We start from the raw sequence: 72,089 nt of genomic DNA on the forward strand, positions 1-72,089 counted from the left end.
TAAACCTTAAACCTTAAACCCTAAACCCTAAATCTAACAATAAACCTAAACCTAACCCTAAATCTATCCCTAACCCTAACCCTAACCCTAAACCTAAACCTGACCCTAACCCTAACCCTAATAATAACACTAATCATAACCCAAACACTAACCCTAACACTAACCCTAAACCTAACCCTTAACCTCACACTATTCCTAATCCTAACACTAAACCCTAAACTTTAAATCTAACCGTAACCCTAACCCTACCCTTAACCCTAACCCTAACCATATCGCTAAACCTAACCCTGACCCTAATCCTAACACTAACCCTATTTCTAATTCTAACCCTAACACTAATCCTAAACTAAAACGTAACCCCCTAATAATAACCCTAACACTAAACCTAACCCTAACCCTAACCCTAACCCTAACCCTAACACTAACCCCTAACCCCTAACACTAACCCTAACCCTAACCCCTAACCCTAACCCTAACCTAACCCTAACCTTAACCCTAACCCTAACCCTAACCCTAACCCTATACCTAACCCTAACCCTTACCCTAACACTAACACTAACCTTAACCCTAACCCTAACTTAACCCTCACCCTAACCCTCACCTTAACCCTAACCCTAACTCTAACACTAACCCTAACACCCTAAATCCTAAACCCTAAACCCCGAAAAACCCTAAACACTAATTCCAAAAGCACCCTAAACCCTTAACCCTAAACATTATACCCTAAACACTAAAACACTATACAACCTTAAACCCTAAACCTTAAAATATCCTAAATCATAAATCCTGAACAACCCTAAACACTAAATCATAAACAACCCTAAAAAACCCTAAACAACTCTAAACGCTAAAACCTAAACAACCCTAAACATTAAACAATCTTAAATGCTAAACCCTATACCCTAAACCTAAACAACCCTAAAACTTAAACAATCCTAAACCCTAAACCTTAAACCATAAACCCTAAATTTTAAACCATAAATCTAAGAATAACCATAACCCTAACCCTAACCCTAAACCTAAACCTAACCCTAACCCCAACCCTAACCTTAACCCCATAACCCTAACCCTAACCTTAAGCCTAACATAACCCCATAACCTTAACTCTAACCCTAACTCTAACCCTAATGCTAACCCTAACCCTAACCCTAACCCTAACCCTAACCTTAACCGCTTAACCTTAATCCTCCAAAAGCCCTAACAATGGCCCTACCAACGGCCCTAGCAACGGACCTAACAAGGGCCCTAGCAACGGCCCTAGCAACCGCCCTGGCAACGGCCCTAGCAACGGACCTAACAAGGGCCCTAGCAACGGCCCTAGCAATGGCCCTAGCAACGGCCCTAGCAACGGCCCTAACAAGGGCCCTAGCAACGGCCCTAGCAACGGCCCTAGCAACGGCCCTAGCAACGGCCCAAACAAGGGCCCTAGCAACGGCCCAAACAAGGGCCCTAGCAACGGCCCTAACAACGGCCCTAGCAACGGCCCTAACAAGGGCCCTAACAACGGCCCTAACAACGACCCTTGCAACGGCCCTAGCAACGGCCCTAGCAACAGCTTTAGCAACAGCCCTAACAAAGGACCTAGCAACGGCCCTAACAAGGGCCCTAGCAACGGCCCTAGAAACGGCCCTAGCAACGGCCCTAACAACGGCCCTAGCAACGGCCCTAACAAGGGCCCTAGCAACGGCCCTAGCAACGGCCCTAGCAACGGCCCTAGCAACGGCCCTAGCAACGGCCCTAACAAGGGCCCTAACCACGGCCCTAGCAACGGCTCTAGCAACGGCCCTAGAAACGGCCCTAGCAACGGACCTAACAAGGGCCCTAGCAACGGGCCTAACAAGGGCCCTAGCAACGGCCCTAGAAACGGACCTAGCAACGGCCCTAGCAACGGCCCTAACAAGGGCCAAAACTAAGGCCCTAACAACGGCCCTAAAAAGGGCCCTAGCAACGGCCCTAACAAGGGCCCTAGCAACGGCCCTAACAACGGCCCTAGGAACGGCCCTAGCAACGGCCCTAGCAACGGCCCTAACAAGGGCCCTAGCAACGGCCCTAACATCGACCCTTGCAACGGCCCTAGCAACGGCCCTAGCAACAGCTTTAGCAACGGCCCTAACAACGGACCTAGCAACGGCCCTAACAAGGGCCCTAGCAACGGCCCTAGAAACGGCCCTAGCAACGGCCCTAACAACGGCCCTAGCAATGGCCCTAACAAGGGCCCTAGCAACGGCCCTAACAACAGCCCTTGCAACGGCCCTAGCAACGGCCCTAACAAGGGCCCTAACCACGGCCCTAGCAACGGCTCTAGCAACGGCCCTAGAAACGGCCCTAGCAACGGCCCTAACAAGGGCCCTAGCAACGGGCCTAACAAGGGCCCTAGCAACGGCCCTAGAAACGGACCTAGCAACGGCCCTAGCAACGGCCCTCACAAGGGCCCAAACTAAGGCCCTAACAACGGCCCTAAAAAGGGCCCTAGCAACGGCCCTAACAAGGGCCCTAGCAACGGCCCTAACAACGGCCCTAGGAACGGCCCTAGCAACGGCCCTAACAAGGGCCCTAGCAACGGCCCTAACAACGGCCCTAACAACGGCCCTAACCACGGTCCTAGCAACGGCCCTAGCAACGGCCCTAACAACTGCCCTAGCAATGACCCTAACAACTGCCCTAGCAACGGCCCTAACAACGGCCCTAACAAGGGCCCTAACCACGGCCCTAGAAACGGCCCTAGCAACGGCCATAGCAACGGCTCTAACAAGGGCCCTAAAAACGTCCCTAACAACTGCCGTAGCAACGGCCCTAGCAACGGCCCTAACAAAAGCCCTAGCAACGGCCCTAACAAGGGCCCTAACAACGGCCCTAACAACGGCCCTAGCAACGGCCCTAACAAGGGCCCTAACAACGGCCCTAGCAACGGCCCTAACAACGGCCCTAGCAACGGCCCTGGCAACGGTTCTAGCAACGGCCCTAGCAACGGCCCTAGCAACGGCCCTAGCAACGGCCCTAGCAACGGCCCTAGCAACGGCCCTAGCAACGGCCCTAGCAAAGGCCCTAGCAACGGCCCTAGCAATGGCCCTAACAACGGACCTAGCAACAGCACTAACAATGTCCATAGCAACGGCCCTAACAACGGCCCTAGCAACGGCCCTAACAACGGCCCTAGCAACGGCCCTAACAACGGCCCTTGAAACGGCCATAGGAACAACCCTAGCAACGGCCCTAGCAACGGCCCTAGCAACGGCCCTAACAAGGGCCCTAGCAACGGACCTAACAACGGCCTTTGAAACGGCCCTAGCAACGGCCCTAGCAACGGCCCTAACAAGGGCCCTAGCAACGGCCCTAGCAACGGCCCTAACAAGGGTCCTAGCAACGGCCCTAACAACGGCCCAAACAATGGCCCTGACAACGGCCCTAGCAACAGCCCTAGCAATGGCCCTAGCAACGGCCCTAACAAGGGCCCTTGCAACGGCCCTAACAACGGCCCTAGCAACGGCCCTAGCAACGGCCCTAACAACGGCCCTTGCAACGGCCCTAACAACGGCCCTAGCAACGGCCCTAGCAACGGCCCTAACAAGGGCCCTGGCAATGGCCCTAACAACGGCCCTTGCAACGGCCCTAACAACGGCCCTAGCAACGGCCCTAACAACGGCCCTAGAAACGGCCCTAACAACGGCCCTAGCAACGTCCCTAGCAAAGGCCCTAAAAACAGCCCTAACCACGGACCTAGCAACGGCCCTAGCAACGACCCTAGCAACGGCCCTAGCAACGGCCCTAACAAAGGCCATAGCAACGGCCCTAACAACGGCCCTAACGACGGCCCTAGCAACGGCCCTAGCAACGGCCCTAACAACGGCCCTAGCAACGGCCCTAGCAACGGCCTAAACAACGGCCCTAGCAACGGCCCTAGCAACGGCCCTGGCAACGGCCCTAGCAACGGCCCTAACAAGGGCCCTAGCAACGGACCTAACAAGGGCCCTAGCAACGGCCCTAGCAACGGCCCTAGCAACGGCCCTAGCAATGGCCCTAACAAGGGCCCTAGCAACGGCCCTAGCAACGGCCCTAGCAACGTCCCTAGCAACGGCCCAAACAAGGGCCCTAGCAACGGCCCAAACAAGGGCCCTAGCAACGGCCCTAACAAGGGCCCTGGCAAGGGCCCTAACAAGGGCCCTAGCAACGGCACTCGAAACGGCCCTAGCAACGGCCCTAGCAACGGCCCTAACAACGGCCCTAGGAACGGCCCTAACAACGGCCCTAGCAACGGCCCTAGTAACGGCCCTAACAACGGCCCTAACAACGGCCTTAACCACGGCCCTAGCAACGGCCCTAGCAACGGCCCTAGCAACGGCCCTAGCAACGGCCCTAGCAACGGCTTTAACAACGGCCCTAGCAAGAGCCCTAACAACGGCCCTAGCAACGGCCCTAGCAACGGCCCTACCAACGTCCCTAACAAGGGCCGTAGCAACGGCCCTAACAAGGGCCCTAGCAACGGCCCTAACAAGGGCCCTAGCAACGGCCCTAGCAACGGCCCTAGCAACGGCCCTAGCTACGGCCCTAGCAACGGCCCTTACAAGGTCCCTAGCAACGGCCCTAGCAGCGGCCCTAGCAACGGCCCTAGCAACGGCCCTAACAAGGGCCCTAGCAACAACCCTAGCAACGGCCCTAGCAACGGCCCTAGCAACGGCCCTAATAAGGGCCCTAGCAACGGCCCTCGCAACGGCCCTAGCAACGGCCCTAGCAACGGCCCTAGCAACGGCCCTAACAACGGCCCTAACCACGGCCCTAGCAACGGCCCTAGCAACGGCCCTAGCAACGGCCCTAGCAACGGCCCTAGCAACGGCTTTAACAACGGCTTTAGCAACAGCCCTAACAACGGCCCTAGCAACGGCCCTAGCAACGGCCCTAGAAACGGCCCTAGCAACGGCCCAGGCAACGGCCCTAACAAGGGCCCTAACAACGGCCCTAACAACGGCCCTAGCAACGGCCCTAACAAGGGCCGTAGCAACGGCCCTAACAAGGGCCCTAGCAACGGCCCTAACAAGGGCCCTAGCAACGGCCCTAGCAACGGCCCTAGCAACGGCCCTTGCAACGGCCCTAAAACGTCCCTAGCAACGGCCCTAGCAACGGCCCTAACAACGGCCCTAGCAACGGCCCTAGCAACGGCCCTAGCAACGGCCCTAAAAAGGGCCCTAGCAACGGCCCTAACAACGGCCCTTGCAACGGCCCTAGCAACGGCCCTAGCAATGGCCCTAGCAACGGCCCTAGCAACGGCCCTAGCAAGGGCCCTAGCAACGGCCCTAGCAACGGCCCTAGCTACGGCCCTAGCAACGGCCCTAACAAGGGCCCTAGCAATGGCCCTAGCAACGGCCCTAGCAACGGCCCTAGCAACGGCCCTAACAAGGGCCCTAGCAACGGCCCTAGCAACGGCCCTAACAAGGGCCCTAGCAACGGCCCTAAGCACGGCCCTAGCAACGGCCCTAACAAGGGCCCTAGCAACGGCCCAGACAACGGCCCAAACAACGGCCCTGAGAACGGCCCTAGCAACGGCCCTAGCAACGGCCCTTGCAAGGGCCCGAAAACGGCCCTAGCAACGGCCCTAGCAACGGCCCTAACAACGGCCCTTTCAACGGCCCTAACAACGGCCATAGCAACGGCCCTAGCAACGGCATTAACAAGGGCCCTAGCAACGGCCCAAACAAGGGCCCTTGCAACGGCCCTAAAACCTCCCTAGCAACGGCCCTAGCAACGGCCCTAACAACGGCCCTTGCAACGGCCCTAAAACGTCCCTATCAACGGCCCTAGCAACAGCCCTACCAACGGCCCTAGCAACGGCCCTAACAAAGGCCCTTGCAGCGGCCCTAGCAACGGCCCTAGCAACGGCCCTAGCAACGGCCCTAGCAACGGCCCTAGCAACGGCCCTAACAACGGCCCTTGCAACGGCACTAGCAAAGGCCGTAGCAACGGCCCTAGCAACGGCCCTAGCAACGGCCCTAGCAACGGCCCTAACAACGGCCCTAGCAACGGCCCTAGCAATGGCACTAGCAATGGCCCTAGAAACGGCCCTAACAAGGGCCCTAGCAACGGCCCTAGCAACGGCCCTAGCAACGGCCCTTGCAACGGCCCTAGCAACGGCCCTAGCAACGGCACTAACAACGGCCCAAGGAACGGCTCTAGCAACGGCCCTAGCAAGGGATTTAACAACGGCCCTAGAAACAGCCCTAACAACGGCCCTAGCAACGGCCCTAGCAACGGCCCTAGAAACGGCCCTAGCAACGGCCCTAGCAACGGCCCTAACAAGGGCCCTAAAAACAGCCCTAACAACGGCCCTAGCAACGACCCTAGCAATGGCCCTAGCAACGGCCCTAGCAACAGCCCTAGCAACGGCCCTAGCTACAGCCCTAGCAACGGCCCTAACAAGGGCCCTAGCAACGGCCCTAGAAACGGCCCTAGCAACGGCCCTAGCAACGGCCCTAACAAGGGCTCTAGCAATGGCCTTAACAAGGGCCCTAGCAACGGCCCTAGCAACAGCCCTAGCAATGGCCCTAGCTACAGCCCGAGCAACGGCCCTCACAAGGGCCCTAGCAACGGCCCTAGAAACGGCCCTAGCAACGGCCCTAGCAACGGCCCTAACAAGGGCCCTAGTAACGGCCCTAGCAACGGCCCTAGCAACGGCCCTAGGAACGGCACTAGCAATGGCCCTAGCAACGGCCCTAACAACGGCCATAGCAACGGCCCTAGCAACGGCATTAACAAGGGCCCTAGCAACGGCCCAAACAAGGGCCCTTGCAACGGCCCTAAAACCTCCCTAGCAACGGCCCTAGCAACGGCCCTAACAACGGCCCTTGCAACGGCCCTAAAACGTCCCTAGCAACGGCCCTAGCAACGGCCCTACCAACGGCCCTAGCAACGGCCCTAACAACGGCCCTTGCAACGGCCCTAGCAACGGCCCTAGCAACGGCCCTAGCAACGGCCCTAACAACGGCCCTAGCAACGGCCCTAACAACGGCCCTTGCAACGGCCCTAGCAAAGGCCGTAGCAACGGCCCTAACAACGGCCCTAGCAACGGCCCTAGCAACGGCCCTAACAAAGGCCCTAGCAACGGCCCTAGCAACGGCACTAGCAATGGCCCTAGAAACGGCCCTAACAAGGGCCCTAGCAACGGCCCTAGCAACGGCCCTAGCAACGGCCCTTGCAACGGCCCTAGCAACGGCCCTAGCAACGGCACTAACAACGGCCCAAGGAACGGCCCTAGCAACGGCCCTAGCAACGGATTTAACAATGGCCCTAAAAACAGCCCTAACAACGGCCCTAGCAACGGCCCTAGCAATGGCCCTAGCAACGGCCCTAGCAACAGCCCTAGCAACGGCCCTAGCTACAACCCTAGCAACGGCCCTAACAAGGGCCCTAGCAACGGCCCTAGAAACGGCCCTAGCAACGGCCCTAGCAACGGCCCTAACAAGGGCTCTAGCAACGGCCCTAACAAGGGCCCTAGCAACGGACCTAGCAACAGCCCTAGCAATGGCCCTAGCTACAGCCTGAGCAACGGCCCTAACAAGGGCCCTAGCAACGGCCCTAGAAACGGCCCTAGCAACGGCCTTAGCAACGGCCCTAACAAGGGCCCTAGTAACGGCCCTAGCAACGGCCCTAGCAACGGCCCTAGCAACGGCACTAGCAATGGCCCTAGCAACGGCCCTAACAAGGGCCCTAGCAACGGCCCTCGCAACGGCCTTAGCAACGGCCCTAGCAACGGCCCTAACAAAGGCCCTAGCAACGGCCCTAGTAACGGCCCTAGCAACGGCCCTAGCAACGGCCCTAGCAACGGACATAACAACGGCCCTAGGAACGGCCCTAGCAACGGCCGTAGCAACGGCCCTAAAAAGGGCCCTAGCAACGGCCCTAGCAATGGCCCTAACAAGGGCCCTAGCAACGGAGTTAGCAACGGCCCTAGCAACGGCCCTAGCAACGGCCCTAACAATGGCCCTTGCAACGGCCCTAGCAATGGCCCTAGCAACGGCCCTACCAACGGCCCTAGCAACGGCCCTACCAACGGCCCTAACAACGGCCCTAGCAACGGCCCTAGCAACGGCCCTAGCAACGGCCCTAGCAACGGCCCTAACAAGGGCCCTAGCAACGGCCCTAACAAGGGCCCTAGCAACGGCCCTAACAAGGGCCCTAGCAACGCCCCTAGCAACGGCCCTAACAAGGGCCCTAGCAACGGCCCTAACAACAGCCATTGAAACGGCCCTAGAACGGCCCTAGCAACGGCCCTAACAAGGGCCCTAGCAATGGCCCTAACAAGGGCCCTAGCAACGGCCCTAACAAGGGCCCTAGCAACGGCCCTAACAAGGGCCCCTTGCAACGGCCCTAGCAACGGCCCTAGCAACGGCCCTAACAACGACCCTAGCAACGGACCTAGCAACGGCCCTAACAACGGCCCTAGCAACGGCCCTAACAAGGGCCCTAGCAATGGCCCTAGCAAAGGCCCTAGCAACGGACATAACAACGGCCCTAGGAACGGCCCTAGCAACGGCCCTAGCAACGGCCCTAACAAGGGCCCTAGCAACGGCCCTAACAACGGCCCTTGCAACGGCCCTAGCAACGGCCCTAGCAACGGCCCTACCAACGGCCCTAACAAGGACCCTAGCAACGGCCCTAACAAGGGCCCTAGCAACGGCCCTAACAAGGGTCCTAGCAACGGCCCTAACAAGGGCCCTAACAACGGCCCTAGCAATGGCCCTAGCTACGGCCCTAGCAACGGCCCTAACAAGGGCCCTAGCAACGGCCCTAGCATCGGCCGTAGCAACGGCCCTAGCAACGGCCCTAACAACGGCCCTAGCAACGGCCCTAGCAACGGCACTAACAACGGCCCTAGCAACAGCCCTAACAAGGGCCCTAGCAACGGCCCTAAAAACGGCCCTTGAAACGGCCCTAGGAACAACCCTAGCAACGGCCCTAGCAACGGCCCTAGCAACGGCCCTAACAACGGCCCTAGCAACGGCCCTAGCAACGGCCCTAACAAGGGCCCTAGCAACGGCCCTAACAAGGGCCCTAGCAACGGCCCTAACAAGGGCCCTAGCAACGGCCCTAACAAGGGCCCTAGCAACGGCCTTAGCAACGGCCCTAGCAACGGCCCTAGCTACGGCCCTAGCAACGGCCCTAACAAGGGCCCTAGCAACGGCCTTAGCAACGGCCCTAACAACGGCCCTAGAAACGGCCCTAACAGGGGCCCTAACAAGGGCCCTAGCAACGGCCCTAGCAACGGCCCTAGCAACGGCCATAGCAACGGCCCTAACAACGGCCCTAGCAACGGCCCTAACAAGGGCCCTAGCAACGGCCCTAGCAACGGCCCTAACAAGGGCTCTAGCAACGGCCCTAACAAGGGCCCTAGCAACGGCCCTAGCAACAGCCCTAACAACGGCCCTAGCTACAGCCCTAGCAACGGCCCTAACAAGGGCCCTAGCAACGGCCCTAGAAACGGCCCTAGCAACGGCCCTAGGAAAGGACCTAGCAACGGCCTTAGCAACGGCACTAGCAATGGCCTTAGCAACGGCCCTAACAAGGGCCCTAGCAACGGCCCTCGCAACGGCCTTAGAAACGGCCCTAGCAACGGCCCTAACAACGGCCCTAGCAACGGCCCTAGCAACGGCCCTAACAACGGCCCTAGGAACGGCCCTAACCACAGCCCTAGCAACGGCTCTAGCAACGGCCCTAGCAACGGCCCTATCAACGGCCCTAACCACGGCCCTATCAACGGCCCTAGCAACGGCCCTAGCAACGACCCTAGCAACGGCCCTAGCAAAGGCCCTAGCAACGGCCCTAGCAACGGCTTTAACAACAGCCCTACCAACGGCCCTAACAACGGCCCTAGCAACGGCTCTAGCAACGGCCCAAGAAACGGCCCTAGCAACGGCCCTAACAAGGGCCCTAACAACAGCCCTAACAACGGCCCTAGCAACGGCCCTAGCAACGGCCCTAACAAGGGCCGTAGCAACGGCCCTAACAAGGGCCCTAGCAACGGCTCTAACAAGGGCCCTTGCAACGGCCCTGGCAACGGCCCTAGCAACGGCCCTGGCTACAGCCCTAGCAACGGCCCTAACAAGGGCCCTAGCAACGGCCCTAGCAACGGCCCTAGCAACGGCTCTAGCAACGGACATAACAACGGCCCTAGGAACGGCCCTAGCAACGGCCCTAGCAACGGCCCTAAAAAGGGCCCTCGCAACGGCCCTAGCAACGGCCCTAACAAGGGCCCTAGCAACGGAGCTAGCAACGGCCCTAGCAACGGCCCTAGCAATGGCCCTAACAATGGCCCTTGCAACGGCCCTAGCAACGGCCCTAGCAACGGCCCTAGCAACGGCCCTAGCAACGGCCCTAACAAGGGCCCTAGCAACGGCCCTAACAAGGGCCCTAGCAACGGCCCTAACAAGGGCCCTAGCAAGGGCCCTAACAAAGGCCCTAGCAACGGCCCTAACAAGGGCCCTAGCAACGGCCCTAGCAACGGCCCTAGCAACGGCCCTAGCAACGGCCCTAGCAATGGCCCTAACAAGGGCCCTAGCAACGGCCCTAGCAACGGCCCTAACAACGGCCCTAGCAACGGCCCTAGCAACGGCCCTAACAACGGCCCTAGCAACGGCCCTAACAAAGGCCCTAGCAACGGCTCTAGCAACGGCCCTAACAACGGCCCTAGCAACGGCCCTAACAAGGGCCCTAGCAACGGCCCTAACAAGGGCCGTAGCAACGGCCCTAACAAGGGCCCTAGCAACGGCTCTAACAAGGGCCCTAGCAACGGCCCTGGCAACGGCCCTAGCAACGGCCCTAGCTACGGCCCTAGCAACGGCCCTAACAAGGGCCCTAGCAACGGCCCTAGCAACGGCCCTAGCAACGGCCCAAGAAACGGCCCTAGCAACGGCCCTAGCAACGGCCCTAACAAGGGCCCTAACAACAGCCCTAACAACGGCCCTAGCAACGGCCCTAGCAACGGCCCTTACAAGGGCCGTAGCAACGGCCCTAACAAGGGCCCTAGCAACGGCTCTAACAAGGGCCCTAGCAACGGCCCTGGCAACGGCCCTAGCAACGGCCCTAGCTACGGCCCTAGCAACGGCCCTAACAAGGGCCCTAGCAACGGCCCTAGCAACGGCCCTAGCAACGGCCCTAGCAACGGACATAACAACGGCCCTAGGAACGGCCCTAGCAACGGCCCTAGCAACGGCCCTAAAAAGGGCCCTCGCAACGGCCCTAGCAACGGCCCTAACAAGGGCCCTAGCAACGGAGCTAGCAACGGCCCTAGCAACGGCCCTAGCAACGGCCCTAACAATGGCCCTTGCAACGGCCCTAGCAACGGCCCTTGCAACGGCCCTAGCAACGGCCCTAGCAACGGCCCTAACAACGGCCCTAGCAACGGCCCTAACAAGGGCCCTAGCAACGGCCCTAGCAACGGCCCTAACAAGGGCTCTTGCAACGGCCCTAACAAGGGCCCTAGCAACGGCCCTAGCAACAGCCCTAACAACGGCCCTAGCTAAAGCCCTAGCAACGGCCCTAACAAGGGCCCTAGCAACGGCCCTAGAAACGGCCCTAGCAACGGCCCTAGCAATGGACCTAGCAACGGCCTTAGCAACGGCACTAGCAATGGCCCTAGCAACGGCCCTAACAAGGGCCTTAGCAACGGCCCTCGCAACGGCCTTAGCAACGGCCCTAGCAACGGCCCTAACAACGGCCCTAGCAACAACCCTAGCAACGGCCCTAACAACGGCCCTAGGAACGGCCCTAACCACGGCCCTAGCAACGGCCCTAGCAACGGCCCTAGCAACGACCCTAGCAACGGCCCTAGCAAAGGCCCTAGCAACGGCCCTAGCAACGGCTTTAACAACAGCCCTACCAACGGCCCTAACAACGGCCCTAGCAACGGCCCTAGAAACGGCCCTAGCAACGGCCCTAGCAATGGACCTAGCAACGGCCTTAGCAACGGCACTAGCAATGGCCCTAGCAACGGCCCTAACAAGGGCCCTAGCAACGGCCCTCGCAACGGCCTTAGCAACGGCCCTAGCAACGGCCCTAACAACGGCCCTAGCAACAACCCTAGCAACGGCCCTAACAACGGCCCTAGGAACGGCCCTAACCACGGCCCTAGCAACGGCCCTAGCAACGGCCCTAGCAACGACCCTAGCAACGGCCCTAGCAAAGGCCCTAGCAACGGCCCTAGCAACGGCTTTAACAACAGCCCTACCAACGGCCCTAACAACGGCCCTAGCAACGGCTCTAGCAACGGCCCAAGAAACGGCCCTAGCAACGGCCCTAGCAACGGCCCTAACAAGGGCCCTAACAACAGCCCTAACAACGGCCCTAGCAACGGCCCTAGCAACGGCCCTAACAAGGGCCGTAGCAACGGCCCTAACAAGGGCCCTAGCAATGGCCCTGGCAACGGCCCTAGCAACGGCCCTGGCTACAGCCCTAGCAACGGCCCTAACAAGGGCCCTAGCAACGGCCCTAGCAACGGCCCTAGCAACGGCCCTAGCAATGGACATAACAACGGCCCTAGGAACGGCCCTAGCAACGGCCCTAGCAACGGCCCTAAAAAGGGCCCTCGCAACGGCCCTAGCAACGGCCCTAACAAGGGCACTAGCAACGGAGCTAGCAACGGCCCTAGCAACGGCCCTAGCAACGGCCCTAACAACGGCCCTTGCAACGGCCCTAGCAACGGCCCTAGCAACGGCCCTAGCAACGGCCCTAGCAACGGCCCTAGCAACGGCCCTAACAAGGGCCCTAGCAACGGCCCTAACAAGGGCCCTAGCAACGGCCCTAACAAGGGCCCTAGCAACGGCCCTAACAAGGGCCCTAGCAACGGCCCTAACAAGGGCCCTAGCAACGGCCCTAACAAGGCCCCAGCAACGGCCCTAGCAACGGCCCTAGCAACGGCCCTAGCAACGGCCCTAGCAACGGCCCTAACAAGGGCCCTAGCAACGGCTCTAGCAACGGCCCTAACAACGGCCCTAGCAACGGCCCTAGCAACGGCCCTAACAATGGCCCTAACAATGGCTTTAACAAAGGCCCTAGCAACGGCCCTAGCAACGGCCGTAGCAACGGCTCTAGCAACGGCCCTAACAACGGCCCTAGCAACGGCCCTAGCAACGGCCCTAACAAGGGCCCTAGCAACGGCTCTAACAAGGGCCCTAGCAACGGCCCTGGCAACGGCCCTAGCAACGACCCTGGCTACGGCCCTAGCAACGGCCCTAACAAGGGCCCTAGCAACGGCCCTAGCAACGGCCCTAGCAACGGCCCTAGCAACGGACATAACAACGGCCCTAGGAACGGCCCTAGCAACGGCCCTAGCAACGGCCCTAAAAAGGGCCCTCGCAACGGCCCTAGCAACGGCCCTAACAAAGGCCCTAGCAACGGAGCTAGCAACGGCCCTAGCAACGGCCCTAGCAACGGCCCTAACAATGGCCCTAGCAACGGCCCTACCAACGGCCCTAGCAACGGCCCTACCAACGGCCCTAACAACGGCCCTAGCAACGGCCCTAGCAACGGCCCTAGCAACGGCCCTAACAAGAGCCGTAGCAACGGCCCTAACAAGGGACCTAGCAACGGCCCTAACAAGGGCCCTAGCAACGGCCCTAACAAGGGCCCTAGCAACGGCCCTAACAAGGGCCCTAGCAACGGCCCTAACAAGGGCCCTAGCAACGGCCCTAGCAACGGCCCTAGCAACGGCCCTAGCAACGGCCCTAACAAGGGCCCTAGCAACGGCTCTAGCAACGGCCCTAACAACGGCCCTAGCAACGGCCCTAGCAACGGCCCTAACAACGGCCCTAGCAACGGCCCTAAGAAGGGCCCTAGCAATGGCCCTAGCAACGGCCGTAGCAACGGCTCTAGCAACGGCCCTAACAACGGCCCTAGCAACGGCCCTAGCAACGGCCCTAGCAACGGCCCTAGCAACGGCCCTACCAACGGCCCTAGCAACGGCCCTACCAACGGCCCTAGCAACGGAACTAGCAACGGCCCTAACAAGGGCCCTAGCAACGGCCCTAACAAGGGCCCTAGCAACGGCCCTAACAAGGGCCCTAGCAACGGCCCTAACAAGGGCCCTAGCAACGGCCCTAGGAACAACCCTAGCAACGGCCCTAGCAACGGCCCTAGCAACGGCCCTAACAACGGCCCTAGCAACGGCCCTAGCAACGGCCCTAACAAGGGCCCTAGCAACGGCCCTAACAAGGGCCCTAGCAACGGCCTTAGCAACGGCCCTAGCAACGGCCCTAGCTACGGCCCTAGCAACGGCCCTAACAAGGGCCCTAGCAACGGCCTTAGCAACGGCCCTAACAACGGCCCTAGAAACGGCCCTAACAAGGGCCCTAACAAGGGCCCTAGCAACGGCCCTAGCAACGGCCCTAGCAACGGCCCTAGCAACGGCCCTAACAACGGCCCTAGCAACGGCCCTAACAAGGGCCCTAGCAACGGCCCTAGCAACGGCCCTAACAAGGGCTCTAGCAACGGCCCTAACAAGGGCCCTAGCAACGGCCCTAGCAACAGCCCTAACAACGGCCCTAGCTACAGCCCTAGCAACGGCCCTAACAAGGGCCCTAGCAACGGCCCTAGAAACGGCCCTAGCAACGGCCCTAGCAACGGACCTAGCAACGGCCTTAGCAAAGGCACTAGCAATGGCCCTAGCAACGGCCCTAACAAGGGCCCTAGCAACGGCCCTCGCAACGGACTTAGCAACGGCCCTAGCAACGGCCCTAACAACGGCCCTAGCAACGGCCCTAGCAACGGCCCTAACAACGGCCCTAGGAACGGCCCTAACCACGGCCCTAGCAACGGCTCTAGCAACGGCCCTAGCAACGGCCCTAACAACGGCCCTAACCACGGCCCTAGCAACGGCCCTAGCAACGGCCCTAGCAACGACCCTAGCAACGGCCTTAGCAACGGCCCTAACAAGGGCCCTAGCAACGGCCCTAGCAATGGCTTTAACAACAACCCTAGCAACGGCCCTAGCAACGGCCCTAGCAACGGCCCTAACAAGGGCCCTAACAACAGCCCTAACAACGGCCCTAGCAACGGCCCTAGCAACGGCCCTAACAAGGGCCGTAGCAACGGCCCTAACAAGGGCACTAGCAACGGCTCTAACAAGGGCCCTAGCAACGGCCCTGGCAACGGCCCTAGCAACGGCCCTGGCTACGGCCCTAGCAACGGCCCTAACAAGGGCCCTAGCAACGGCCCTAGCAACGGCCCTAGCAACGGCCCTAGCAACGGACATAACAACGGCCCTAGGAACGGCCCTAGCAACGGCCCTAGCAATGTCCCTAAAAAGGGCCCTCGCAACGGCCCTAGCAACGGCCCTAGCAATGGCCCTAGCAACGGCCCTAGCAATGGCCCTAGCAACGGCCCTAACAACGGCCCTAGCAACGGCCTTAGCAACGGCCCTAACAAGGGCCCTAGCAACGGCCCTAACAAGGGCCCTAGCAACGGCCCTAACAAGGGCCCTAGCAACGGCCCTAACAAGGGCCCTAGCAACGGCCCTAACAAGGGCCCTAGCAACGGCCCTAGCAACGGCCCTAGGAACGGCCCTAGCAACGGCCCTAGCAACGGCCCTAACAAGGGCCCTAGCAACGGCTCTAGCAACGGCCCTAACAACGGCCCTAGCAACGGCCCTAGCAACGGCCCTAACAACGGCCCTAGCAACGGCCCTAACAAGGGCCCTAGCAACGGCCCTAGCAACGGCCGTAGCAACGGCTCTAGCAACGGCCCTAACAACGGCCCTAGCAACGGCCCTAGCAACGGCCCTAACAACGGCCCTAGCAACGGCCCTAACGAGGGCCCTAGCAACGGCTCTAGCAACGGCCCAAAAAACGGCCCTAGCAACGGCCCTAGCAACGGCCCTAACAAGGGCCGTAGCAACGGCCATAACAAGGGCCCTAGCAACGGCTCTAACAAGGGCCCTAGCAACGGCCCTGGCAACGGCCCTAGCAACGGCCCTAACAAGGGCCCTAGCAACGGCCCTAGCAACGGCCCTAGCAACGGCCCTAGCAACGGACATAACAACGGCCCTAGGAACGGCCCTAGCAACGGCCGTAGCAACGGCTCTAGCAACGGCCCTAACAACGGCCCTAGCAACGGCCCTAGCAACGGCCCTAACAACGGCCCTAGCAACGGCCCTAACAAGGGCCCTAGCAACGGCTCTAGCAACGGCCCAAGAAACGGCCCTAGCAACGGCCCTAGCAACGGCCCTAACAAGGGCCCTAACAACAGCCCTAACAACGGCCCTAGCAACAACCCTAGCAACGGCCCTAACAAGGGCCGTAGCAACGGCCCTAACAAGGGCCCTAGCAACGGCTCTAACAAGGGCCCTAGCAACGGCCCTGGCAACGGCCCTAGCAACGGCCCTAGCTACGGCCCTAGCAACGGCCCTAACAAGGGCCCTAGCAACGGCCCTAGCAACGGCCCTAGCAACGGCCCTAGCAACGGCCCTAACAATGGCCCTTGCAACGGCCCTAGCAACGGCCCTTGCAACGGCCCTAGCAACGGCCCTAGCAACGGCCCTAACAACGGCCCTAGCAACGGCCCTAACAAGGGCCCTAGCAAGGGCCCTAGCAACGGCCCTAACAAGGGCCCTAGCAACGGCCCTAACAAGGGCCCTAGCAACGGCCCTAGCAACGGCCCTAGCAACGGCCCTAGCAACGGCCCTAACAACGGCCCTAGCTAAAGCCCTAGCAACGGCCCTAACAAGGGCCCTAGCAACGGCCCTAGAAACGGCCCTAGCAACGGCCCTAGCAACGGACCTAGCAACGGCCTTAGCAACGGCACTAGCAATGGCCCTAGCAACGGCCCTAACAAGGGCCCTAGCAACGGCCCTCGCAACGGCCTTAGCAACGGCCCTAGCAACGGCCCTAACAACGGCCCTAGCAACAACCCTAGCAACGGCCCTAACAACGGCCCTAGGAACGGCCCTAACCACGGCCCTAGCAACGGCTCTAGCAACGGCCCTAGCAACGGCCCTAACAACGGCCCTAACCACGGACCTAGCAACGGCCCTAGCAACGGCCCTAGCAACGACCCTAGCAACGGCCCTAGCAAAGGCCCTAGCAACGGCCCTAGCAACGGCTTTAACAACAGCCCTACCAACGGCCCTAACAAGGGCCCTAGCAACGGCCTAAACAAGGGCCCTAACAACGGCCCTAGCAACGGCCCTAGCTACGGCCCTAGCAACGGCCCTAGCAACGGCCATAGCAACGACCCTAGCAACGGCCCTAGCAACGGCCGTAGCAACGGCCCTAGCAACGGCCCTAACAAGGGCCCTAGCAACGGCCCTAAGAACGGCCCTTGAAACGGCCCTAGGAACAACCCTAGCAACGGCCCTAGCAACGGCCCTAGCAACGGCCCTAACAAGGGCCCTAGCAACGGCCCTAACAACGGCCTTTGAAACGGCCCTAGCAACGGCCCTAGCAACGGCCCTAACAAGGGCCCTAGCAACGGCCCAAACAAGGGCCCTAACAACGACCCTAACAACGGCCCTAGCAACGGCCCTAGCAACAGCCCTAACAAGGGCCCTAGCAACGGCCCTAGCAACGGCCCTAACAACGGCCCTAGCAACGGCCCTACCAACGGCCCTACCAACGGCCCTAACAACGAGCCTAGCAACGGCCCTAGCAACGGCCCTAGCAACGGCCCTAACAACGGCCCTAGCAACGGCCCTAGCAACGGCCCTAGCAACGGCCCTACCAAAGGCCCTAGCAACGGCCCTTGCAACGGCCCTAACAAGGTCCCTAGCAACGACCCTAGCAACGGCCTTAGCAACGGCCCTAACAAGGGCCCTAGCAACGGCCCTAACAAGGGCCCTAGCAACGGCCCTAGGAACAACCCTAGCAACGGCCCTAGCAACGGCCCTAGCAACGGCCCTAACAACGGCCCTAGCAACGGCCCTAGCAACGGCCCTAACAAGGGCCCTAGCAACGGCCCTAACAAGGGCCCTAGCAACGGCCTTAGCAACGGCCCTAGCAACGGCCCTAGCTACGGCCCTAGCAACGGCCCTAACAAGGGCCCTAGCAACGGCCTTAGCAACGGCCCTAACAACGGCCCTAGAAACGGCCCTAACAAGGGCCCTAACAAGGGCCCTAGCAACGGCCCTAGCAACGGCCCTAGCAACGGCCCTAGCAACGGCCCTAACAACGGCCCTAGCAACGGCCCTAACAAGGGCCCTAGCAACGGCCCTAGCAACGGCCCTAACAAGGGCTCTAGCAACGGCCCTAACAAGGGCCCTAGCAACGGCCCTAGCAACAGCCCTAACAACGGCCCTAGCTACAGCCCTAGCAACGGCCCTAACAAGGGCCCTAGCAACGGCCCTAGAAACGGCCCTAGCAACGGCCCTAGCAACGGACCTAGCAACGGCCTTAGCAAAGGCACTAGCAATGGCCCTAGCAACGGCCCTAACAAGGGCCCTAGCAACGGCCCTCGCAACGGACTTAGCAACGGCCCTAGCAACGGCCCTAACAACGGCCCTAGCAACGGCCCTAGCAACGGCCCTAACAACGGCCCTAGGAACGGCCCTAACCACGGCCCTAGCAACGGCTCTAGCAACGGCCCTAGCAACGGCCCTAACAACGGCCCTAACCACGGCCCTAGCAACGGCCCTAGCAACGGCCCTAGCAACGACCCTAGCAACGGCCTTAGCAACGGCCCTAACAAGGGCCCTAGCAACGGCCCTAGCAATGGCTTTAACAACAACCCTAGCAACGGCCCTAGCAACGGCCCTAGCAACGGCCCTAACAAGGGCCCTAACAACAGCCCTAACAACGGCCCTAGCAACGGCCCTAGCAACGGCCCTAACAAGGGCCGTAGCAACGGCCCTAACAAGGGCACTAGCAACGGCTCTAACAAGGGCCCTAGCAACGGCCCTGGCAACGGCCCTAGCAACGGCCCTGGCTACGGCCCTAGCAACGGCCCTAACAAGGGCCCTAGCAACGGCCCTAGCAACGGCCCTAGCAACGGCCCTAGCAACGGACATAACAACGGCCCTAGGAACGGCCCTAGCAACGGCCCTAGCAATGTCCCTAAAAAGGGCCCTCGCAACGGCCCTAGCAACGGCCCTAGCAATGGCCCTAGCAACGGCCCTAGCAATGGCCCTAGCAACGGCCCTAACAACGGCCCTAGCAACGGCCTTAGCAACGGCCCTAACAAGGGCCCTAGCAACGGCCCTAACAAGGGCCCTAGCAACGGCCCTAACAAGGGCCCTAGCAACGGCCCTAACAAGGGCCCTAGCAACGGCCCTAACAAGGGCCCTAGCAACGGCCCTAGCAACGGCCCTAGGAACGGCCCTAGCAACGGCCCTAGCAACGGCCCTAACAAGGGCCCTAGCAACGGCTCTAGCAACGGCCCTAACAACGGCCCTAGCAACGGCCCTAGCAACGGCCCTAACAACGGCCCTAGCAACGGCCCTAACAAGGGCCCTAGCAACGGCCCTAGCAACGGCCGTAGCAACGGCTCTAGCAACGGCCCTAACAACGGCCCTAGCAACGGCCCTAGCAACGGCCCTAACAACGGCCCTAGCAACGGCCCTAACGAGGGCCCTAGCAACGGCTCTAGCAACGGCCCAAAAAACGGCCCTAGCAACGGCCCTAGCAACGGCCCTAACAAGGGCCGTAGCAACGGCCATAACAAGGGCCCTAGCAACGGCTCTAACAAGGGCCCTAGCAACGGCCCTGGCAACGGCCCTAGCAACGGCCCTAACAAGGGCCCTAGCAACGGCCCTAGCAACGGCCCTAGCAACGGCCCTAGCAACGGACATAACAACGGCCCTAGGAACGGCCCTAGCAACGGCCGTAGCAACGGCTCTAGCAACGGCCCTAACAACGGCCCTAGCAACGGCCCTAGCAACGGCCCTAACAACGGCCCTAGCAACGGCCCTAACAAGGGCCCTAGCAACGGCTCTAGCAACGGCCCAAGAAACGGCCCTAGCAACGGCCCTAGCAACGGCCCTAACAAGGGCCCTAACAACAGCCCTAACAACGGCCCTAGCAACAACCCTAGCAACGGCCCTAACAAGGGCCGTAGCAACGGCCCTAACAAGGGCCCTAGCAACGGCTCTAACAAGGGCCCTAGCAACGGCCCTGGCAACGGCCCTAGCAACGGCCCTAGCTACGGCCCTAGCAACGGCCCTAACAAGGGCCCTAGCAACGGCCCTAGCAACGGCCCTAGCAACGGCCCTAGCAACGGCCCTAACAATGGCCCTTGCAACGGCCCTAGCAACGGCCCTTGCAACGGCCCTAGCAACGGCCCTAGCAACGGCCCTAACAACGGCCCTAGCAACGGCCCTAACAAGGGCCCTAGCAAGGGCCCTAGCAACGGCCCTAACAAGGGCCCTAGCAACGGCCCTAACAAGGGCCCTAGCAACGGCCCTAGCAACGGCCCTAGCAACGGCCCTAGCAACGGCCCTAACAACGGCCCTAGCTAAAGCCCTAGCAACGGCCCTAACAAGGGCCCTAGCAACGGCCCTAGAAACGGCCCTAGCAACGGCCCTAGCAACGGACCTAGCAACGGCCTTAGCAACGGCACTAGCAATGGCCCTAGCAACGGCCCTAACAAGGGCCCTAGCAACGGCCCTCGCAACGGCCTTAGCAACGGCCCTAGCAACGGCCCTAACAACGGCCCTAGCAACAACCCTAGCAACGGCCCTAACAACGGCCCTAGGAACGGCCCTAACCACGGCCCTAGCAACGGCTCTAGCAACGGCCCTAGCAACGGCCCTAACAACGGCCCTAACCACGGACCTAGCAACGGCCCTAGCAACGGCCCTAGCAACGACCCTAGCAACGGCCCTAGCAAAGGCCCTAGCAACGGCCCTAGCAACGGCTTTAACAACAGCCCTACCAACGGCCCTAACAAGGGCCCTAGCAACGGCCTAAACAAGGGCCCTAACAACGGCCCTAGCAACGGCCCTAGCTACGGCCCTAGCAACGGCCCTAGCAACGGCCATAGCAACGACCCTAGCAACGGCCCTAGCAACGGCCGTAGCAACGGCCCTAGCAACGGCCCTAACAAGGGCCCTAGCAACGGCCCTAAGAACGGCCCTTGAAACGGCCCTAGGAACAACCCTAGCAACGGCCCTAGCAACGGCCCTAGCAACGGCCCTAACAAGGGCCCTAGCAACGGCCCTAACAACGGCCTTTGAAACGGCCCTAGCAACGGCCCTAGCAACGGCCCTAACAAGGGCCCTAGCAACGGCCCAAACAAGGGCCCTAACAACGACCCTAACAACGGCCCTAGCAACGGCCCTAGCAACAGCCCTAACAAGGGCCCTAGCAACGGCCCTAGCAACGGCCCTAACAACGGCCCTAGCAACGGCCCTACCAACGGCCCTACCAACGGCCCTAACAACGAGCCTAGCAACGGCCCTAGCAACGGCCCTAGCAACGGCCCTAACAACGGCCCTAGCAACGGCCCTAGCAACGGCCCTAGCAACGGCCCTACCAAAGGCCCTAGCAACGGCCCTTGCAACGGCCCTAACAAGGTCCCTAGCAACGACCCTAGCAACGGCCTTAGCAACGGCCCTAACAAGGGCCCTAGCAACGGCCCTAACAACGGCCCTTGAAACGGCCCTAGGAACAACCCTAGCAACGGCCCTAGCAACGGCCCTAGCAACGGCCCTAACAAGGGCCCTAGCAACGGCCCTAACAATGGCCTTTGAAACGTCCCAAGCAACGGCCCTAGCAACGGCCCTAACAAGGGCCCTAGCAACGGCCCTAGCAACGGCCCTAACAACGGCCCTAGCAACGGCCCTACCAACGGCCATAACAACGGCCCTAACAACGGCCCTAGCAACGGCCCTAGCAACGGCCCTAACAAGGGCCCTAGCAACGGCCCTAACAAGGGCCCTAGCAACGGCCCTAGCAACGGCCCTAGCAACGGCCCTAGCAACGGCCCTAGCAACGGCCCTACCAACGGCCCTAACAACGGTTCTAACAACGGCCCTAGCAACGGCCCTAGCAACGGCCCTACCAACGGCCCTACCAACGGCCCTAACAACGGCCCTAGCAACGGCCCTAGCAACGGCCCTAACAACGGCCCTAGGAATGGCCCTAGGGACGGCCCTAACAAGGGCCCTAGCGACGGCCCTAACAAGGGCCCTAGCAACGGCCCTAACAAGGTCCCTAGCAACGGCCCTAACCAGGGCCCTAGCAACGGCCCTAACCAGGGCCCTAGCAACGGCCCTAGCAACGGCCCTAGCTACGGCCCTAGCAACGGCCCTAACAAGGGCCCTAGCAACGGCCCAAACAAGGGCCCTAGCAACGGCCCTAACAAGGGCCATAGCAATGGCCCTAGCAACGGCCCTAGCAACAGCCCTAGCTACGGCCCTAACAAGGGCCCTAGCAACGGCCCTAACAACGGCCCTAGCAACGGCCCTAGCAACGGCCCTAGCAACGGCCCTACCAAAGGCCCTAGCAACGGCCCTTGCAACGGCCCTAACAAGGTCCCTAGCAACGACCCTATCAACGGCCTTAGCAACGGCCCTAACAAGGGCCCTAGCAACGGCCCTAACAACGGCCCTTGAAACGGCCCTAGGAACAACCCTAGCAACGGCCCTAGCAACGGCCCTAGCAACGGCCCTAACAAGGGCCCTAGCAACGGCCCTAACAATGGCCTTTGAAACGGCCCTAGCAACGGCCCTAGCAACGGCCCTAGCAACGGCCCTAACAACGGCCCTAGCAAAGGCCCTACCAACGGCCATAACAACGGCCCTAACAACGGCCCTAGCAACGGCCCTAGCAACGGCCCTAACAAGGGCCCTAGCAACGGCCCTAACAAGGGCCCTAGCAACGGCCCTAGCAACGGCCCTAGCAACGGCCCTAGCAACGGCCCTAACAAGGGCCCTAGCAACGGCCCTAACAAAGGCCTTTGAAACGGCCCTAGCAACGGCCCTAGCAACGGCCCTAACAAGGGCCCTAGCAACGGCCCTAGCAACGGCCCTAACAATGGCCCTAGCAACGGCCCTACCAACGGCCCTAACAACGGCCCTAACAACGGCCCTAGCAACGGCCCTAGCAACGGCCCTAACAACGGCCCTAGCAACGGCCCTAACAAGGGCCCTAGCAACGGCCCTAGCAACGGCCCTAGCAACGGCCCTAGCAACGGCCCTAGCAACGGCCCTACCAACGGCCCTAACAACGGTTCTAACAACGGCCCTAGCAACGGCCCTAGCAACGGCCCTACCAACGGCCCTACCAACGGCCCTAACAACGGCCCTAGCAACGGCCCTAGCAACGGCCCTAACAACGGCCCTAGGAATGGCCCTAGGGACGGCCCTAACAAGGGCCCTAGCGACGGCCCTAACAAGGGCCCTAGCAACGGCCCTAACAAGGTCCCTAGCAACGGCCCTAACCAGGGCCCTAGCAACGGCCCTAACCAGGGCCCTAGCAACGGCCCTAGCAACGGCCCTAGCAACGGCCCTAGCTACGGCCCTAGCAACGGCCCTAACAAGGGCCCTAGCAACGGCCCTAACCAGGGCCCTAGCAACGGCCCTAACCAGGGCCCTAGCAACGGCCCTAGCAACGGCCCTAGCAACGGCCCTAGCAACGGCCCTAGCTACGGCCCTAGCAACGGCCCTAGCAACGGCCCTAGCAACGGCCCTAACAACGGCCCTAGCAACGGCCCTAACAAGGGCCCTAGCAACGGCCCTAACAACGGCCTTTGAAACGGCCCTAGCAACGGCCCTAGCAACGGCCCTAACAAGGGCCCTAGCAACGGCCCTAGCAACGGCCCTAACAATGGCCCTAGCAACGGCCCTACCAACGGCCCTAACAACGGCCCTAACAACGGCCCTAGCAACGGCCCTAGCAACGGCCCTAACAAGGGCCCTAACAACGGCCGTAACAACGGCCCTAGCCACGGCCCTAGCAACGGCCCTAACAAGGGCCCTAGCAACGGCCATAACAAGGGCCCTAGCAACGGCCCTAACAAGGGCCCTAGCAACGGCCCTAGCAACGACCCTAGCAACGGCCCTAACAACGGCTCAAGCAACGGCCCTACCAACGGCCCTAACAACGGCCCTAACAACGGCCCTAGCAACGGCCCTAACAACGGCCCTAGCAACGGCCCTAACAACGGCCCTAGCAACGGCCCTAGCAACGGCCCTAACAAGGGCCCTAGCAACGGCCCTAACAAGGGCCCTAGCAACGGCCCTAACAAGGGCCCTAGCAACGGCCCTAACAAGGGCCCTAGCAACGGCCCAAACAAGGGCCCTAGCAACGGCCCTAACAAGGGCCATAGCAACGGCCCTAGCAACGGCCCTAGCAACGGCCCTAGCAACGGCCCTAGCTACGGCCCTAGCAACGGCCCTAGCAACGGCCCTAGCAACGGCCCTAGCAACGGCCCTAGCAACGGCCCTAGCAACGGCCCTAGCAATGGCCCTAGCCACGGCCCTAACAAGGGCCCTAACAACGGCCCTAGCAACGGCCCTAGCAACGGCCCTAGCAACGGCCCTAGCAACGGCCCTAGCAACGGCCCTAACAAGGGCCCTAGCAACGGCCCTAACAACGGCCCTTGAAACGGCCCTAGGAAAAACCCTAGCAACGGCCCTAGCAACGGCCCTAGAAACGGCCCTAACAAGGGCCCTAGCAACGGCCCTAGCAACGGCCTAAACAAGGGCCCTAACAACGACCCTAACAACGGCCCTAGCAACGGCCCTAGCAACGGCCCTACCAACGGCACTACCAACGGCCCTAACAACGAGCCTAGCAACGGCCCTAGCAACGGCCCTAACAAGGGCCCTAACAACGGCCGTAACAACGGCCCTAGCAACGGCCCTAGCAACGGCCCTAACAAGGGCCCTAGCAACGGCCCTAACAAGGGCCCTAGCAACGGCCCTAACAAGGGCCCTAGCAACGGAGCTAGCAACGGCCCTAGCAACGGCCCTAGCAACGGCCCTAACAATGGCCCTTGCAACGGCCCTAGCAACGGCCCTAGCAACGGCCCTACCAACGGCCCTAGCAACGGCCCTACCAACGGCCCTAGCAACGGCCCTAGCAACGGACCTAGCAACGGCCCTAGCAACGGCCCTAGCAACGGCCCTAACAAGGGCCCTAGCAACGGCCCTAACAAGGGCCATAGCAACGGCCCTAACAAGGGCCCTAGCAACGGCCCTAACAAGGGCCCTAGCAACGGCCCTAACAAGGGCCCTAGCAACGGCCCTAACAAGGGCCCTAGCAACGTCCCTAGCAACGGCCCTAGCAACGGCCCTAGCAACGGCCCTAGCAACGCCCCTAACAAGGGCCCTAGCAACGGCCCTAGCAACGGCCCTAACAACGGCCCTAGCAACGGCCCTAGCAACGGCCCTAACAACGGCCCTAGCAACGGCCCTAACAAGGGCCCTAGCAACGGCCCTACCAACGGCCCCTGAAACGGCCCTAGGAACAACCATAGCAACGGCCCTAGCAACGGCCCTAGCAACGGCCCTAACAACGGCCCTAGCAAGGGCCCTAGCAAAGGCCCTAAGAAGGGCCCTAGCAACGGCCCTAACAAGGGCCCTAGCAACGGCCCTAACAAGCGCCCTAGCAACGGCCCTAACAAGGGCCCTAGCAACGGCCTTAGCAACGGCCCTAGCAACGGCCCTAGCTACGGCCCTAGCAACGGCCCTAACAACGGCCCTTGCAACGGCCCTAGCAACGGCCCTAGCAACGGCCATAGCAACGGCCCTATCAACGGCCCTAGCAACGGCCCTAACAACGGCCCTTGCAAGGGCCCTAGCAACGGCCCTAGCAACGGCCCTAGCAACGGCCCTAGCAACGGCCCTAACAACGGCCCTAGCAACGGCCCTACCAAGGGCCCTAGCAACGGCCCTAGCAACGGCCCTAACAAGGGCTCTAGCAACGGCCCTAACAAGGGCCCTAGCAACGGCCCTAGCAACGGCCCTAGCAACGGCCCTAGCTACAGCCCCAGCAACAGCCCTAACAAGGGCCCTAGCAACGGCCCTAGAAACGGCCCTAGCAACGGCCCTAGCAACGGCCCTAAGAAGGGCCCTTGCAACGGCCTTAGCAACGGCCCTAACAACGGCCCTAGCAACGGCCCTACCAACGGCGCTAACAACGGCCCTAGCAACGGCCCTAACAAGGGCCCTAGCAACGGCCCTAAAAACGGCCCTTGAAACGGCCCTAGCAACAGCCCTAGCAATGGCCCTAGCTACAGCCCGAGCTACAGCCCTAGCAACGGCCCTAGCAACGGCCTTAGCAACGGCACTAGCAATGGCCCTAGCAACGGCCCTAACCAGGGCCCTACCAACGGCCCTAGAAACGGCCCTAGCAACGGCCCTAGCAACGGCCCTAACAAGGGCCCTAGCAACGGCCCTAGCAACGGCCCTAGCAACGGCCTTAGCAACGGCACTAGCAATGGCCCTAGCAACGGCCCTAACAAGGGCCCTAGCAACGGCCCTCGCAACGGCCTTAGCAACGGCCCTAGCAACGGCCCTAACAAGGGCCCTAGCAACGGCCCTCGCAACGGCCTTAGCAACGGCCCTAGCAACGGCCCTAACAACGGCCCTAGGAACGGCCCTAACCACGGCCCTAGCAACAGCTCTAGCAACGGCCCTAGCAACGGCCCTAACAACGTCCCTAACCACGGCCCTAGCAACGGCCCTAGAAACGACCTAGCAACGGCCCTAGCAACGGCTTTAACAACAGCCCTAGCAACGGCCCTAACAACGGCCCTAGCAACGGCCCTAGAAACGGCCCTAGCAACGGCCCTAGCAACGGCCCTAACAAGGGCCCTAACAACAGCCCTAACAACGGCCCTAGCAACGGCCCTAGCAACGGCCCTAACAAGGGCCGTAGGAACGGCCCTAACAAGGGCCCTAGCAACAGCCCTTACAAGGGCCCTAACAACAGCCCTAACAACGGCCCTAGCAACGGCCCTAGCAACGGCCCTAGCAACGGACATAACAACGGCCCTAGGAACGGCCCTAGCAACGGCCCTAGAAACGGCCCTAAAAAGGGCCCTCGCAACGGCCCTAGCAACGGCCCTAACAAGGGCCCTAGCAACGGAGCTAGCAACGGCCCTAGCAATGGCCCTAGCAACGGCCCTAACAATGGCCCTTGCAACGGCCCTAGCAACGGCCCTAGCAACGGCCCTAGCAACGGCCCTAACAAGGGCCCTAGCAACGGCCCAAAAAGGGCCCTAGCAACGGCCCTAACAAGGGCCCTAGCAACGGCCCTAGAAACGGCCCTAACAACGGCCCTAGCAACGGCCCTAGCAACGGCCCTAACAACGGCCCTAGCAACGGCCCTAACAAGGGCCCTAGCAACGGCCCTGACTACAGCCATTGATACGGCCCTAGCAACGGCCCTAGCAACGGCCCTAACAAGGGCCCTAGCAACGGCCCTAACAAGGGCCCTAGCAACGGCCCTAACAAGGGCCCTAGCAACGGCCCTAGCAACCGCCCTAGCAACGGCCCTAGCAACGGCCCTAACAACGACCCTAGCAACGGCCCTAGCAACGGCCCAAACAACGGCCCTAGCAACGGCCCTAGCAACGGCCCTAGAAACGGCCCTAACAACGGCCCTAGCAACGGCCCTAGCAACGGCCCAAACAAGGGCCCTAGCAACGGCCCAAACAAGGGCCCTAGCAACGGCCCTAACAACGGACCTAACAAGAGCCCTAGCAACGGCCCTAGCAACGGCCCTAGCAACGGCCCTAGCAACGGCCCTAACAAGGGCCCTAGCAACGGCCCTAGCAACGGCCCTAGCAACGGCCCTAGCAACGGCCCAAACAAGGGCCCTAGCAACGGCCCTAACAAGGGCCCTAGCAACGGCCCTAGCAACGGCCCTAGCAACGGCCCTAGCAACGGCCCTAGCAACGGCCGTAGCAAAGGCCCTAGCAACGACCCTAACAACGGCCTAAACAAGGGCCCTAACAACGACCCTAACAACGGCCCTAGCAACGGCCCTAGCAACGGCCCTACCAACGGCACTACCAACGGCCCTAACAACGAGCCTAGCAACGGCCCTAGCAACGGCCCTAACAAGGGCCCTAACAACGGCCGTAACAACGGCCCTAGCAACGGCCCTAGCAACGGCCCTAACAAGGGCCCTAGCAACGGCCCTAACAAGGGCCCTAGCAACGGCCCTAACAAGGGCCCTAGCAACGGAGCTAGCAACGGCCCTAGCAACGGCCCTAGCAACGGCCCTAACAATGGCCCTTGCAACGGCCCTAGCAACGGCCCTAGCAACGGCCCTACCAACGGCCCTAGCAACGGCCCTACCAACGGCCCTAGCAACGGCCCTAGCAACGGACCTAGCAACGGCCCTAGCAACGGCCCTAGCAACGGCCCTAACAAGGGCCCTAGCAACGGCCCTAACAAGGGCCATAGCAACGGCCCTAACAAGGGCCCTAGCAACGGCCCTAACAAGGGCCCTAGCAACGGCCCTAACAAGGGCCCTAGCAACGGCCCTAACAAGGGCCCTAGCAACGTCCCTAGCAACGGCCCTAGCAACGGCCCTAGCAACGGCCCTAGCAACGCCCCTAACAAGGGCCCTAGCAACGGCCCTAGCAACGGCCCTAACAACGGCCCTAGCAACGGCCCTAGCAACGGCCCTAACAACGGCCCTAGCAACGGCCCTAACAAGGGCCCTAGCAACGGCCCTACCAACGGCCCCTGAAACGGCCCTAGGAACAACCATAGCAACGGCCCTAGCAACGGCCCTAGCAACGGCCCTAACAACGGCCCTAGCAAGGGCCCTAGCAAAGGCCCTAAGAAGGGCCCTAGCAACGGCCCTAACAAGGGCCCTAGCAACGGCCCTAACAAGCGCCCTAGCAACGGCCCTAACAAGGGCCCTAGCAACGGCCTTAGCAACGGCCCTAGCAACGGCCCTAGCTACGGCCCTAGCAACGGCCCTAACAACGGCCCTTGCAACGGCCCTAGCAACGGCCCTAGCAACGGCCATAGCAACGGCCCTATCAACGGCCCTAGCAACGGCCCTAACAACGGCCCTTGCAAGGGCCCTAGCAACGGCCCTAGCAACGGCCCTAGCAACGGCCCTAGCAACGGCCCTAACAACGGCCCTAGCAACGGCCCTACCAAGGGCCCTAGCAACGGCCCTAGCAACGGCCCTAACAAGGGCTCTAGCAACGGCCCTAACAAGGGCCCTAGCAACGGCCCTAGCAACGGCCCTAGCAACGGCCCTAGCTACAGCCCCAGCAACAGCCCTAACAAGGGCCCTAGCAACGGCCCTAGAAACGGCCCTAGCAACGGCCCTAGCAACGGCCCTAAGAAGGGCCCTTGCAACGGCCTTAGCAACGGCCCTAACAACGGCCCTAGCAACGGCCCTACCAACGGCGCTAACAACGGCCCTAGCAACGGCCCTAACAAGGGCCCTAGCAACGGCCCTAAAAACGGCCCTTGAAACGGCCCTAGCAACAGCCCTAGCAATGGCCCTAGCTACAGCCCGAGCTACAGCCCTAGCAACGGCCCTAGCAACGGCCTTAGCAACGGCACTAGCAATGGCCCTAGCAACGGCCCTAACCAGGGCCCTACCAACGGCCCTAGAAACGGCCCTAGCAACGGCCCTAGCAACGGCCCTAACAAGGGCCCTAGCAACGGCCCTAGCAACGGCCCTAGCAACGGCCTTAGCAACGGCACTAGCAATGGCCCTAGCAACGGCCCTAACAAGGGCCCTAGCAACGGCCCTCGCAACGGCCTTAGCAACGGCCCTAGCAACGGCCCTAACAAGGGCCCTAGCAACGGCCCTCGCAACGGCCTTAGCAACGGCCCTAGCAACGGCCCTAACAACGGCCCTAGGAACGGCCCTAACCACGGCCCTAGCAACAGCTCTAGCAACGGCCCTAGCAACGGCCCTAACAACGTCCCTAACCACGGCCCTAGCAACGGCCCTAGAAACGACCTAGCAACGGCCCTAGCAACGGCTTTAACAACAGCCCTAGCAACGGCCCTAACAACGGCCCTAGCAACGGCCCTAGAAACGGCCCTAGCAACGGCCCTAGCAACGGCCCTAACAAGGGCCCTAACAACAGCCCTAACAACGGCCCTAGCAACGGCCCTAGCAACGGCCCTAACAAGGGCCGTAGGAACGGCCCTAACAAGGGCCCTAGCAACAGCCCTTACAAGGGCCCTAACAACAGCCCTAACAACGGCCCTAGCAACGGCCCTAGCAACGGCCCTAGCAACGGACATAACAACGGCCCTAGGAACGGCCCTAGCAACGGCCCTAGAAACGGCCCTAAAAAGGGCCCTCGCAACGGCCCTAGCAACGGCCCTAACAAGGGCCCTAGCAACGGAGCTAGCAACGGCCCTAGCAATGGCCCTAGCAACGGCCCTAACAATGGCCCTTGCAACGGCCCTAGCAACGGCCCTAGCAACGGCCCTAGCAACGGCCCTAACAAGGGCCCTAGCAACGGCCCAAAAAGGGCCCTAGCAACGGCCCTAACAAGGGCCCTAGCAACGGCCCTAGAAACGGCCCTAACAACGGCCCTAGCAACGGCCCTAGCAACGGCCCTAACAACGGCCCTAGCAACGGCCCTAACAAGGGCCCTAGCAACGGCCCTGACTACAGCCATTGATACGGCCCTAGCAACGGCCCTAGCAACGGCCCTAACAAGGGCCCTAGCAACGGCCCTAACAAGGGCCCTAGCAACGGCCCTAACAAGGGCCCTAGCAACGGCCCTAGCAACCGCCCTAGCAACGGCCCTAGCAACGGCCCTAACAACGACCCTAGCAACGGCCCTAGCAACGGCCCAAACAACGGCCCTAGCAACGGCCCTAGCAACGGCCCTAGAAACGGCCCTAACAACGGCCCTAGCAACGGCCCTAGCAACGGCCCAAACAAGGGCCCTAGCAACGGCCCAAACAAGGGCCCTAGCAACGGCCCTAACAACGGACCTAACAAGAGCCCTAGCAACGGCCCTAGCAACGGCCCTAGCAACGGCCCTAGCAACGGCCCTAACAAGGGCCCTAGCAACGGCCCTAGCAACGGCCCTAGCAACGGCCCTAGCAACGGCCCAAACAAGGGCCCTAGCAACGGCCCTAACAAGGGCCCTAGCAACGGCCCTAGCAACGGCCCTAGCAACGGCCCTAGCAACGGCCCTAGCAACGGCCGTAGCAAAGGCCCTAGCAACGACCCTAACAACGGCCCAAACAACGGCCCTAGCAACCGCCCTAGCAACGGCCCTAGCAGCGGTCCTAGCAACGGCCCTAGCAACGGCCCTAACAAGGGGCCTAGCAACGGCCCTTGCAACGGCCCTAGCAACGGCCCTAGCAACGGCCCTAATAAGGGCCCTAGCAACGGCCCTCGCAAAGGCCTTAGCAACGGCCCTAGCAACGGCCCTAACAACGGCCCTAGGAACGGCCCTGGCAACGGCCCTAGCAACGGCCCTAGCAACGGCCCTAGCAACGGACATAACAACGGCCCTAGGAACGGCCCTAGCAACGGCCGTAGCAACGGCCCTAAAAAGGGCCCTAGCAACGGCCCTAACAACGGCCCTAACCACGGCCCTAGCAACGGCCCTAGCAACGGCCCTAGCAACCGCCCTAGCAACGGCCCTAGCAACGGCCCTAACAACGACCCTAGCAACGGCCCTAGCAACGGCCCTACCAACGGCCCTAGCAACGGCCCTAGCAACGGCCCTGGCAACGGCCCTAGCAACGGCCCTAGCAACGGCCCTAGCAACGGCCCTAACAACGGCCCTAGCAACGGCCCTAACAAGGGCCCTAGCAACGGCCCTAGCAAGGGCCCTAGCAACGGCCCTAGCAACGGCCCTAGCAACGGCCCTAACAAGGGCCCTAGCAACGGCCCTAGCAACGGCCCTAACAACGGTTCTAGCAACGGCCCTAGCAACGGCCCTAACAACGGCCCTAGCAACGGCCCTAACAAGGGCCCTAGCAACGGCCCTAACAACAGCCATTGAAACGGCCCTAGCAACGGCCCTAGCAACGGCCCTAACAAGGGCCCTAGCAACGGCCCTACCAAGGGCCCTAGCAACGGCCCTAACAAGGGCCCTAGCAACGGCCCTAACAAGGGCCCTAGCAACGGCCCTAGCAACGGCCCTAACAAGGGCCCTAGCAACGGCCCTAACAAGGGCCCTAACAACGGCCCTAGAAACGGCCCTAACAAGGGCCCTTGCAACGGCTCTAGAAACGGCCCTAGCAACGGCCCTAACAACGGCCCTAACAACGGCCCTAACCACGGCCCTAGCAACGGCCCTAGCAACGGCCCTAGCAACGGCCCTAGCAACGGCCCTAGCAACGGCCCTAGCAACGGCTTTAACAACGGCTTTAGCAACGGCCCTAAAACGGCCCTAGCAACGGCCCTAGCAACGGCCCTAACAACAGCCCTAACAACGGCCCTAGCAACGGCCCTAGCAACGGCCCTAGAAACGGCCCTAGCAACGGCCCTAGCAACGGCCCTAACAATGGCCCTAAAAACGGCCCTAACAACGGCCCTAGCAACGGCCCTAGCAACGGCCCTAACAAGGGCCGTAGCAACGGCCCTAACAACGGCCCTAGCAACGGCCCTAACAAGGGCCGTAGCAACGGCCCTAACAAGGGCCCTAGCAACGGCCCTAACAAGGGCCCTAGCAACGGCCCTAGCAACGGCCCTAGCAACGGCCCTAACAAGGGCCTTAGCAACGGCCCTAACAATGGCCCTAGCAACGGACCTAGCAACGGCCCTAGGAACAACCCTAGCAAGGGCCCTAGCAACGGCCCTAGCAACGGCCCTAACAACGGCCCTAACAACGGCCCTAGCAACGGCCCTAGCAACGGCCCTAGAAACGGCCCTAGCAACGGCCCTAGCAACGGCCCTAACAAGGGCCTTAGCAACGGCCCTAACAATGGCCCTAGCAACGGACCTAGCAACGGCCCTAGGAACAACCCTAGCAAGGGCCCTAGCAACGGCCCTAGCAACGGCCCTAACAACGGCCCTAACAACGGCCCTAGCAACGGCCCTAGCAACGGCCCTAGCAACGGCCCTAGCAACGGCCCTAGCAACGGCCCTAGCAACGGCCCTAACAAGGGCCGTAGCAACGGCCCTAACAACGGCCCTAGCAACGGCCCTAGCAACGGCCCTAACAAGGGCCGTAGCAACGGCCCTAACAAGGGCCCTAGCAACGGCCCTAACAACGGCCCTAGCAACGGCCCTAGCAACGGCCCAAACAACGGCCCTAGCAACGGCTTTAACAACGGCTTTAGCAACGGCCCTAGCAACGGCTCTAACAAGGGCCCTAGCAACGGCCCTAGCAACGGCCCTAGAAACGGCCCTTGCAACGGCCCTAGCAACGGCCCTAGCAACGGCCCTAGCAACGGCCATAACAACGGCCCTTTCAACGGCCCTAACAAGGGCTCTAGCAACGGCCCAAACAAGGGACCTAGCAACGGCCCTAGCAACGGCCCTACCAACGTCCCTAAGAACGGCCATTGCAACGGCCCTAAAACGTCCCTAGCAACGGCCCTAGCAACGGCCCTAACAACGGCCCTAACAACGGCCCTAGCAACGGCCCTAGCAACGGCCCTAACAAGGGCCGTAGCAACGGCCCTAACAACGGCCCTAGCAACGGCCCTAGCAACGGCCCTAACAAGGGCCGTAGCAACGGCCCTAACAAGGGCCCTAGCAACGGCCCTAGCAACGGCCCTAGCAACGGCCCTAACAAGGGCCTTAGCAACGGCCCTAACAATGGCCCTAGCAACGGACCTAGCAACGGCCCTAGGAACAACCCTAGCAAGGGCCCTAGCAACGGCCCTAGCAACGGCCCTAACAACGGCCCTAACAACGGCCCTAGCAACGGCCTAACAACGGCCCTAGAAATGGCCCTAGCAACGGCCCTAGCAACGGCCCTAACAAGGGCCTTAGCAACGGCCCTAACAATGGCCCTAGCAACAGACCTAGCAACGGCCCTAGGAACAACCCTAGCAAGGGCCCTAGCAACGGCCCTAGCCACGGCCCTAACAACGGCCCTAACAACGGCCCTAGCAACGGCCCTAGCAACGGCCCTAGCAACGGCCCTAGCAACGGCCCTAGAAACGGCCCTAGCAACGGCCCTAGCAACGGCCCTAACAAGGGCCCTAAAAATGGCCCTAACAACGGCCCTAGCAACGGCCCTAGCAACGGCCCTAACAAGGGCCGTAGCAACGGCCCTAACAACGGCCCTAGCAACGGCCCTAGCAACGGCCCTAACAAGGGCCGTAGCAACGGCCCTAACAAGGGCCCTAGCAACGGCCCTAACAACGGCCCTAGGAACGGCCCTAACAACGGCCCTAGCAACGGCCATAGCAACGGCCCTAGCAACGGCCCTAACAACGGCCCTAACCACGGCCCTAGCAACGGCCCTAGCAACGGCCCTTGCAACGGCCCTAGCAACGGCCCTAGCAAAGGCCCAAACAACGGCCCTGCAACGGCCCTAGCAACGGCCCTAGCAACGGCTTTAACAACGGCTTTAGCAACGGCCCTAACAACGGCCCTAGCAACGGCCCTAGCAACGGCCCTAACAACAGCCCTAACAACGGCCCTAGCAACGGCCCTAGCAACGGCCCTAGAAACGGCCCTAGCAACGGCCCTAGCAACGGCCCTAGCAACGGCCCTAACAACGGCCTTTGAAACGGCCCTAGCAACGGCCCTAGCAATGGCCCTAACAAAGGCCCTAGCAACGGCCCTAGCAACGGCCCTAACAAGGGCCCTAACAACGGACGTAACAACGGCCCTAGCAACGGCCCTAGCAACGGCCCTAACAGGGCCCTAGCAACGGCCCTAACAAGGGCCCTAGCAACGGCCCTAACAAGGGCCCTAGCAACGGCCCTAGCAACGGCCCTAGCAACGGCCCTAGCAACGGCCCTAGCAACGGCCCTACCAACGGCCCTAACAACGGCCCTAACAACGGCCCTAGCAACGGCCCTAGCAACGGTCCTACCAACGGCCCTACCAACGGCCCTAACAACGGCCCTAGCAACGGTCCTAGCAACGGCCCTAACAACGGCCCTAGGAATGGCCCTAGCGACGGCCCTAACAAGGGCCCTAGCAACGGCCCTAACAAGGGCCCTAGCAACGGCCCTAACAAGGGCCCTAGCAACGGCCCTAACCAGGGCCCTAGCAACGGCCCTAACCAGGGCCCTAGCAACGGCCCTAACCAGGGCCCTAGCAACGGCCCTAACAAGGGCCATAGCAACGGCCATAGCAACGGCCCTAGCAACGGCCCTAGCAACGGCCCTACCAACGGCCCTACCAACGGCCCTAACAACGAGCCTAGCAACGGCCCTAACAAGGGCCCTAGCAACGGCCCTAACAACGGCCCTTGAAACGGCCTTAGGAACAACCCTAGCAACGGCCCTAGCAACGGCCCGAGCAACGGCCCTAACAAGGGCCCTAGCAACGGCCCTAACAACGGCCTTTGAAACGGACCTAGCAACGGCCCTAGCAACGGCCCTAACAAGGGCCCTAGCAACGGCCCTAGCAATGGCCCTAACAACGGCCCTAGCAACGGCCCTACCAACGGCCCTAACAACGGCCCTAACAACGGCCCTAGCAACGGCCCTAGCAACGGCCCTAACAAGGGCCCTAACAACGGCCGTAACAACGGCCCTAGCAACGGCCCTAGCAACGGCCCTAACAAGGGCCCTAGCAAAGGCCCTAACAAGGGCCCTAGCAACGGCCCTAACAAGGGCCCTAGCAACGGCCCTAGCACCGGCCCTAGCAAGGCCCTAGCAACGGCCCTAGCAACGACCCTAGCAACGGCCCTAACAACGGCCCTAGCAACGGCCCTAACAACGGCCCTAGCAACGGCCCTAGCAACGGCCCTAACAACGGCCCTAGCAACGGCCCTAACAAGGGCCCTAGCAACGGCCCTAACAAGGGCCCTAGCAACGGCCCTAACAAGGGCCCTAGCAACGGCCCTAACAAGGGCCCTAGCAACGGCCCTAGCAACGGCCCTAGAAACGGCTCTAGCTACGGCCCTAGCAACGGCCCTAACAAGGGCCCTATCAACGGCCCTAACAAGGGCCCTAGCAACGGCCCAAACAAGGGCCCTAGCATCGGCCCTAACAAGGGCCCTAGCAACGGCCCTAGCAACGGCCCTAGCAACGGCCCTAGCAACGGCCCTAGCAACGGCCCTAGCAACGGCCCTAGCAATAGCCCTAGCCACGGCCCTAACAAGGGCCCTAGCAACGGCCCTAGCAACGGCCCTAACAACGGCCCTAGCAACGGCCCTAGCAACGGCCCTAGCAACGGCCCTAGCAACGGCCCTAACAAGGGCCCTAGCAACGGCCCTAACAACGGCCCTTGAAACGGCCCTAGGAAAAACCCTAGCAACGACCCTAGCAACGGCCCTAGCAACGGCCATAACAAGAGCCCTAGCAACGGCCCTAACAACGGCCTTTGAAACGGCCCTAGCAACGGCCCTAGCAACGGCCCTAACAAGGGCCCTAGCAACGGCCTAAACAAGGGCCCTAACAACGACCCTAACAACGGCCCTAGCAACGGCCCTAGCAACGGCCCTACCAATGGCACTACCAACGGCCCTAACAACGAGCCTAGCAACGGCCCTAGCAACGGCCCTAACAAGGGCCCTAACAACGGCCGTAACAACGGCCCTAGCAACGGCCCTAGCAACGGCCCTAACAAGGGCCCTAGCAACGGCCCTAACAAGGGCCCTAGCAACGGCCCTAACAAGGGCCCTAGCAACGGCCCTAACAAGGGCCCTAGCAACGGCCCTAGCAACGGCCCTAGCTACGGCCCTAGCAACGGCCCTAGCAACGGCCATAGCAACGGCCCTAGCAACGGCCCTAGCAACGGCCCTAACAACGGCCTTTGAAACGGCCCTAGCAACGGCCCTAGCAACGGCCCTAACAAGGGCCCTAGCAACGGCCCAAACAAGGGCCCTAACAACGACCCTAACAACGGCCCTAGCAACGGCCCTAGCAACGGCCCTAACAAGGGCCCTAGCAACGGCCCTAGCAACGGCCCTAACAAAGGCCCTAGCAACGGCCCTACCAACGGCCCTACCAACGGCCCTAACAACGAGCCTAGCAACGGCCCTAGCAACGGCCCTAGCAACGGCCCTAACAACGGCCCTAGCAACGGCCCTAGCAACGACCCTAGCAACGGCCCTACCAAAGGCCCTAGCAACGACCCTAGCAACGGCCTTAGCAACGGCCCTAACAAGGGCCCTAGCAACGGCCCTAACAACGGCCCTTGAAACGGCCCTAGGAACAACCCTAGCAACGGCCCTAGCTGCGGCCCTAGCAACGGCCCTAACAACGGCCCTAGCAACGGCCCTACCAACGGCCCTAACAACGGCCCTAACAACGGCCCTAGCAACGGCCCTAGCAACGGCCCTAACAAGGGCCCTAACAATGGCCGTAACAACGGCCCTAGCAACGGCCCTAGCAACGGCCCTAACAAGGGCCCTAGCAACGGCCCTAACAAGGGCCCTAGCAACGGCCCTAACAAGGGCCCTAGCAATGGCCCTAGCAACGGCCCTAGCAACGGCCCTAGCAACGGCCCTACCAACGGCCCTAACAACGGCCCTAACAACGGCCCTAGCAACGGCCCTAGCAACGGCCCTACCAACGGCCCTACCAACGGCCCTAACAACGGCCCTAGCAACGGCCCTAGGAATGGCCCTAGCGACGGCCCTAGCTACGGCCCTAGCAACGGCCCTAACAAGGGCCCTAGCAACGGCCCTAACAAGGGCCCTAGCAACGGCCCAAACAAGGGCCCTAGCAACGGCCCTAACAAGGGCCATAGCAACTGCCCTAGCAACGGCCCTAGCAACGGCCCTAGCTACGGCCCTAGCAACGGCCCTAGCAACGGCCCTAGCAACGGCCCTAGCAACGGCCCTAGCAACGGCCCTAGCAACGGCCGTACAAATGGACCTAGCAACGGCCCTAACAAGGGCCCTAGCAACGGCCCTAGCAACGGCCCTAACAACGGCCCTAGCAACGGCCCTAGCAACGGCCCTAGCAACGGCCCTAGCAAAGGCCCTAACAAGGGCCCTAGCAACGGCCCTAACAACAGCCCTTGAAACGGCCCTAGGAAAAACCCTAGCAACGGCCCTAGCAACGGCCCTAACAAGGGCCCTAGCAACGGCCCTAACAACGGCCTTTGAAACGGCCCTAGCAACGGCCCTAGCAACGGCCCTAACAATGGCCCTAGCAACGGCCTTTGAAACGGCCCTAGCAACGGCCCTAACAACGACCCTAACAACGGCCCTAGCAACGGCCCTAGCAACGGCCCGACCAAAGGCCCTAGCAACGGCCCTTGCAACGGCCCTAACAAGGTCCCTAGCAACGACCCTAGCAACGGCCTTAGCAACGGCCCTAACAAGGGCCCTAACAACGGCCGTAACAACGGCCCTTGAAACGGCCCTAGGAACAACCCTAGCAACGGCCCTAGCAACGGCCCTAGCAACGGCCCTAACAACGGCCCTAGCAACGGCCCTAACAAGGGACCTAGCAACGGCCCTAACAACGGCCTTTGAAACGGCCCTAGCAACGGCCCTAGTAACGGCCCTAACAAGGGCCCTAGCAACGGCCCTAGCAACGGCCCTAACAACGGCCCTACCAACGGCCCTAACAAGGGCCCTAGCAACGGCCCTAACAACGGCCTTTGAAACGGCCCTAGCAACGGCCCTAGCAACGGCCCTAACCAGGGCCCTAGCAACGGCCCTAGCAACGGCCCTAGAAACGGCCCTAGCTACGGCCCTAACAACGGCCCTAACAAGGGCCCTGACAACGGCCCAAACAACGGCCCTGACAACGGACCTAACAACGGCCCTAGAAATGGCCCTAACAAGGGCCCTAGCAACGGCCCTAACAACGGCCCTTGCAACGGCCCTAGCAACGGCACTAGCAACGGCACTAACAACGGCCCTAGCAACGGCCCTACCAACGGCCCTAGCAACGGCCCTAACAACGGAGCTAGCAACGGCCCTAGCAACGGCCCTAGCAACGGCCCTAACAACGGCTCTTGCAACGGCCCTAGCAACGGCGCTAGCAACGGCCCTAACAAGGGCCCTAGCAACGACCCAAACAAGGGCCCTAGCAACGGCCCTAGCAACGGCCCTAACAACCGCCCTATCAACGGACCTAACAACGGCCCTTGCAATGGCCCTAGCAACGGCCCTAGCAACGGTTTTAGCAACGGCCCTAACAACGGCCCTAGCAATGGCCCTAACAACGGCCCTAGCAACGGCCCTAACAACGGCCCTAGCAACGGCCCAAGCAACGGCCCTAGCAACGACCCTAGCAACGGCGCTAGAAACGGCCCTAGCAACGGCCCTAACAACGGCCTTAGAAACGGCCCTATCAACGGCCCTAGCAACGGCCCTAGCAACGGCCCTAGCAACGGCCCTAACAACGGCCCTAGGAACGGCCGTAACAACGGCCCTAGCAACGGCCCTAGCAATGGCACTAGCAACGGCCCTAACAAAGGCCCGAGCAACGGCCCTAAAAACGGCCCTAGCAACGGCCCTATCCACGGCCCTAGCAACGGCCCTAGCAACGGCCCTAGCAACGGCCCTAGCAACGGCCCTAGCAACGGCCCTAGCAACGGCCCTAACAAGGGCCCTAGCAACGGCCCTAACAACGGCCCTAGCAACGGCCCTAACAACGGCCCTAGCAACGGCCCTAACAACGGCCCTAGCAACGGCCCTAACAACGGCCCTAGGAAAGGCCGTAACAACGGCCCTAGCAACGGCCCTAGCAACGGCCCTAGCAACGGCCCTAACAAAGGCCCTAACAACGGCCCTAAAAACGGCCCTAGCAACGGCCCTAACCACGGCCCTAGCCACGGCCCTAGCAACGGCCCTAGCAACGGCCCTAGCAACGGCCCTAGCAACGGCCCTAACAAGGGCCCTAGCAACGGCCCTAACAAGGGCCCTAACAACGGCCCTAACAACGGCCCTAGCAACGGCCCTAAAAGGGCCCTAGCAACGGCCCTAACAACGACCCTAGCAACGGCCCTAACAACGGCCCTAGCAACGGCCCTAACAACGGCCCTAGGAACTGCCGTAACAACGGCTCTAGCAACGGCCCTAGCAACGGCCCTAGCAACGGCCCTAGCAACGGCCCTAAAAACTTAAACAATCCTAAACCCTAAACCTTAAACCATAAACCCTAAATTTTAAACCATAAATCTAAGAATAACCATAACCCTAACCCTACCCTAACCTTAACTTCATAACCCTAACACTAACCCTAACCCTAATCCTAACCCTAACCCTAAACCTAAACCTAACCCCTAACCCTAACCCTAACCCTAACCCTAACCTTACCCTAACCCTAACCCTAACCCTAACCTAACCCTAACCCTAACCCTAAACTTCACCCTAACTCTAACCTTAACCCTAACCCTAACACGAACCCCTAACCCTTACCCTAACCCTAACCCTAACCCTAAACCTAACCCTAACCCTAACCCTAACCTTAACCCTAATCCTAACCCCAACCTTAACCCTAATCCTAACCCTAACCCTAACCCTAACACTAACCGTAACCATAACACTAAACTCTAAACCCTAAACCTAATCCACCCTAAACCTTAAACAATCCTAAACCATAAACTGTAGACCCTAAACCCTAAATCTAACAATAAACCTAAACCTAATCCTAAATCTAACCCTAACCCTAAACTTATCCCTCAACCTAACCCTGAACCTAACCCTAACCCTAATCCTAACACTAACCATAACCCTAACCCTAACACTAACCCTAACCTTAACCCTAACCCTAACCCTAACCCTAACCCTAACCCTAACGCTAACTCTAACCCTAACACTAACCCTAACCCTAACCGTAACCATAATACTAAACTCTAAACCCTAAACCTAATCCACCCTAAACCTTAAACAATCCTAAACCATAAACCTTAAACCCTAAACCCTAAATCTAACAATAAACCTAAACCTAACCCTAAATCTAACCCTAACCCTATCCCTAACCCTAAACCTAACCCTGACCCTAAACCTAACCCTAAACCTAAACCTGACCCTAAAACTCACACTATCCCTAATCCTAACACTAAACCCTAAATTTAAATCTAACCCTAACCCTAACCCTACCCTTAATCCTAACCCTAACCCTATCCCTAAACCTAACACTGACCCTAATCCTAACACTAAACCTATTTCTAATTCTAACCCTAACACTAATCCTAAACTAAAACCTAACCCCCTAATAATAACCCTAACACAAAACCTAACCCTAACCCTAACCCTAACCCTAACCCTAACACTAACCCCTACCCCCTAACACTAACCCTAACCCTAACTTCTAACCCTAACCCTAACCCTAACCTTAACCCTAACCCTAACCCTAACCTTAACCCTAACCCTAACCTTAACCCTCACCCTAACCCTCACCTTAACCCTAAACCTAACCCTAACACTAACCCTAACACCCTAAATCCTAAACTCTAAACCCCGAAAAACCCTAAACACTAATTTTAAAAGCACCCTAAACCCTAAACTATAAACACTAAACGCTAAAAAACCCTAAACCCTAAACCCTAAACACTAAACCTTAAACAAGCCTAAACCCTAAAACCATTAACACTATACCCTAAAAAACCATAAACCCTTAACCCTAAATATTATACTTAAACCCTAAAAAACTATACAACCTTAAACCCTAAACCTTAAAATATCCTAAATCATAAATCCTGAACAACCCTAAACACTAAATTATAAACAACCCTAAAAAACCCTAAACAACTCCAAAAGCTAAAACCTAAACAACCCTAAACATTAAAAAATCTTAAACGCTAAACCCTATACCCTAAACCTAAACCACCCTAAAACTTAAACAAATCTAAACCCTAAACCTTAAACCATAAACCCTAAATTTTAAACCATAAATCTAAGAATAACCATAACCCTAACCATAACCCTAAACCTAAACCTAACCCTAACCCCAACCCTAACCTTAACCCCATATCCCTAACCCTAACCTTAAGCCTAACATAACACCATAAACCGAACTCTAACCCTAACTCTAACCCTAACTCTAACCCTAATGCTAACCCTAACCCTAACCCTAACCCTAACCCCTTAACCTTAATCCCTAAATTCTAAACCCTGAACAACCATAAATCCTAAACCCTGAACAACCCTAAATCATAAACCCTGAATAACCCTAAACACTAACCTCTAAGCAACCCTAAACAACCCTAATCACTAAACCATAAACAACCCTAAACACTAAATCCTAAACAACCCTATACCCTAAACCTTAAACACTAAACCATAAATAACCCTAAACCCTAAACCATTAACACTATACCCTAAACAACACTAAACACTAAACCCAAAACAACCCTAAAACCTAAACCTTAAACACTAAACCTTAAACAACCCTAAACTCTAAACACTAAACCCTAAACAACCCTAAACTTTTAACTCTAAACTCTATACCCTAAATAACCCTAAATCTTAAACAATCCTAAACTCTAAACGCTAAACCCTTAACCTAAACCACCCTAAATCTTAAACAATCCTAAACCCTAAACCTTAAACCCTAAACACTAAACCCTAAACCCTAAACCTAACAATAACCATAACCCTAACCCTAACCCCTAAACCTTACCCTAACCCTAACCCTAACCCTAATCCTAACCCTAACCCTAAACCTAACCCTAACCCTAACCCTAACCCTAAACCTAATCCTAACCCTAACCTTAACCCTAATCCTAACCCTAACCCTAACCCTAACCCTAACCGTAACCATAACACTAAACTCTAAACCCTAAACCTAATCCACCCTTAACCTTAAACAATCCTAAACCATAAACCTTAGACCCTAAATCCTAAATCTAACAATAAACCTAAACCTAACCCTAAATCTAACCCTAACCCTAACCCTAACCCTAAACCCTCCTGACTTTAACCCTAACCCTAAACCTAACCCTGACCCTAATCCTAATACTAACCCTATTTCTAATTCTAACCCTAACACTAATCCTAAACTTAAACCTAACCCCCTAATAATAACCCTAACCCTAACACTAACCCAACCCCTAACCCTAACCCTAACCCTAACCCTAACCTAACCCTAACCCTAACCCTAACCCTAACCCAAACCCTAACACTAACCCCCTAACTTTTACCATAACCCTAACCCTAACCCTAACCCTAACCCTAACCCTTACCATAACCCTAACCCTAACCCTAACCCCATCCCTAACCCTAACCCTAACCGTAACCATAACACTAAACTCTAAACCCTAAACCTAATCCACCCTAAACCTTAAACAATCCTAAACCATAAACCTCAAACCCTAAACCCTAAATCTAACAATAAACCTAAACCTAACCCTAAATCTAACCCTAACCCTATCCCTAACCCTAAACCTAACCCTGACCCTAAACCTAACCCTAATCCTAACACTAACCATAACCCTAACCCTAACATTAACCCTAACCTTAACCCTAACACTAACCCTAACCCTAACGCTAACCCTAACTCTAACCCTAACCCTAACCCTAACCGTAACCATAATACTAAACTCTAAACCCTAAACCTAATCTACGCTAAACTTTAAACAATCCTAAACCTCAAACCTTAAACCCTAAACCCTAAATCTAACAATAAACCTAAACCTAACCCTAAATCTAACCCTAACCCTAACCCTAACCCTAAACCTAAACCTGACCCTAACCCTAACCCTAATAATAACACTAATCATAACCCAAACACAAACCCTAACCCTAACCCTAAACCTATCCCTAAACCTCACACTATCCCTAATCCTAACACTAAACCCTAAACTTTAAATCTAACCCTAACCCTAACCCTACCCTTAACCCTAACCCTAACCATATCCCTAAACCTAACCCTGACCCTAATTCTAACACTAACCCTATTTCTAATTCTAACCCTAACACTAATCCTAAACTAAAACCTAACCCCGTAATAAAGACCCTAACACTAAACCTAACCCTAACCCTAACCCTAACCTTAACCCTAACCCTAACCCTAACCCTAACCCTATCCCTAACCCTAAACCTAACCCTAACACTAACCCTAACACCCTAAATCCTAAACCCTAAACCCCGTAAAACCCTAAACACTAATTCCAAAAGCACCCTAAACCCTAAACTATAAACACTAAACGCTAAAAAACCCTAAACCCTAAACCCTAAACACTAAACACTAAACAAGCCTAAACCCTAAAACCATTAACACTATACCCTAAACAACCCTAAAACCTTAACCCTAAACATTATACCCTAAACCCTAAAACACTATACAACCTTAAACCCTAAACCTTAAAATATCCTAAATCATAAATCCTGAACAACCCTAAACACTAAATCATAAACAACCCTAAAAAACCCTAAACAACTCTAAACGCTAAAAGCTAAACAACCCTAAACATTAAACAATCTTAAACGCTAAACCCTATACCCTAAACCTAAACCACCCTAAAACTTAAACAATCCTAAACCCTAAACCTTAAACCATAAACCCTAAAATTTAAACCTTAAATCTAAGAATAACCATAACCCTAACCCTAACCCTAAACCTAAACCTAACCCTAACCCCAACCCTAACCTTAACCCTAACCCTAACCCTAACCTTAACCCTAACCCTAACCTTAACCCTCACCCTAACCCTCACCTTAACCCTAAACCTAACCCTAACACTAACCCTAACACCCTAAATCCTAAACTCTAAACCCCGAAAAACCCTAAACACTAATTTTAAAAGCACCCTAAACCCTAAACTATAAACACTAAACGCTAAAAAACCCTAAACCCTAAACCCTAAACACTAAACACTAAACAAGCCTAAACCCTAAAACCATTAACACTATACCCTAAACAACCCTAAACCCTTAACCCTAAACATTATACCCTAAACCCTAAAACACTATACAACCTTAAACCCTAAACCTTAAAATATCCTAAATCATAAATCCTGAACAACCCTAAACACTAAATCATAAACAACCCTAAAAAACCCTAAACAACTCTAAACGCTAAAAGCTAAACAACCCTAAACATTAAACAATCTTAAACGCTAAGCCCTATACCCTAAACCTAAACCACCCTAAAACTTAAACAATCCTAAACCCTAAACCTTAAACCATAAACCCTAAAATTTAAACCTTAAATCTAAGAATAACCATAACCCTAACCCTAACCCTAAACCTAAACCTAACCCTAACCCCAACCCTAACCTTAACCCCATAACCCTAACCCTAACCTTAAGCCTAACATAACCCCATAACCCTAACTCTAACTCTAACTCTAACCCTAATGCTAACCCTAACCCTAACCCTAACCCTAACCCCTTAACCTTAATCCCTAAATCCTAAACCCTGAACAACCATAAATCCTAAACCCTGAACAACCATAAATCATAAACCCTGAATAACACTAAACACTAACCTCTAAACAACCCTAAACAACCCTAATCACTAAACCATAAACAACCCTAAACACTAAATCCTAAACAACCCTATACCCTAAACCTTAAACACTAAATCCTAAATAACCCTAAACCCTAAACCATTAACACTATACCCTAAACAACACTAAACACTAAACCCAAAACAATCCTAAAACCTAAAACTTAAACACTAAACCTTAAACAACCCTAAACCCTAAACACTAAACCCTAAACAACCCTAAATTTTTAACCCTAAACACTATACCCTAAACAACCCTAAACCTTAAACAATCCTAAACCATAAACCTTAGACCCTAAATCCTAAATCTAACAATAAACCTAAACCTAACCCTAAATCTAACCCTAACCCTAACCCTAACCCTAAACCCTCCTGACTTTAACCCTAACCCTAAATCTAACCCTGACCCTAATCCTAATACTAACCCTATTTCTAATTCTAACCCTAACACTAATCCTAAACTTAAACCTAACCCCCTAATAATAACCCTAACCCTAACACTAACCCAACCCCTAACCCTAACCCTAACCCTAACCCTAACCTAACCCTAACCCTAACCCTAACCCTAACCCAAACCCTAACACTAACCCCCTAACTTTTACCATAACCCTAACCCTAACCCTAACCCTAACCTTAACCCTTACCATAACCCTAACCCTAACCCTAACCCCATCCCTAACCCTAACCCTAACCGTAACCATAACACTAAACTCTAAACCCTAAACCTAATCCACCCTAAACCTTAAACAATCCTAAACCATAAACCTCAAACCCTAAACCCTAATTCTAACAATAAACCTAAACCTAACCCTAAATCTAACCCTAACGCTATCCCTAACCCTAAACCTAACCCTGACCCTAAACCTAACCCTAATCCTAACACTAACCATAACCCTAACCCTAACATTAACCCTAACCTTAACCCTAACACTAACCCTAAACCTAACCCTAACCCTAACTCTAAGACTAACCCTAACCCTAACCGTAACCATAATACTAAACTCTAAACCCTAAACCTAATCTACGCTAAACTTTAAACAATCCTAAACCTCAAACCTTAAACCCTAAACCCTAAATCTAACAATAAACCTAAACCTAACCCTAAATCTAACCCTAACCCTAACCCTAACCCTAAACCTAAACCTGACCCTAACCCTAACCCTAATAATAACACTAATCATAACCCAAACACAAACCCTAACCCTAACCCTAAACCTACCCCTAAACCTCACACTATCCCTAATCCTAACACTAAACCCTAAACTTTAAATCTAACCCTAACCCTAACCCTACCCTTAACCCTAACCCTAACCATATCCCTAAACCTAACCCTGACCCTAATTCTAACACTAACCCTATTTCTAATTCTAACCCTAACACTAATCCTAAACTAAAACCTAACCCCGTAATAAAGACCCTAACACTAAACCTAACCCTAACCCTAACCCTAACCCTAACCCTAACACTAACCCCTAACCCATAACACTAACCCTAACCCTAACCCCTAACCCTAACCCTAACCCTAACCCTAACCTTAACCCTAACCCTAACCCTAACCCTAACCCTATCCCTAACCCTAAACCTAACCCTAACACTAACCCTAACACCCTAAATCCTAAACCCTAAACCCCGTAAAACCCTAAACACTAATTCCAAAAGCACCCTAAACCCTAAACTATAAACACAAAACGCTAAAAAACCCTAAACCCTAAACCCTAAACACTAAACACTAAACAAGCCTAAACCCTAAAACCATTAACACTATACCCTAAACAACCCTAAAACCTTAACCCTAAACATTATACCCTAAACCCTAAAACACTATACAACCTTAAACCCTAAACCTTAAAATATCCTAAATCATAAATCCTGAACAACCCTAAACACTAAATCATAAACAACCCTAAAAAACCCTAAACAACTCTAAACGCTAAAAGCTAAACAACCCTAAACATTAAACAATCTTAAACGCTAAACCCTATACCCTAAACCTAAACCACCCTAAAACTTAAACAATCCTAAACCCTAAACCTTAAACCATAAACCCTAAAATTTAAACCTTAAATCTAAGAATAACCATAACCCTAACCCTAACCCTAAACCTAAACCTAACCCTAACCCCAACCCTAACCTTAACCCTAACCCTAACCCTAACCTTAACCCTAACCCTAACCTTAACCCTCACCCTAACCCTCACCTTAACCCTAAACCTAACCCTAACACTAACCCTAACACCCTAAATCCTAAACTCTAAACCCCGAAAAACCCTAAACACTAATTTTAAAAGCACCCTAAACCCTAAACTATAAACACTAAACGCTAAAAAACCCTAAACCCTAAACCCTAAACACTAAACACTAAACAAGCCTAAACCCTAAAACCATTAACACTATACCCTAAACAACCCTAAACCCTTAACCCTAAACATTATACCCTAAACCCTAAAACACTATACAACCTTAAACCCTAAACCTTAAAATATCCTAAATCATAAATCCTGAACAACCCTAAACACTAAATTATAAACAACCCTAAAAAACCCTAAACAACTCCAAAAGCTAAAACCTAAACAACCCTAAACATTAAAAAATCTTAAACGCTAAACCCTATACCCTAAACCTAAACCACCCTAAAACTTAAACAAATCTAAACCCTAAACCTTAAACCATAAACCCTAAATTTTAAACCATAAATCTAAGAATAACCATAACCCTAACCATAACCCTAAACCTAAACCTAACCCTAACCCCAACCCTAACCTTAACCCCATATCCCTAACCCTAACCTTAAGCCTAACATAACACCATAAACCGAACTCTAACCCTAACTCTAACCCTAACTCTAACCCTAATGCTAACCCTAACCCTAACCCTAACCCTAACCCCTTAACCTTAATCCCTAAATTCTAAACCCTGAACAACCATAAATCCTAAACCCTGAACAACCCTAAATCATAAACCCTGAATAACCCTAAACACTAACCTCTAAGCAACCCTAAACAACCCTAATCACTAAACCATAAACAACCCTAAACACTAAATCCTAAACAACCCTATACCCTAAACCTTAAACACTAAACCATAAATAACCCTAAACCCTAAACCATTAACACTATACCCTAAACAACACTAAACACTAAACCCAAAACAACCCTAAAACCTAAACCTTAAACACTAAACCTTAAACAACCCTAAACTCTAAACACTAAACCCTAAACAACCCTAAACTTTTAACTCTAAACTCTATACCCTAAATAACCCTAAATCTTAAACAATCCTAAACTCTAAACGCTAAACCCTTAACCTAAACCACCCTAAATCTTAAACAATCCTAAACCCTAAACCTTAAACCCTAAACACTAAACCCTAAACCCTAAACCTAACAATAACCATAACCCTAACCCTAACCCCTAAACCTTACCCTAACCCTAACCCTAACCCTAATCCTAACCCTAACCCTAAACCTAACCCTAACCCTAACCCTAACCCTAAACCTAATCCTAACCCTAACCTTAACCCTAATCCTAACCCTAACCCTAACCCTAACCCTAACCGTAACCATAACACTAAACTCTAAACCCTAAACCTAATCCACCCTTAACCTTAAACAATCCTAAACCATAAACCTTAGACCCTAAATCCTAAATCTAACAATAAACCTAAACCTAACCCTAAATCTAACCCTAACCCTAACCCTAACCCTAAACCCTCCTGACTTTAACCCTAACCCTAAACCTAACCCTGACCCTAATCCTAATACTAACCCTATTTCTAATTCTAACCCTAACACTAATCCTAAACTTAAACCTAACCCCCTAATAATAACCCTAACCCTAACACTAACCCAACCCCTAACCCTAACCCTAACCCTAACCCTAACCTAACCCTAACCCTAACCCTAACCCTAACCCAAACCCTAACACTAACCCCCTAACTTTTACCATAACCCTAACCCTAACCCTAACCCTAACCCTAACCCTTACCATAACCCTAACCCTAACCCTAACCCCATCCCTAACCCTAACCCTAACCGTAACCATAACACTAAACTCTAAACCCTAAACCTAATCCACCCTAAACCTTAAACAATCCTAAACCATAAACCTCAAACCCTAAACCCTAAATCTAACAATAAACCTAAACCTAACCCTAAATCTAACCCTAACCCTATCCCTAACCCTAAACCTAACCCTGACCCTAAACCTAACCCTAATCCTAACACTAACCATAACCCTAACCCTAACATTAACCCTAACCTTAACCCTAACACTAACCCTAACCCTAACGCTAACCCTAACTCTAACCCTAACCCTAACCCTAACCGTAACCATAATACTAAACTCTAAACCCTAAACCTAATCTACGCTAAACTTTAAACAATCCTAAACCTCAAACCTTAAACCCTAAACCCTAAATCTAACAATAAACCTAAACCTAACCCTAAATCTAACCCTAACCCTAACCCTAACCCTAAACCTAAACCTGACCCTAACCCTAACCCTAATAATAACACTAATCATAACCCAAACACAAACCCTAACCCTAACCCTAAACCTATCCCTAAACCTCACACTATCCCTAATCCTAACACTAAACCCTAAACTTTAAATCTAACCCTAACCCTAACCCTACCCTTAACCCTAACCCTAACCATATCCCTAAACCTAACCCTGACCCTAATTCTAACACTAACCCTATTTCTAATTCTAACCCTAACACTAATCCTAAACTAAAACCTAACCCCGTAATAAAGACCCTAACACTAAACCTAACCCTAACCCTAACCCTAACCTTAACCCTAACCCTAACCCTAACCCTAACCCTATCCCTAACCCTAAACCTAACCCTAACACTAACCCTAACACCCTAAATCCTAAACCCTAAACCCCGTAAAACCCTAAACACTAATTCCAAAAGCACCCTAAACCCTAAACTATAAACACTAAACGCTAAAAAACCCTAAACCCTAAACCCTAAACACTAAACACTAAACAAGCCTAAACCCTAAAACCATTAACACTATACCCTAAACAACCCTAAAACCTTAACCCTAAACATTATACCCTAAACCCTAAAACACTATACAACCTTAAACCCTAAACCTTAAAATATCCTAAATCATAAATCCTGAACAACCCTAAACACTAAATCATAAACAACCCTAAAAAACCCTAAACAACTCTAAACGCTAAAAGCTAAACAACCCTAAACATTAAACAATCTTAAACGCTAAACCCTATACCCTAAACCTAAACCACCCTAAAACTTAAACAATCCTAAACCCTAAACCTTAAACCATAAACCCTAAAATTTAAACCTTAAATCTAAGAATAACCATAACCCTAACCCTAACCCTAAACCTAAACCTAACCCTAACCCCAACCCTAACCTTAACCCTAACCCTAACCCTAACCTTAACCCTAACCCTAACCTTAACCCTCACCCTAACCCTCACCTTAACCCTAAACCTAACCCTAACACTAACCCTAACACCCTAAATCCTAAACTCTAAACCCCGAAAAACCCTAAACACTAATTTTAAAAGCACCCTAAACCCTAAACTATAAACACTAAACGCTAAAAAACCCTAAACCCTAAACCCTAAACACTAAACACTAAACAAGCCTAAACCCTAAAACCATTAACACTATACCCTAAACAACCCTAAACCCTTAACCCTAAACATTATACCCTAAACCCTAAAACACTATACAACCTTAAACCCTAAACCTTAAAATATCCTAAATCATAAATCCTGAACAACCCTAAACACTAAATCATAAACAACCCTAAAAAACCCTAAACAACTCTAAACGCTAAAAGCTAAACAACCCTAAACATTAAACAATCTTAAACGCTAAGCCCTATACCCTAAACCTAAACCACCCTAAAACTTAAACAATCCTAAACCCTAAACCTTAAACCATAAACCCTAAAATTTAAACCTTAAATCTAAGAATAACCATAACCCTAACCCTAACCCTAAACCTAAACCTAACCCTAACCCCAACCCTAACCTTAACCCCATAACCCTAACCCTAACCTTAAGCCTAACATAACCCCATAACCCTAACTCTAACTCTAACTCTAACCCTAATGCTAACCCTAACCCTAACCCTAACCCTAACCCCTTAACCTTAATCCCTAAATCCTAAACCCTGAACAACCATAAATCCTAAACCCTGAACAACCATAAATCATAAACCCTGAATAACACTAAACACTAACCTCTAAACAACCCTAAACAACCCTAATCACTAAACCATAAACAACCCTAAACACTAAATCCTAAACAACCCTATACCCTAAACCTTAAACACTAAATCCTAAATAACCCTAAACCCTAAACCATTAACACTATACCCTAAACAACACTAAACACTAAACCCAAAACAATCCTAAAACCTAAACCTTAAACACTAAACCTTAAACAACCCTAAACCCTAAACACTAAACCCTAAACAACCCTAAATTTTTAACCCTAAACACTATACCCTAAACAACCCTAAACCTTAAACAATCCTAAACCATAAACCTTAGACCCTAAATCCTAAATCTAACAATAAACCTAAACCTAACCCTAAATCTAACCCTAACCCTAACCCTAACCCTAAACCCTCCTGACTTTAACCTTAACCCTAAACCTAACCCTGACCCTAATCCTAATACTAACCCTATTTCTAATTCTAACCCTAACACTAATCCTAAACTTAAACCTAACCCCCTAATAATAACCCTAACCCTAACACTAACCCAACCCCTAACCCTAACCCTAACCCTAACCCTAACCTAACCCTAACCCTAACCCTAACCCTAACCCAAACCCTAACACTAACCCCCTAACTTTTACCATAACCCTAACCCTAACCCTAACCCTAACCTTAACCCTTACCATAACCCTAACCCTAACCCTAACCCCATCCCTAACCCTAACCCTAACCGTAACCATAACACTAAACTCTAAACCCTAAACCTAATCCACCCTAAACCTTAAACAATCCTAAACCATAAACCTCAAACCCTAAACCCTAATTCTAACAATAAACCTAAACCTAACCCTAAATCTAACCCTAACGCTATCCCTAACCCTAAACCTAACCCTGACCCTAAACCTAACCCTAATCCTAACACTAACCATAACCCTAACCCTAACATTAACCCTAACCTTAACCCTAACACTAACCCTAAACCTAACCCTAACCCTAACTCTAAGACTAACCCTAACCCTAACCGTAACCATAATACTAAACTCTAAACCCTAAACCTAATCTACGCTAAACTTTAAACAATCCTAAACCTCAAACCTTAAACCCTAAACCCTAAATCTAACAATAAACCTAAACCTAACCCTAAATCTAACCCTAACCCTAACCCTAACCCTAAACCTAAACCTGACCCTAACCCTAACCCTAATAATAACACTAATCATAACCCAAACACAAACCCTAACCCTAACCCTAAACCTACCCCTAAACCTCACACTATCCCTAATCCTAACACTAAACCCTAAACTTTAAATCTAACCCTAACCCTAACCCTACCCTTAACCCTAACCCTAACCATATCCCTAAACCTAACCCTGACCCTAATTCTAACACTAACCCTATTTCTAATTCTAACCCTAACACTAATCCTAAACTAAAACCTAACCCCGTAATAAAGACCCTAACACTAAACCTAGCCCTAACCCTAACCCTAACCCTAACCCTAACACTAACCCCTAACCCCTAACACTAACCCTAACCCTAACCCCTAACCCTAACCCTAACCCTAACCCTAACCTTAACCCTAACCCTAACCCTAACCCTAACCCTATCCCTAACCCTAAACCTAACCCTAACACTAACCCTAACACCCTAAATCCTAAACCCTAAACCCCGTAAAACCCTAAACACTAATTCCAAAAGCACCCTAAACCCTAAACTATAAACACAAAACGCTAAAAAACCCTAAACCCTAAACCCTAAACACTAAACACTAAACAAGCCTAAACCCTAAAACCATTAACACTATACCCTAAACAACCCTAAAACCTTAACCCTAAACATTATACCCTAAACCCTAAAACACTATACAACCTTAAACCCTAAACCTTAAAATATCCTAAATCATAAATCCTGAACAACCCTAAACACTAAATCATAAACAACCCTAAAAAACCCTAAACAACTCTAAACGCTAAAAGCTAAACAACCCTAAACATTAAACAATCTTAAACGCTAAACCCTATACCCTAAACCTAAACCACCCTAAAACTTAAACAATCCTAAACCCTAAACCTTAAACCATAAACCCTAAAATTTAAACCTTAAATCTAAGAATAACCATAACCCTAACCCTAACCCTAAACCTAAACCTAACCCTAACCCCAACCCTAACCTTAACCCTAACCCTAACCCTAACCTTAACCCTAACCCTAACCTTAACCCTCACCCTAACCCTCACCTTAACCCTAAACCTAACCCTAACACTAACCCTAACACCCTAAATCCTAAACTCTAAACCCCGAAAAACCCTAAACACTAATTTTAAAAGCACCCTAAACCCTAAACTATAAACACTAAACGCTAAAAAACCCTAAACCCTAAACCCTAAACACTAAACACTAAACAAGCCTAAACCCTAAAACCATTAACACTATACCCTAAACAACCCTAAACCCTTAACCCTAAACATTATACCCTAAACCCTAAAACACTATACAACCTTAAACCCTAAACCTTAAAATATCCTAAATCATAAATCCTGAACAACCCTAAACACTAAATCATAAACAACCCTAAAAAACCCTAAACAACTCTAAACGCTAAAAGCTAAACAACCCTAAACATTAAACAATCTTAAACGCTAAGCCCTATACCCTAAACCTAAACCACCCTAAAACTTAAACAATCCTAAACCCTAAACCTTAAACCATAAACCCTAAAATTTAAACCTTAAATCTAAGAATAACCATAACCCTAACCCTAACCCTAATCCTAAACCTAACCCTAACCCCAACCCTAACCTTAACCCCATAACCCTAACCCTAACCTTAAGCCTAACATAACCCCATAACCCTAACTCTAACTCTAACTCTAACCCTAATGCTAACCCTAACCCTAACCCTAACCCTAACCCCTTAACCTTAATCCCTAAATCCTAAACCCTGAACAACCATAAATCCTAAACCCTGAACAACCATAAATCATAAACCCTGAATAACACTAAACACTAACCTCTAAACAACCCTAAACAACCCTAATCACTAAACCATAAACAACCCTAAACACTAAATCCTAAACAACCCTATACCCTAAACCTTAAACACTAAATCCTAAATAACCCTAAACCCTAAACCATTAACACTATACCCTAAACAACACTAAACACTAAACCCAAAACAATCCTAAAACCTAAACCTTAAACACTAAACCTTAAACAACCCTAAACCCTAAACACTAAACCCTAAACAACCCTAAATTTTTAACCCTAAACACTATACCCTAAACAACCCTAAACCTTAAACAATCCTAAACTCTAAACCCTAAACCCTTAACCTAAACCACCCTAAATCTTAAACAATCCTAAACCCTAAACCTTAAACCCTAAACACTAAACACTAAACCCTAAACCTAACAATAACCATAACCCTAACCCTGACCCCTAACCCTTACCCTAACCCTAACCCTAACCCTAATCCTAACCCAAACCCTAACCCTAACCCTAACCCTAACCCTAACCCTAACCCTAAACCTAAACCTAATCCTAACCCTAACCTTAACCCTAATCCTAACCCTAACCCTAACCCTAACCCTAACCGTAACCATAACACTAAACTCTAAACCCTAAACCTAATCCAACCTAAACCTTAAACAATCCTAAACCATAAACCTTAGACCCTAAATACTAAATCTAACAATAAACCTAAACCTAACCCTAAATCTTACCCTAACCCTAACCCTAACCGTAAACCCTCCATGACCCTAACCCTCACCCTCACCCTAACCCTAACCCTATACCTAACCCTGACCCTAATCCTAACACTAAACCTATTTCTAATTCTAACCCTAACACTAATCCTAAACTTAAACCTAACCCCCTAATAATAACCCTAACCCTAACACTAACCCTAACCCCTAACCCTAACCCTAACCCTAACCCTAACCTAATCCTTACCCTAACCCTAACCCTAACCCTAACACTAACCACTAACCCTTACCCTAACCCTAACCCTAACCCTAACCCTAACCCTAACCATTACCCTAACCCTAACCCTAACCCTAACACTAACCGTAACCATAACACTAAACTCTAAACCCTAAACCTAATCCACCCTAAACCTTAAACAATCCTAAACCATAAACCTTAAACCCTAAACCCTAAATCTAACAATAAATTTAAACCTGACCCTAAATCTAACCCTAACCCTAACCCTAACCCTAAACCTAACCCTGACCCTAACCCTAACCCTAATCCTAACACTAACCATAACCCTAACCCTAACCCTAACCCTAACCTTAACCCTAAACCTAACCCTAACCCTAACCCTTACCCTAACCCTAATCCTAACCCCTTAACCTTAATCCCTAAATCCTAAACCCTGAACAACCATAAATCCTAAACCCTGAACAACCCTAAATCATAAACCCTGAATAACCCTAAACACTAACCTCTAAACAACCCTAAACAACCCTAATCACTAAACCATAAACAACCCTAAACACTAAACCCTAAACAACCCTATACCCTAAACCTTAAACACTAAACCCTAAATAACCCTAAACCCTAAACCATTAACACTATACCCTAAACAACACTAAACACTAAACCCAAAACAACCCTAAAACCTAAACCTTAAACACTAAACCTTAAACAACCCTAAACTCTAAACACTATACCCTAAACAACCCTAAACTTTTAACCCTAAACACTATACCCTAAACAACCCTAAACCTTAAACAATCCTAAAGTCTAAACCCTAAACCCTTAACCTAAACCACCCTAAATCTTAAACAATCCTAAACCCTAAACCTTAAACCCTAAACACTAAACCCTAAACCCTAAACCTAACAATAACTATAAACCTAACCCTAACCCCTAACCCTTACCCTAACCCTAACCCTAACCCTAATCCTAACCCTAACCCTAACCCTAACCCTAATCCTAACCCTAACCCTAACCCTAACCCTAAACCTAATCCTAACCCTAACCTTAACCCTAATACTAAACCTAACCCTAACCCTAACCCTAACCGAAACCATAACACTAAACTCTAAACCCTAAACCTAATCCACCCTAAACCTTAAACAATCCTAAACCATGAACCTTAGACCCTAAATCCTAAATCTAACAATAAACCTAAACCTAACCCTAAATCTAACCCTAACCCTAACCCTAACCCTAAACCTAACCCTGACCCTAATCCTAAAACTAACCCTATTTCTAATTCTAACCCTAACACTAATCCTAAACTTAAACCTAACCCCCTAATAATAACCCTAACCCTAACACTAACCCTAACCCCTAACCCTAACCCTAACCCTAACCCTAACCTAACCCTAACCCTAACCCTAACCCTAACCCTAACGCTAACACTAACCCCTAACCCTTACCCTAACCCTAACCCTAACCCTGACCATTACCCTAACCCTAACCCTAACCCTAACCCTAACACTAACCGTAACCATAACACTAAACTCTAAACCCTAAACCTTATCCACCCTAAACCTTAAACAATCCTAAACCATAAACCTTAAACCCTAAACCCTAAATCTAACAATAAACCTAAACCTGACCCTAAATTTAACCCTAACCCTAAACATAACCCTAAACCTAACCCTGACCTTAAACCTAACCCTAATCCTAACACTAACCATATCCCTAACCCTAAGCCTAACACTAACCTTAACCCTAACCCTAACCCTAACCCTAACCCTAACCCTCACCGTAACCATAATACTAAACTCTAAACCCTAAACCTAATCCACCCTAAAACTTAAACAATCCTAAACCATAAACCATAAACCCTAAACCCTAAATCTAACAATAAACCTAAACCTAACCCTTAATCTAACCCTAACCCTAACCCTAACCCTAAACCTAACCCTTACCCTAACCCTAACCCTAATCCTAAAACTAACCATAACCCAAACACTAACCCTAACCCTAGCCCTAAACCTAACCCTAACCCTAAACCTCACACTATCCCTAATCCTAACACTAAACCCTAAACTTTAAATCTAACCCTAACCCTAACCCTACCCTTAACCCTAACCCTAACCATATCCCTAAACCTAACCCTGACCCTAATTCTAACACTAACCCTATATCTAATTCTAACCCTAACACTAATCCTAAACTAAAACCTAACCCCGTAATAAAGACCCTAACACTAAACCTAACCCTAACCCTAACCCTAACCCTAACCCTAACACTAACCCCTAACCCCTAACACTAACCCTAACCCTAACCCCTAACCCTAACCCTAACCCTAACCCTAACCTTAACCCTAACCCTAACCCTAACCCTATCCCTAACCCTAAACCTAACCCTAACACTAACCCTAACACCCTAAATCCTAAACCCTAAACCCCGAAAAACCCTAAACACTAATTCCAAAAGTACCCTAAAACCTAAAGAATAAACACTAAACGCTAAAAAACCCTAAACCCTAAACCCTAAACACTAAACACTAAACAAGCCTAAACCCTAAAACCATTAACACTATACCCTAAACAACCCTAAACCCTTAACCCTAAACATTATACCCTAAACCCTAAAACACTATACAACCTTAAACCCTAAACCTTAAAATATCCTAAATCATAAATCCTGAACAACCCTAAACACTAAATCATAAACAACCCTAAAAAACCCTAAACAACTCTAAACGCTAAAAGCTAAACAACCCTAAACATTAAACAATCTTAAACGCTAAACCCTATACCCTAAACCTAAACCACCCTAAAACTTAAACAATCCTAAACCCTAAACCTTAAACCATAAACCCTAAAATTTAAACATTAAATCTAAGAATAACCATAACCCTAACCCTAACCCTAAACCTAAACCTAACCCTAACCCCAACCCTAACCTTAACCCTAACCCTAACCCTAACCTTAACCCTAACCCTAACCTTAACCCTCACCCTAACCCTCACCTTAACACTAAACCTAACCCTAACACTAACCCTAACACCCTAAATCCTAAACCCTAAACCCCGAAAAACCCTAAACACTAATTTTAAAAGCACCCTAAACCCTAAACTATAAACACTAAACGCTAAAAAACCCTAAACCCTAAACCCTAAACACTAAACACTAAACAAGCCTAAACCCTAAAACCATTAACACTATACCCTAAACAACCCTAAACCCTTAACCCTAAACATTATACCCTAAACCCTAAAACACTATACAACCTTAAACCCTAAACCTTAAAATATCCTAAATCATAAATCCTGAACAACCCTAAACACTAAATTATAAACAACCCTAAAAAACCCTAAACAACTCTAAACGCTAAAAGCTAAACAACCCTAAACATTAAACAATCTTAAACGCTAAACCCTATACCCTAAACCTAAACCACCCTAAAACTTAAACAATCCTAAACCCTAAACCTTAAACCATAAACCCTAAAATTTAAACCTTAAATCTAAGAATAACCATAACCCTAACCCTAACCCTAAACCTAAACCTCACCCTAACCCCAACCCTAACCTTAACCCTAACCCTAACCCTAACCTTAACCCTAACCCTAACCTTAACCCTCACCCTAACCCTCACCTTAACACTAAACCTAACCCTAACACTAACCCTAACACCCTAAATCCTAAACCCTAAACCCCGAAAAACCCTAAACACTAATTTTAAAAGCACCCTAAACCCTAAACTATAAACACTAAACGCTAAAAAACCCTAAACCCTAAACCCTAAACACTAAACACTAAACAAGCCTAAACCCTAAAACCATTAACACTATACCCTAAACAACCCTAAACCCTTAACCCTAAACATTATACCCTAAACCCTAAAACACTATACAACCTTAAACCCTAAACCTTAAAATATCCTAAATCATAAATCCTGAACAACCCTAAACACTAAATTATAAACAACCCTAAAAAACCCTAAACAACTCTAAACGCTAAAAGCTAAACAACCCTAAACATTAAACAATCTTAAACGCTAAACCCTATACCCTAAACCTAAACCACCCTAAAACTTAAACAATCCTAAACCCTAAACCTTAAACCATAAACCCTAAATTTTAAACCTTAAATCTAAGAATAACCATAACCCTAACCCTAACCCTAAACCTAAACCTAACCCTAACCCCAACCCTAACCTTAACCCCATAACCCTAACCCTAACCTTAAGCCTAACATAACCCCATAACCCTAACTCTAACTCTAACTCTAACCCTAATGCTAACCCTAACCCTAACCCTAACCCTAACCCCTTAACCTTAATCCCTAAATCCTAAACCCTGAACAACCATAAATCCTAAACCCTGAACAACCATAAATCATGAACCCTGAATAACACTAAACACTAACCTCTAAACAACCCTAAACAACCCTAATCACTAAACCATAAACAACCCTAAACACTAAATCCTAAACAACCCTATACCCTAAACCTTAAACACTAAATCCTAAATAACCCTAAACCCTAAACCATTAACACTATACCCTAAACAACACTAAACACTAAACCCAAAACAATCCTAAAACCTAAACCTTAAACACTAAACCTTAAACAACCCTAAACCCTAAACACTAAACCCTAAACAACCCTAAATTTTTAACCCTAAACACTATACCCTAAACAACCCTAAACCTTAAACAATCCTAAACTCTAAACCCTAAACCCTTAACCTAAACCACCCTAAATCTTAAACAATCCTAAACCCTAAACCTTAAACCCTAAACACTAAACCCTAAACCCTAAACCTAATAATAACCATAACCCTAACCCTAACCCCTAACCCTTACCCTAACCCTTACCCTAACCCTAATCCTAACCCTAACCCTAACCCTAACCCTAACCCTAAACCTAATCCTAACCCTAACCTTAACTCTAATCCTAACCCTAACCCTAACCCTAACCGTAACCATAACACTAAACTCTAAACCCTAAACCTAATCCACCCTGAACCTTAAACAATCCTAATCCATAAACCTTAGACCCTAAATCCTAAATCTAACAATTAACCTAAACCTAACCCTAAATCTAACCCTAACCCTAACCTCAACCCTCAACCCTCCCTGACCCTAACCCTAACCTTAACCCTAACCGTAAAACTAACCCTGACCCTAATCCTAACACTAACCCTATTTCTAATTCTAACCCTAACACTAATCCTAAACTTAAACCTAACCCCCTAATAATAACCCTAACCCTTTCACTAACCCTAACCCCTAACCCTAACCCTAACCCTAACCCTAACCATAACCTAACCCTAACCCTAACCCTAACCCTAACCCTAACTTAACTCTAACCCTAACCCTATCCCTAACACAAACCCTAACACTAACACCCTAAATTTTACCCTAACCTTAACCCTAACCCTATACCTAACCCTTACCATAACCCTAAACCTAACCCTAACCCCATCCCTAACCCTAACCCTAACCGTAACCATAACACTAAACTCTAAACCCTAAACCTAATCCACCCTAAACCTTAAACAATCCTAAACCATAAACATTAAACCCTAATCCCTAAATCTAACAATAAACCTAAACCTAACCCTAAATCTAACCCTAACCCTATCCCTAACCCTAAACCTAACCCTGACCCTAACCCTAACCCTAATCCTAACACTAACCATAACCCTAACCCTAACACTAACCCTAACCTTAACCCTAACCCTAACCCAAAACCCTAACCCTAACCCTAACCCTAACCCTAACCTTAACCCTAACCCTAACCCTAACCCTAACCCTATCCCTAACCCTAACCCATATTCTAACACTAACAATAACCTTAACCCTAACCCTAACCTTAACCCTCACTCTAACCCTCACCTTAACCCTAAACCTAACCCTAACACTAACCCTAACACCCTAAATCCTAAACCCTAAACCCCGAAAAACCCTAAACACTAATTCCAAAAGCACCCTAAACCCTAAACTATAAACACTAAACGCTAAAAAACCCTAAACCCTAAACCCTAAACACTAAACCCTAAACAAGCCTAAACCCTAAAACCATTATCACTATACCCTATACAACCCTAAACCCTTAACCCTAAACATTATACCCTAAACCCTAAAACACTATACAACCTTAAACCCTAAACCTTAAAATATCCTAAATCATAAATCCTCAACTACCCTAAAAACTAAATTATAAACAACCCTAAAAAACCCTAAACAACTCTAAACGCTAAAACCTAAACAACCCTAACCATTAAACAATCTTAAACGCTAAATTTTGTACCCTAAACCTAAACCACCCTAAAACTTAAACAATCCTAAACCCTAAACCATAAACCATAAACCCTAAATTTTAAACCATAAATCTAAGAATAACCATAACCCTAACCCTAACCCTAAACCTAAACCTAACCCTAACCCCAACCCTAACCTTAACCCCATAACCCTAACCCTAACCTTAAGCCTAACATAACCCAATAACCCTAACTCTAAACCTAACTCTAACCCTAATGCTAACCCTAACCCTAACCCTAACCCTAACCCCTTAACCTTAATCCCTAAATCCTAAACCCTGAACAACCATAAATCCTAAACCCTGAACAACCCTAAATCATAAACCCTGAATAACCCTAAACACTAACCTCTAAACAACCCTAAACAACCCTAATCACTAAACCATAAACAACCCTAAACACTAAACCCTAAACAACCGTATACCTTAAAACTTAAACACTAAACCCTAAATAACCCTAAACCCTAAACCATTAACACTATACCCTAAACAACACTAAACACTAAACCCAAAACAACCCTAAAACCTAAACCTTAAACACTAAACCTTAAACAACCCTAAACCCTAAACACTAAACCCTAAACAACCCTACACTTTTAGCCCTAAACACTATACCCTAAACAACCCTAAACCTTAAAGAATCCTAAACTCTAAACCCTAAACCCTTAACCTAAACCACCCTAAATCTTAAACAATCCTAAACCCTAAACCTTAAACCCTAAACACTAAACCCTAAACCCTAAACCTAACAATAACCATAACCCTAACCCTAACCCCTAACCCTTACCCTAACCCTAACCCTAACCCTAATCCTAACCCTAACCCTAACCCTAACCCTAACCCTAACCCTAAACCTAACCCTAACCTTAACCCTAATCCTAACCCTAACCCTAACCCTAACCCTAACCTTTACCCTAAACCTAACCCTAACCCTAACCCTATCCCTAACCCTAACCCTTATTCTAACACTAACACTAACCTTAACCCTAACCCTAACCTTAACCCTCACCCTAACCCTCACCTTAACCCTAAACCTAACCCTAACACTAACCCTAACACCCTAAATCCTAAACCATAAACCCCGAAAAACCCTAAACACTAATTCCAAAAGCACCCTAAACCTTAAACTATAAACACTAAACGCTAAAAAACCCTAAACCCTAAACCCTAAACACTATACCCTAAACAAGCCTAAACCCTAAAACCATTAACACTATACCATAAACAACCCTAAACCCTTAACACTAAACATTATACCCTAAACCCTAAAACACTATACAACCTTAAACCCAAAACCTTAAAATATCCTAAATCATAAATCCTGAACAACCCTAAACACTAAATCATAAACAACCCTAAAAAACCCTAAACAACTCTAAACGCTAAAACCTAGACAACCCTAAACATTAAACAATCTTAAACGCTAAACCCTATACCCTAAACCTAAACCACCCTAAAACTTAAACAATCCTAAACCCTAAACCTTAAACCATAAACCCTAAATTTTAAACCATAAATCTAAGAATAACCATAACCCTAACCCTAACCCTAAACCTAAACCTAACCCTAACCCCAACCCTAACCTTAACCCCATAACCCTAACCCTAACCTTAAGCCTAACATAACCCCATAACCTTAACTCTAACCCTAACTCTAACCCTAATGCTAACCCTAACCCTAACCCTAACCTTAACTCCTTAACCTTAATCCCTAAATCCTAAACCCTGAACAACCATAAATCCTAAACCCTGAACAACCCTAAATCATAAACCCTGAATAACCCTAAACACTAACCTCAAAACAACCCTAAACAACCCTAATCACTAAACCATAAACAACCCTAAACACTAAATCCTAAACAACCCTATACCCTAAACCTTAAACACTAAATCTTAAATAACCATAAACCCTAAACCATTAACACTATACCCTAAACAACACTAAACACTAAACCCAAAACAACCCTAAAACCTAAACCTTAAACACTAAACTTTAAACAACCCTAAACCCTAAACACTAAACCCTAAACAACACTAAACTTTTAACCCTAAACACTATACCCTAAACAACCCTAAACCTTAAACAATCCTAAACTCTAAACCCTAAACCCTTAACCTAAACCACCCTAAATCTTAAACAATCCTAAACCCTAAACCTTAAACCCTAAACCCTAAACCCTAAACCCTAAACCCTAAACCTAACAATAACCATAACCCTAACCCTAACCCCTAACCCTTAACCTAACCCTAACCCTAACCCTTATCCTAACCCTAACCCTAACCCTAACCCTAACCCTAACCCTAACCCTAACCCTAAACTTAATCCTAACCCTAACCTTAACCCTAACCCTAACCTTAACCCTAATCCTAACCCTAACCCTAACCCTAACCGAAACCGTAACCATAACACTGAACTCTAAACCCTAAACCTAATCCACCCTAAACCTTAAACAATCCTAAACCATAAACCTTAGACCCTAAATCCTAAATCTAACAATAAACCTAAACCTAACCCTAAATCTAACCCTAACCCTAACCCTAACCCTAAACCCTCCCTTACCCTAACCCTAACCCTAACCCTAACCCTAACCCTAACCCTAACCCTAAACCTAACCCTGACCCTAATCCTAACACTAACCCTATTTCTAATTCTAACCCTAACACTAATCCTAAACTTAAACCTAACCCCCTAATAATAAGCCTAACACTAACCCTAACCCCTAACCCTAACCCTAACCCTAACCATAACCCTAACCCTAAGCTAACCCTAACCCTAACCCTAACCCTAACCCTAACCTAACCCTAACCCTAACCCTAACCCTAAGGCTAATCCCTAATCCTTACCCTAACCCTAACACTAACCCTAACCCTAACCATTACCCTAACCCTAACCCTAACCCTAACCCTAACCCTAACACTAACCGTAACCATAACACTAAACTCTAAACCCTAAACCTAATCCACCCTAAACCTTAAACAATCCTAAACCATAAACCTTAAACCCTAAACCCTAAATCTAACAATAAACCTAAACCTGACGCTATATCTAACCCTAACCCTAACCCTAACCCTAAACCTAACCCTAACCCTAACCCTAACCCTAACCCTAACCTTAACCCTAACCCTAACCCTAACCCTAACCCTAACCCTAACCCCTTAACCTTAATTCCAAAACCTAAACCCTGAACAACCATAAATCCTAAACCCTGAACAACCCTAAATCATAAACCCTGAATAACCCTAAACACTAACCTCTAAACAACCCTAAACAACCCTAATCACTAAATCATAAACAACCCTAAACACTAAACCCTAAACAACCCTATACCCTAAAATTTAAACACTAAACCCTAAATAACCCTAAACCCTAAAACATTAACACTATACCCTAAACAACACTAAACATTAACAAAAAACAACCCTAAAACCTAAACCTTAAACACTAAAACTTAAACAACCCTAAACCCTAAACACTAAAGCCAAAACAACCCTAAATTTTAACCCTAAACACTATATCCTAAACAACCCTAAACCTTAAACAATCCTAAAGTCTAAACCCTAAACCCTTAACCTAAACCACCCTAAATCTTAAACAATCCTAAACCCTAAACCTTAAACCCTAAACCCTAAACCCTAAACCCTAAACCCTAAACCTAACAATAACCATAACAATAACCCTAACCCCTAACCCTTACCCTAACCCTAACCATAACCCTAACCCTAACCCTAACCCTAACCCTAACCCTAACCCTAACCCTAACTCTAAACCTAATCCTAACCCTAACCTTAACCCTAATCCTAACCCTAACCCTAACCCTAACCGTAACCATAACACTAAACTCTAAACCCTAAAACTAATCCACCCTAAACCTTAAACAATCCTATACCATAATACTTAGACCCTAAATCCTAAATCTAACAATAAACCTAAACCTAACCCTAAATCTAACCCTAACTCTAACCCTAACCCTAAACCCTCCCTGACCCTAACCCTAACCCTAACCCTAACCCTAACCCTAACCCTAAACCTAACCCTGACCCTAATCCTAACACTAACTCTATTTCTAATTCTAACCCTAACACAAATCCTAAACTTAAAACTAACCCCCTAATAATAACCCTAACCCTAACACTAACCCTAACCCCTAACCTTAATCCTAACCCTAACCCTATCCCTAACCCTAACACTAACCCCTAACCCTTACCCTAACCCTAACCCTAACCCTAACCATTACCCTAACCCTAACCCTAACCATAACCCTAACCCTAACCCTTACACTAACCGTAACCATAACACTAAACTCTAAACCCTAAACCTAATCCACCCTAAACCTTAAACAATCCTAAACCATAAACCTTAAACCCTAAACCCTAAATCTAACAATAAACCTAAACCTGAACCTAAATCTAACCCTAACCCTAACCCTAACCCTAAACCTAACCCTGACCCTAACCCTAACCCTAATCCTAACACTAACCATAACCCAAACCCTAACCCTAAACCTAACCTTAACCCTAACCCTAACCCTAACCCTAACCCTAACCCTAACCCTAACCCTACCCCTAACCCTAACCCTAACCCCTTAACCTTAATCCCTAAATCCTAAACCCTGAACAACCATAAATCCTAAACCCTGAACAACCCTAAATCATAAACCCTGAATAACCCTAAACACTAACCTCTAAACAACCCTAAACAACCCTAATCACTAAACCATAAACAACCCTAAACACTAAACCCTAAACAACCCTATACCTTAAACCTTAAACACTAAACCCTAAATAACCCTAAACACTAAACCCTAAACCCTAAACTTAACAATAACCATAACAATAACCCTAACCCCTAACCCTTACCCTAATCCTAACCCTAACCCTAACCCTAACCCTAACCCTAACCCTAACCCTAACCATAACCCTAACCCTAACTCTAAACCTAATCCTAACCCTAACCTTAACCCTAATCCTAACCCTAACCCTAACCCTAACCCTAACCGTAACCATAACACTAAACACTAAACCTAATCCACCCTAAACCTTAAACAATCATAAACCATAATCCTTAGACCCTAAATCCTAAATCTAACAATAAACCTAAACCTAACCCTAAATCTAACCCTAACTCTAACCCTAACCCTAAACCCTCCCTGACCCTAACCCTAACCCTAACCCTAACCCTAACCCTAACCCTATCCCCTTAACCTTAATCCCTAAATCCTAAACCCTGAACAACCATAAATCCTAAACCCTGAACAACCCTAAATCATAAACCCTGAATAACCCTAAACACTAACATCTAAACAACCCTAATCAACCCTAATCACTAAACCATAAACAACCCTAAACACTAAACCCTAAACAACCCTATACCCTAAACCTTAAACACTAAACCCTAAATAACCCTAAACCCTAAACCATTAACACTATACCCTAAACAACACTAAACATTAACCCAAAACAACACTAAAACCTAAACCTTAAACACTAAAACTTAAACAACCCTAAACCCTAAACACTAAAGCCTAAACAACCCTAAACTTTTAACCCTAAACACTATACCCTAAACAACCCTAAACCTTAAACAATCCTAAAGTCTAAACCCTAAACCCTTAACCTAAACCACCCTAAATCTTAAACAATCCTAAACCTTAAACCTTAAACCCTAAACACTAAACCCTAAACCCTAAACCTAACAATAACCATAACCCTAACCCTAACCCCTAACCCTTACCCTAACCCTAACCCTAACCCTAATCCTAACCCTAACCCTAACCCTAACCCTAACCCTAACCCTAACCCTAACTCTAAACCTAATCCTAACACTAACCTTAACCCTAATCCTAACCCTAACCCTAACCCTAACCCTAACTGTAACCATAACACTAAACTCTAAACCCTAAACCTAATCCACCCTAAACCTTAAACAATCCTAAACCATAAACCTTAGACCCTAAATCCTAAATCTAACAATAAACCTAAACCTAACCCTAAATCTAACCCTAACCCTAACCCTAACCCTAAACCCTCCCTGACCCTAACCCTAACCCTAACCCTAACCCTAACCCTAAACCTAACCCTGACCCTAATCCTAACACTAACCCTATTTCTAATTCTAACCCTAACACTAATCCTAAACTTAAACTTAACCCTGTATAATAACCCTAACCCTAACACTAACCCTAACCCCTAACCTTAACCCTAACCCTAACCCTAACCCTAACACTAACCCCTAACCCTTACCCTAACCCTAACCCTAACCCTAACCCTAACCATTATTCTAACCCTAACCCTAACCCTAACCCTAACCCTAACCCTAACCCTAACCCTAACACTAACCGTAACCATAACACTAAACTCTAAACCATAAACCTAATCCACCCTCAACCTTAAACAATCCTAAACCATAAACCTTAAACCCTAAACCATAAATCTAACAATAAACCTAAACCTGACGCTATATCTAACCCTAACCCTAACCCTAACCCTAACCCTAACCCTAACACTAACCCCTAACCCCTAACACTAACCCTAACCCTAACCCCTAACCCTAACCCTAACCCTAACCCTAACCTTAACCCTAACCCTAACCCTAACCCTATCCCTAACCCTAAACCTAACCCTAACACTAACCCTAACACCCTAAATCCTAAACCCTAAACCCCGAAAAACCCTAAACACTAATTCCAAAAGTACCCTAAACCCTAAAGAATAAACACTAAACGCTAAAAAACCCTAAACCCTAAACCCTAAACACTAAACACTAAACAAGCCTAAACCCTAAAACCATTAACACTATACCCTAAACAACCCTAAACCCTTAACCCTAAACATTATACCCTAAACCCTAAAACACTATACAACCTTAAACCCTAAACCTTAAAATATCCTAAATCATAAATCCTGAACAACCCTAAACACTAAATCATAAACAACCCTAAAAAACCCTAAACAACTCTAAACGCTAAAAGCTAAACAACCCTAAACATTAAACAATCTTAAACGCTAAACCCTATACCCTAAACCTAAACCACCCTAAAACTTAAACAATCCTAAACCCTAAACCTTAAACCATAAACCCTAAAATTTAAACATTAAATCTAAGAATAACCATAACCCTAACCCTAACCCTAAACCTAAACCTAACCCTAACCCCAACCCTAACCTTAACCCTAACCCTAACCCTAACCTTAACCCTAACCCTAACCTTAACCCTCACCCTAACCCTCACCTTAACACTAAACCTAACCCTAACACTAACCCTAACACCCTAAATCCTAAACCCTAAACCCCGAAAAACCCTAAACACTAATTTTAAAAGCACCCTAAACCCTAAACTATAAACACTAAACGCTAAAAAACCCTAAACCCTAAACCCTAAACACTAAACACTAAACAAGCCTAAACCCTAAAACCATTAACACTATACCCTAAACAACCCTAAACCCTTAACCCTAAACATTATACCCTAAACCCTAAAACACTATACAACCTTAAACCCTAAACCTTAAAATATCCTAAATCATAAATCCTGAACAACCCTAAACACTAAATTATAAACAACCCTAAAAAACCCTAAACAACTCTAAACGCTAAAAGCTAAACAACCCTAAACATTAAACAATCTTAAACGCTAAACCCTATACCCTAAACCTAAACCACCCTAAAACTTAAACAATCCTAAACCCTAAACCTTAAACCATAAACCCTAAAATTTAAACCTTAAATCTAAGAATAACCATAACCCTAACCCTAACCCTAAACCTAAACCTCACCCTAACCCCAACCCTAACCTTAACCCTAACCCTAACCCTAACCTTAACCCTAACCCTAACCTTAACCCTCACCCTAACCCTCACCTTAACACTAAACCTAACCCTAACACTAACCCTAACACCCTAAATCCTAAACCCTAAACCCCGAAAAACCCTAAACACTAATTTTAAAAGCACCCTAAACCCTAAACTATAAACACTAAACGCTAAAAAACCCTAAACCCTAAACCCTAAACACTAAACACTAAACAAGCCTAAACCCTAAAACCATTAACACTATACCCTAAACAACCCTAAACCCTTAACCCTAAACATTATACCCTAAACCCTAAAACACTATACAACCTTAAACCCTAAACCTTAAAATATCCTAAATCATAAATCCTGAACAACCCTAAACACTAAATTATAAACAACCCTAAAAAACCCTAAACAACTCTAAACGCTAAAAGCTAAACAACCCTAAACATTAAACAATCTTAAACGCTAAACCCTATACCCTAAACCTAAACCACCCTAAAACTTAAACAATCCTAAACCCTAAACCTTAAACCATAAACCCTAAATTTTAAACCTTAAATCTAAGAATAACCATAACCCTAACCCTAACCCTAAACCTAAACCTAACCCTAACCCCAACCCTAACCTTAACCCCATAACCCTAACCCTAACCTTAAGCCTAACATAACCCCATAACCCTAACTCTAACTCTAACTCTAACCCTAATGCTAACCCTAACCCTAACCCTAACCCTAACCCCTTAACCTTAATCCCTAAATCCTAAACCCTGAACAACCATAAATCCTAAACCCTGAACAACCATAAATCATGAACCCTGAATAACACTAAACACTAACCTCTAAACAACCCTAAACAACCCTAATCACTAAACCATAAACAACCCTAAACACTAAATCCTAAACAACCCTATACCCTAAACCTTAAACACTAAATCCTAAATAACCCTAAACCCTAAACCATTAACACTATACCCTAAACAACACTAAACACTAAACCCAAAACAATCCTAAAACCTAAACCTTAAACACTAAACCTTAAACAACCCTAAACCCTAAACACTAAACCCTAAACAACCCTAAATTTTTAACCCTAAACACTATACCCTAAACAACCCTAAACCTTAAACAATCCTAAACTCTAAACCCTAAACCCTTAACCTAAACCACCCTAAATCTTAAACAATCCTAAACCCTAAACCTTAAACCCTAAACACTAAACCCTAAACCCTAAACCTAATAATAACCATAACCCTAACCCTAACCCCTAACCCTTACCCTAACCCTTACCCTAACCCTAATCCTAACCCTAACCCTAACCCTAACCCTAACCCTAAACCTAATCCTAACCCTAACCTTAACTCTAATCCTAACCCTAACCCTAACCCTAACCGTAACCATAACACTAAACTCTAAACCCTAAACCTAATCCACCCTGAACCTTAAACAATCCTAATCCATAAACCTTAGACCCTAAATCCTAAATCTAACAATTAACCTAAACCTAACCCTAAATCTAACCCTAACCCTAACCTCAACCCTCAACCCTCCCTGACCCTAACCCTAACCTTAACCCTAACCGTAAAACTAACCCTGACCCTAATCCTAACACTAACCCTATTTCTAATTCTAACCCTAACACTAATCCTAAACTTAAACCTAACCCCCTAATAATAACCCTAACCCTTTCACTAACCCTAACCCCTAACCCTAACCCTAACCCTAACCCTAACCATAACCTAACCCTAACCCTAACCCTAACCCTAACCCTAACTTAACTCTAACCCTAACCCTATCCCTAACACAAACCCTAACACTAACACCCTAAATTTTACCCTAACCTTAACCCTAACCCTATACCTAACCCTTACCATAACCCTAAACCTAACCCTAACCCCATCCCTAACCCTAACCCTAACCGTAACCATAACACTAAACTCTAAACCCTAAACCTAATCCACCCTAAACCTTAAACAATCCTAAACCATAAACATTAAACCCTAATCCCTAAATCTAACAATAAACCTAAACCTAACCCTAAATCTAACCCTAACCCTATCCCTAACCCTAAACCTAACCCTGACCCTAACCCTAACCCTAATCCTAACACTAACCATAACCCTAACCCTAACACTAACCCTAACCTTAACCCTAACCCTAACCCAAAACCCTAACCCTAACCCTAACCCTAACCCTAACCTTAACCCTAACCCTAACCCTAACCCTAACCCTATCCCTAACCCTAACCCATATTCTAACACTAACAATAACCTTAACCCTAACCCTAACCTTAACCCTCACTCTAACCCTCACCTTAACCCTAAACCTAACCCTAACACTAACCCTAACACCCTAAATCCTAAACCCTAAACCCCGAAAAACCCTAAACACTAATTCCAAAAGCACCCTAAACCCTAAACTATAAACACTAAACGCTAAAAAACCCTAAACCCTAAACCCTAAACACTAAACCCTAAACAAGCCTAAACCCTAAAACCATT

The sequence above is a fragment of the Micromys minutus genome (assembly GCF_963924665.1).
Source record: "Micromys minutus genome assembly, chromosome: 3".
In the NCBI taxonomy this organism is placed as follows: Eukaryota; Metazoa; Chordata; class Mammalia; order Rodentia; family Muridae; genus Micromys; species Micromys minutus.